Consider the following 72,089-nt stretch of genomic DNA (forward strand, 5'->3'; position numbering starts at 1 on the left):
AAGCAGAGTGTCCTGAGAAAGAGATGTGGTCAGTCCTTGATTATACATGCTAAGGGGCAGATCATAATCTCAAAGAACAGATCATCTCAAGGAGTGGGATTATTTATCTATTGGCGATACCTTGGCATTCAGGATCTTAGTTCCTTGAGTATGGATGAAAGCCACACCCCTTGCATTGGAAGTCTTAATCACTGGACCACCAGGGAAGTTCTAAGGAATGGGATCATTTTAATTCAACATTGCAATAATACAATTTTTTTTTTTTTTTACCTCCTTAACTTTGTTGCTCAGGCTTGACTTTGTAAAATGGAAGAGGGTTGATCAAGATAGATTTTGGGTCACGTGGGGTTACTAAGCCTGGCTCAAAACTCACCTTTCTTGCTTTCACTTTCAAAGGCTTCAGGACAGGTGCTGTTGGCTTATCTTGTAACAGGAGGGAAAGGGGCAGGGCAAAACTTCTGAAAGAATGACATAGCCCAAGGACAAAACATAAAGTGATTAGAATCAAACGGGTCCAAGATGGCAGACAGGTTGACTTTGATTAGACCTTGATCCTCAGTCAGCAAGCTAAATACACACCCAGAGGTGCCATGATAATTTCAAGGCACTGTCAAAAGACCAAGGAGTGGCCCAATTCCTGGAAATCTCCACCCCTTCTCCAAAATAGATGGAATAATCCTCCCACTCATTCAGTTCAGTCGCTCAGTCCTGTCCAACTCTTTGTGACCCCATGAATCACAGCATGCCAGGTCTCCCTGTCCATCACCAACTCCCAGAGTTTACTCAAACCCATGTCCATTGAGTCAGTGATGTCATCCAACCATCTCATCCTCTGTTGTCCCCTTCTCTTCCTGCCTTCAATCTTTCCCAGCATCAGGGTCTTTTCCATCAGCTCTACGCATGAGGTGGCCAAAATACTGGAGTTTCAGCTTCAGCATCAGTATTTCCAATGAAAATTCAGGACTGATTTCCTTTAAGATGGACTGGTTGGATCTCCTTGCAGTCCAAGGGACTCTCAAGAGTCTTTTCCAACACCACAGTTCAAAAGCATCAATTCTTCGGTGCTCAGCTTTCTTCACAGTCCAACTCTCACATCCATACATGACCACTGGAAAAACCATAGCCTTGACTAGACGGACCTTTGCTGGCAAAGTAATGTCTCTGCTTTTGAATATGCTATGTAGGTTGGTCATAACTTTCCTTCCAAGGAGTAAGCGTCTTTTAATTTGATGGCTGTAATCACCATCTGCAGTGATTTGGGAGCTCAAAAAAAATAAAGTCTGACACTATCCCACTCATTAAGTTCAGTTCAGTTCAGTCGCTCAGTCGTGTCCGACTCTTTGCGACCCCATGAATCGCAGCACGCCAGGCCTCCCTGTCCATCACCATCTCCCGGAGTTCACTCAGACTCATGTCCATCGAGTCCGTGATGTCATCCAGCCATCTCATCCTCGGTCGTCCCCTTCTCCTGCCCCCAATCCCTCCCAGCATCAGAGTCTTTTCCAATGAGTCAACTCTTCGCATGAGGTGGCCAAAGTACTAGAGGTTCAGCTTTAGCATCATTCCTTCCAAAGAAATCCCAGGGTTGATCTCCTTCAGAATGGACTGGTTGGATCTCCTTGCAGTCCAAGGGACTCTCAAGAGTCTTCTCCAACCCCACAGTTCAAAAGCATCAATTCTTCAGCGCTCTGCCTTCCTCACAGTCCAACTCTCACATCCATACATGACCACAGGAAAAACCATAGCCTTGACTAGACAGACCTTAGTTGGCAAAGTAATGTCTCTGCTTTTGAATATACTGTCTAGGTTGGTCATAACTTTTCTTCCAAGGAGTAAGGGTCTTTTAAGTTCATGGCTGCAGTCACTATCTGCAGTGATTTGGGAGCCCCCCAAAATAAAATCTGACACTGTTTCCACTGTTTCCCCATCTATTTCCCATGAAGTGATGGGACCGGATGCCATGATCTTTGTTTTCTGAATGTTGAGCTTTAGGCCAACTTTTTCACTCTTCACTTTCACTTTCATCAAGAGGCTTTTTAGTTCCTCTTCACTTTCTGCCATAAGGGTGGTGTCATCTGCATATCTGAGGTTATTGATCTTTCTCCCGGCAATCTTGATTCCAGCTTGTTTCTTCCAGTCCAGCGTTTCTCATGATGTACTCTGCATAGAAGTTAAATAAGCAGGGTGACAATATACAGCCTTCACATACTCCTTTTCCTATTTGGTCCCACTCATTAGCATATGAAATTGCCCAGCCTATAAAAACTAAGCATGCCACATTTCACTCACTGTCTGCGATTGCCCACAGTCTGTCTGTGGAGTGTGCTTCTCTCTGAATCTGAATATGTACATTTCTTACCTCACTTTGTCTCTCACTGAATTCCTTCTGTGATGAGACATCAAGGATCTGAGCTTCATTAGGTCCTGAAACCATGCACCGTGGGTTTTGGCTGGGTTTGAGTCCCAGACACATGGGTTCAAGTTCCAAGCAGGGTTTTGACCAGGTTTGTGTCCCAGCCACATGGGTTCAAGTCCCAGACTGGGTTTTGGCTGGGTTTGAGTCCAGCACATGGGTCCCAATCATGGGTCCCAATGGTTTTAATCTGACAGCCTGGTTTCTAAGTTTCTTCTCAAGAAGATGTTCTTTCAACAAATGCTCCCTTCAGTGCCATTAACCATCAATACTTCATTTAATCATTCATTCATTTGCTTATTCAATGTATGCTCCAAGTAGCTCCTATGTGTTGAGTACTTCTTAGGGATCAGGTGTACAAAGATTAGAAACCTTCCTTTACCTTGAGGTCTGTTGTGGGCAACGGATGAGTCCCATATGGTGTGATTAATAGCTGTCACAGTGGAATGCCTTTGGTGACTGTGAAGGAGGAGCCCTTTCTAAACCTAGCGGAGACTTCCAGGAGGAGTTAACACTTGGACTTGAAGCCTCAGTAGGAATTTTTCATGTGGATGGATAAAAGTGATGGTGGAGTGAGGGAAAGCATTCCAAGAGGAGGGCACAGCATGTACAAAGGCATGCAGGCATGAAACAGCAGTGGTATATTTGAGGAACAGCTAGTATTCTGATTGGCCAGAGGGTACCTGTGGATTGCCGGTAGAGGAGTCCAGGTAAGTAGGTGCCAGATCCAGCACCAGGCTTATCCTGAAGGACATGGGAAACCACTTCTGGGAGTCAAGTCATTCTCATTTTAGAAAGAATGCTCTGGCAGGAATGTACAGACTAGGATAGAGACATGTGAGATTGAAGGAATGGGGTGGATGCTCTGTTGGAGCTTTGGAAACAGGAGGGAAGGGGACAGGGCAAGTCTGTAAAAGAATGACATAGCCCGAGGATGTGACATAAACTGATTAGAACCAGATAGGTCCAAGATGGTGGATAAGGCTACGGCTAGGCCTTGAGCCTCAGTGTATGCTCGTTGTAATACATCAACAAGCTAAATGACATACTCACCGGCACCATGACAGTTCCAAGGCTAAGTGTAAAGACAAAAAGTGGTGGCGGCCCAGTTCCTGGAAGTCTCTGCCCCTTTCCTGTGACTCAGATGGTGAAGAATTGCCCGTGATGAAGAAGACCCAGGTTTGATCCCTGACGCAGGAAGATCCCCTGGAGGAGGGCATGGCAACCCACTCCAGTATTCTTGCTCGGAAAATTCCATGGACAGAGGAGCCTGATGGGCTATAGTCCGTGGGGTCACAAAGAGTTGGGTTTGACTGAGTGACTAACACTTTCACACTTTCCCCCAAATAGTGGGAATAATCCTCCCACTCTTTAACCTGTGAAATTACCCAGCCTATAAAAACTGGCAACCCCACACCCTGGTGCTGCTCTCGTTTTCTGAGATGGCCCGCACCCTGTCTCTGGAGTGTGTTTCACTCCAAATAAATCCACTTCTTACCTATCACTTTCTCTCACTGGATTCTTTCTGTGATGAGACATCAAGAACCTGAGCTTCATTAAGTTCCAAGACTGGGTGTGATCTCAGTTAAAAGACTGTGGGTTCAAGTCCCAGTGTGGGTTTTGGCTGGATTCAAGCCCTAGCCCATGGGTTCAAGTCCCAGCCCATGGGTTCAAGTCCCAGTGAGAGGTTCACGGTTTCACTTTTATGGTAAATGAGCTGAGAATGGATAAAGGCCTCTTTATGAGACTAAGGAGCTGGTGGAAGGTGGGGGACAGACGTGAGGGAGGGGAGTCTAGACTGACTGCCCAGTTCCTGGCTTAGGTGACTGTGATGACCAGCCTGCTGGCTTACATAGGAAACACAGGGGGAGAATCAGGCTTGGGAGGAAGTTGATTTATTTCGCTTTGAAAAGACTGAGGTGAGTATGGGACATCAACGTAGAAATAGCCAGTATGCAAGACACGAGAGTGTTTAGGGCTAGACACCCTCATGTGGGCATCAGTGAGGTCACCCAGGGTGAGCAGGGAGGGAGAGGAAGCAGGAGGGCCACAGAGGACCCCAGGTATCTGATGGTCGTTCAGTTGCTAAACTGTGTCCAGCTCTTTGTGACCCCATGGACGGCAGCACGCCAGGCTCCTCTGTGGTCTACTATCTACTGGAGTTTGTTCCAATTCAGATCCTTTGAGTTGGTGATGCCATCTAACCATCTTTTCAGGAAACTGATGTTTTAGGTGAAGTAGAGCAAGACAATCCAGGAAAGAAGGCTGAGTAAGAGAAGTCAGAAGTGCACGGGGAACTGGGAGGCAGCATGTTAGGGAGGCCAGGGAGGATTTCAGAAGAGACACTGGACTGAGCTGTCAGGTTCCTAGGGAGGGTAAGTCTGATAAAAACCAAAAGTAAGGGGCCTGGTTGGCAGAGCAAGGCCTGTAACATCACTGATGGGCTTGAGCCTTAGCGAGGAGGAGGGCTGCCCTTCACTGACAGGGGAGATGGAAAGAGCTGGGAAGGAGAACCTCCTCGTTCTAGTTCCTCAGGTCAGTTTAGTCCAGTCACTTGGTTGTGTCTGACTCTTTGCAACCCCATGAACCACAGCACGCCAGGTCTCCCTGTCCATCACCAACTCCCGGAGTTTACTCAAACCCATGTCCATCGAGTCAGTGATATCATCCAACCATCTCATCCTCTGTCGTCCCCTTCTCTTCCCGCCTTCAATATTTCCCAGCATCAGGGTCTTTTCCAATGAGTCAGCTCTTCACATCGGGTGGCCAAAATACTGGAGTTTCAGCTTCAGCATCAGTATTTCCAATGAAAATTCAGGACTGATTTCCTTTAGGATGGACTGATTGGATCTCCTTGCAATCCAAGGGACTCTCAAGAGTCTTCTCCAACACCATAGTTATAGTCCAACTCTCACATCCATACATGATTACTGGAAATACCATAGCTTTAACTAGAAGGACCTTTGTCGGCAAAGTAATGTCTCTGCTTTTTAATATGCTGTCTAGGTTGGTCATAGCTTTTCTTCCAAGGAGCAAGTGTCTTTTAATTTCATGGCTGCAATCACCATCTGCAGTGATTTTGGAGCCCCTCAAAGTCTCTCACTGTTTCCATTGTTTCCCCATCTATTTGCCAGGAAGTGATGGGACCAGATGCCATGATCTTAGTTTTCTGGATGTTGAGTTTTAAGCCAACTTTTTCACTCTCCTCTTTTACTTTCCTCAAGAGGCTCTTTAGTTCTTCTTTGCTTTCTGCCATAAGGGTGGTGTTCCTAGCTAGTAGCTAGTCGACATTCTCCAGGGCACCTCTGATGAGGAAGAACTTTTGGGAATGGAATTCAGCGCCTCCTGATTGTCAGGTCCTGTGTTAGACATTTCATGCAAATAATCTCACCATAGCCCTAGGAGGGGACAGCATAATCTCTCTTTTCAAACAGAGGACATCAAGGCTCATTCAAGTCACTTATTCCTCTCTTTTCCACCGGCCAGGTCACAGCCTCCAAAGATCTGTGAAGAGCCAGGCCTTTATCTCTCATTGGCTCAAGTTGCTAAAGCTGATAACGAAAAAAGATAGTCTTGGGCCAGACACAGGGTAGATTTCCACCACTGAGGCCACCACAGAAGCAAGTTAAATCAATGGGCAGAAGAGAGATAAAATACTGTACAAAGCAGCTTTCTTTTCCGGGAGCAAAGATCAGCTAGGGAGGGGTGGAGGTGAGGGCAGGTAGGGGAGAAAGTCTGCGAATCTCCCTCTTAAACAATCAGACAGTTCAAGGCTGCTTGAGAGGAAATACACGGGCCCACGTTTTATTTCTAAGATTGGTGCTCATTTTTAAATTAGTACTTTTACAGTGTTTGACTATCTTCCAAGATTGGTTTTATTGCTAAAATCTGCATTTTAAAGATAAACCAAGACCCGGGGTCTTGCACATGTGCTTTTCTGCTATTTAGGAGCCCAGACTCAGTTCATTATTGAGAGCGCAGCACTGGGATCTCTCTAGAAGATCCCTCAAAGAATTCCAGTGCTAATCACAACACCAAACATGTGCCCACGGACGTTACAGTGGCTTCCAAAGCCCTGTATATCCACCATTCAGTTCCCCTTTTAAAGGAAAAATAATCCATGACATTTGTTAAAGTGGAGTAGACAGAGTTTCAGAGGCTACTGCAATGGGGTTTTGGAGTAAGGGCCACTAAGCTCAATACAATGACTGGGGGGAAGTTCCAGTCAAGGAATGGGGCTGGGGGCAGGAGGGGGGTGGTCAGCGGGTGGATAATGACTGAGCAGGCCAGAGTTGTAAGATACCAGTGCCGGGGGATGAGGAATTTCATTAGCTCCCAAGGGTAAGGCTTTTCCCTTTAACTGACCCAGCAGGATTCATGCTAAGACTGGACTAAACAGGCCAAGGACAGAGCCTGAGGTCAGGGACTTGTCAGAAAGGGAACTCGGGAGGCTGAATAGAGCTCGGTCAAAGGAGACGGGCTCTGTCAGCCTCCCTGACTTCGTTGCCGAGAGTGCTCCCTGCTCACAGGGCTCCTCCCGGCCTCCTCTGTGCCTGCGCAGTCCCTCCCCAGGAAGGCCATTCGCTGCGGGAATCGGCCTCGCGGGTCCTTACAGTCGCCCCTCCCAGAGAGCGCCTGTCTGTGAGCGCAGGCCCACCCGTCCCCACGCCCCCCGCCTCTCTCCTTCCTCCTGACACCATCTGCCATGCCGTTTACTTGTACATTTTGTTTATAGTCCCGTTCTCCTCCAGGAGAATGTTAGTCCCATGAGGCAGGAATTCACTGTCTCCCCAGTACCTGGAACGGCATCTGGCATGTCGGAGGGCCTCACGCTTTGTTGAATGCATTGGATGCCTGGATGCTGACGGTCTCCATAATACCTTCAGATCTTGATTATCTACGTCCACAGCAAAGGATGACAGTCCCCAGTGTCGGAAGACCCTTCCGACCAACTCATAGCTTACTTTTAGCAGGTGTTATTTCAACTTTTATACAATAACCCAAGAATTACCTCAGATGTTGCTCAGTCACTCAGTTGTGTTCGATTGTTTGTGACCCCATGGACTGCAGCACGCCAGGCTTCCCTGTCCTTCACCATCTCCTGGAGTTTGCTCAGACTCATGTCCATCGAGTCGGTGATGCCATCCAACCATCTCATCCTCTGTTGTCCCTTTCTCCTCTTGTCTTCAATCTTTCCCAGCATCAGGGTCTTTTCCAATGAGTCAGCTCTTTGCATCACGTGGCCAAAGTATTGGAGCTTCAGGTCAGATGAACCATGGAATATTTGCCACCCATAAGAATTCTAAGGTATTATGTGCTTAGGAGGGGTTGAAAATGGGAAAAGGAAACCCAGAAATATTGGAACAAAGAAACCCATCTAGGACTTTGCTGCAGAACACTTCACATGCATACAGGGTCATCTTCCTCAATTGCCAGAGGAATAGATGAGTGCCCCACCCTCCTTTTGTCAAAATCTTGGCTCTCTGTGTACTAATGAGAAACAGAAATACAGACACAGCTATGGAGAAGGAAACAGTGGCTTTATTTCTTTGCCAGGCTAAGGGGGTACACAGTAGGCTAGTGCCTCAAGAATTGTGCCCCTTTCCTGGTGAAGTGGTGGTGTTCAGTCACGGATTCCTGACTCTTTTGTGACCCCATGGACTGCAGCCTGCCAGGTTTCTCTGTCCATGAGATTTCCCAGGCAAGAATACTGAAGTGGGTTGCCATTTCCTTCTCCAGGGGATCTTCCCAACCCAGGGATCAAACCCACTTTGGCAGTCAGAGTCATTACCACTGAGCCACCATGGTAACCTGAATAGAAAGAGATTGTCTATTTAGGCAGGCGAATGTGATAAGGATCAAGGCAGTGATAGTCTACTTCTGTTTTCTGCAAGTTTCAGAAGGGTGGGGCTGCTGACAACATTAGGGTGTGTGCAGGGTCCAGGTGGTCCAATCTCCTAATCTTGATGAGTTTTCCTTGAATCCTGTGGTTTTGTGGCTGCTCCTCCCTTGATTAGCAACTGTTTGAATCTGCTCTTTTGGAACTCAGAGAAGGTCATGGAGGCTGGAGTCTTGCCTATAAGAAATGGTGAACAAAAAGGCCATTGTGCCTGGGAGTCCCACAGCGATCTGCTCAGCATCACGCCCTCTCTCCTCCCGAGAGGTCCTGTACAACAGGCCCTTAGTAGGCAATCACACAAGCTGCTGCTACTATCTGCCGTCAGCATCATCTTCCCTCCAGAGGCCCCACACGGGGTTTCTCAGGAGCACCCATGCTGTTTAGGAAACCTGTCGGACTGTCCGCCGCCACGCACCCCTGCTCATTCTTTCCCTGTGCCCAGACTGTCATCTCTCCTGTCTCTACCCACTGCCCCCTTATTTCTCATCTCCCTAGTAAGTCCCCACACACCCTGCACCTTTCAGCTGAAACTGCCTCTACGGGGAGGACTTCGGACTCCCCTGGGCAGGGTTAATCACTCCTCCTCCAATAATAGCAGCCAGTACAAACACTGTGATTAGGCTGTATTATAATTACTAATTTGTGGCCAAGTCCTCTCTCCAGGTGAACACGGGGGCCTGGAGGGCACAGACGCAACTTACTGTCAGCGCCAAAGGAAACGTCTCAGCGGGCAGGTGTCTCTCACGCCTCACCCCTGCCCAGGAGGCTGGGGAAAGCCTGCTTCAAAAGCGCCTGACTCACTTCCCAGCTTCTGGAGTGCAGGGAGGCTCTGAGAGCAGACTTCACACAGGCTTCATCTAAGGCATGCTCTTCCAAAGCAACAGCTGATTTTCAGACAGAGGATTTGAATCTGGCCCAGCAGATGGAAATCTACTGCCCTGAACAAGACAGCTGTTGAAAAGCTAGTTAAAGCAGCCATTTCCTACCTGTCTGCTCACACTGGCATGTTCACTGGCCACTGTCATTTGGAAAGTGCCAGAAAACAGGTCAGCAAAACTCCACTAAGGCTTTGGAACCAGATAAAGGAGTGGAGCCAGGGGATCATCTGGCCTGAGTGACAGGCAGGAGTTCTGTCTTTTTATAGCATCCGCAGTAGGAGATCAGTCTCTAGCACAGATTTGATACCCACAAAACAGTTGATAGTGGCTCAGACATGAGTTGGACCATAAAGAAAGCTGAACACAGAAGAATTGATGCTTTTGAACTATGGTGTTGGAGAATACTGTTGGGAGTCCCTTGGACTGCATGGGGATCCAACCAGTCCATCCTAAAGGAGATCAGTCCTGGGTGTTCATTGGAAGGACTGATGTTGAAGCTGAAACTTCAGTACTTTGGCCACCTGATGCGAAGAGTTGACTCATTTGAAAAGACTCTGATGCTGGGAAATATTGAGGGCAGGAGGAGAAGGGGATGACAGAGGATGAGATGGTTGGATGGCATCACCGACTCAATGGACATGAGTTTGAGTAAACTCTGGGAGATGGTGAAGGACAGGAGAGCCTGGCGTGCTGCAGTCCGTGGGGTTGCAAAGAGTCAGACACAATTGAGTGATTGAACAACAGACAGTAAAGAATCTGCCTGCAATGCAGGAGACCTGGGTTTGCTCCCTGGGTCGGAATATCCCTGGGAGAAGGGAATGGTTACCCACTCCAGCTGGACACAACTGAGTGACTAACACTTTCTCTTTCAAACATTTGATGGATGAAAGTGCAACTTCAGGGGAAAAGAGACAAGACAGAGGAGACATTGTATATTGCAGTTGACAGTAGTTCTTCATTTTTAGAAGTCCCTCAGTTGTTTCTCTGTGGCTGCTCTGGGCCCTGGTCGCTGCTCGAGGGCTCTCTCTGTGGTGGGCGGGGCAGCTCTCTGGCTGGGCTCTGGTGGCTCTTCCCTGGGGTGGCTGCTTGTGTGCGGCCCAGGATCTAGGGCTCGGGGCTCAGTAGCTGAGGCTCATGAGTTTACTTGCCCTGCGGCGTGGCACCCCACTCTAGTACTCTTGCCTGGAAAATCCCCTGGCTGGAGGAGCCTGGTAGGCTGCAGTCCAAGGGGTGGCTAAGAGGTGGACACGACTGAGCAACTTCACTTTCACTTTTCACTTTCATGCATTGGGGCAGGAAATGGCAACCCACTCCAGTGTTCTTGCCTGGAGAATCCCAGGGACAGGGGAGCCTGGTGGGCTGCCGTCTATGGGGTCGCACAGAGTCGGACACGACTGAAGCGACTTAGCAGCAGCAGCAGCAGCAGCAGCAGCGGCATGGGGGACCTTCCTGGACCAAGGACTGAACCTATGTCCTCTGCATTGGCAGGCGGATTCTTAACCTCTGAACCACCAGGGAAGTTCCTAGAACTGATCCTTTAACAAGCCATCAAAGGTGGGTCTGGTAGGTGAGCCTCCAAAGTGGCACGTGTAGCAGCAGGTGGGGACCACATTGCTGCCCGGGAGTGTGGCCCAGTCAACTGGGCACCTTTGGGTTGACTAAGTGGAGGGTGCATGTTCCCCACTGGGCACAGAAGGAAAACTGTCCGGCTTTCCTTGCCCACCCTTTGTCCACATAGTGCTCTGGATAAACCGCTAGAAAGCCAGGGGTGTCCGCCTGCCTCAGGTTAGCTTCAGCCACAGTCCCATGAGCTTTTAAGAGCTAAAAAGTGCAGGAGACTTTTTAAGAGCACTACTACTGTTCCTCCAGGTTGCTTCTGCTTGAAAATCTCTGCAGGTGGGCTATAATTGTTTGAAAAGCTCAGCCATATGGGGAGGCCATTTGTCTAGTGCCAGTCATATGCCAGAATGCATGAACTAGGCACTTCTGGGGTATCATTTCATCCTGGGGCTGCACCCCAAGGTAGGTCCTGGACTTCCTTCTGCAGGTGGGCATGGAGGCTCCAAGGTCATGAGGGATTTACTGAAGCTCATTTTCACTGGCAATCTGTCCCAGGCTGGCTGACCCATGCCAACTCAATACACAGCTTGCAGATGAGATCAGAAAACACTCATGTTTTAAAAGAACCAAATCTTTTTGAGGAATAGCATTGCCTGACCTTTTCGGTGGCTGACATGGTTTGGGTGTTGTAAGTTTGATCTGGCACGGAATAGCAGGGGGAGCTGCAACCTCTCCCAGGTGGGGATGAGAGCGTTTCCCAAGGCCCTCCTGAAGCCTGGCCAGTTGTTTCGCCTTGGCTTCCAAGTGCAGGGAAAGTCTGAGGGACAGTGAATTGTATAGGAGAACGAGAGAGCTGTTGTATTGGACAGGCTCCTGATGGGAACAGTTTTGACTTGCTTTGCAAGCGGCTAGACTGCACAGTGGCACTTCTTGGAAAAATCACCCCGCTGATCATGACAGGGAACATGTAGGAGGAAGAGGCGCAGAAGGTAAGAGGCTGGCACTGTCTGTTCCAACTAGCAAAAGCAGCAGAGACGCGAATGCAGTAATTCTAACCTTGTTAAACTAAAAACATTTCTCAGGTCCTCTTGGGAAACTTTATTTTGCTTCCCAAGGAAGGAAGCGAATCGGCTTCTTCGAGGTCAGTTTCATTTGGAAATTTTCCTCTTTCACTTTCCATCTAATTGGCACACAAGAAGAGCAGACACAACCTGAAAATGTCAAGCAAAAATCTGGAGGTTTGGAATGAGTCTTATTTTTAAAAGGTCTTCCTTTGGGCTTCCCTAGTAGCTCAGTTGGTAAAGAATTCGCCTGCAGTGCAGGAGACCCTGGTTCGATCCCTGGGTTGGGAAGATCCCTTGGAGAAGGGAAAGGCTGCCCACTCTAGTATTCTGGCCTGGAGAATTCCCTGGACTGTATGTCTGTGGGGTCTAAAAGAGTCGGACAGGACAGAGCAACTTTCACATTCACTTTGGGTAAACCCATTAAGAAAACTTTGACCCAGGGATTGCACTCTTGAGAATGAAAACACGAAGACTCCAGGACCCCTGGGTTTAATCTGACTCTGACACTTATCTTGAGCAAGGAAATTAATTTATCTGTGCTTGTTTTCTAATCTGTAAAATGGAGATAATAAAATTATCTACGCATAAGGTTTTTTGTAAAGAGTGAGACAGTCCATGTAACTTAACTAGCACAGTACCAGTCCCCCAGACATAGGAAGTACTCAATTGTTTCTTATCATAATCTCAAAGACCCAGTCACAAACAGGGACAAAACTGTATGCAAAGCTGTTCATACAGCACTATTTACAGTAATGAGAAATCTGAATCTAAACCCCCCCAAATAGGTGAATGACTAAAACAGGCTGCATGTCTGGTCTGGAAAGATGATGGAGCCATTAAAAATTTTGGCTACAAAAGCTATATAATAATTTAAATGGTTATAATATAATACGCAGGAAAAAGCAGTTACATAATTGCATATGTGGCAAATTTACAACTGTACAAAACAAAAACCAAATTCCTTAAATAGTGGGGAAAGAATGGCAGAAAATATATGATCAAGCATTAGAATGAGCGGACTCATTCTAATTGAGGGCAGTCTGCACTGAGGCCCATGGGTTGCAGAACCAAGTGTTATTTCAGTTTATTATTACATGCAGAAAAGAGGACCAGAGGGATGCAGGAGAGGCAGAACAGCTTTCCAGACTTTTATAAATTTAGTTTCAGTTGGAGGATAGTGGCCTTAGAGTGTCGTGTTTGTTTCTGCTGTCCAACGTGAATCAGCCAAAGGTATCCGTGTGTCCCCTCCCTCTGGAAGTTCCCTCCTGTCCTGCCGGCATCCCTCCCCTCTGGGTCGTCACTGAGCACTGAGCTCCTGTGTTGTACAGCAGCTTCCTGCCAGCTGTCTGTTCTCCACACCATAGTGTCTATGTTTCAGCGCTACTCTCTCAGTTCCTCCCACCCTCTCCCTGCCCTGCCGCATCCGCAAGTCCACTCTCCACGTCCGCACCTCCATCCCTGCCCCACAAACAGGTTCATCAACACCGCTTTTCTAGATTCCATATATATGTGTTCGGTTCAGTCACTCAATCGTGTCCGACTCTTTGCGACCCCATGAATCGCAGCCTGCCAGGCCTCCCTGTCCATCACCATCTCCCGGAGTTCACTCAGACTCACATCCATCGAGTCAGTGATGCCATCCAGCCATCTCATCCTCGGTCGTCCCCTTCTCCTCCTGCCCCCAATCCCTCCCAGCATCAGAGTCTTTTCCAACGAGTCAACTCTTCGCATGAGGTGGCCAAAATACTGGAGTTTCAGCTTTAGCATCATTCCTTCCAAAGAAATCCCAGGGCTGATCTCCTTCAGAATGGACTGGTTGGATCTCCTTGCAGTCCAAGGGACTGTCAAGAGTCTTCTCCATATATGTATTAGTATACAATATTCCCCTTTCTGACTTACTGTACTCTGTATAATAGGCTCTAGGTTCATCCACTTCAGTTCAACCGACTCAGATTTATTCCTTTCTATGGCTGAGTAATATCCCATTGTCTATATGCCCACAACTTCTTATTCATTCATCTGTTGATGGACAACCAGGTTGCTTCCATGACCTGGCTATTGTAAATAGTGCTGCAATGAACATCGTGGTACTTGTGTCTTTTAAATGATGGGTAGTTGGTCCTTTGAACCCTTCTGTAATCTAGCTTGGATTTTCCCTTACTTAGGACACACTGTCTCATCTTTCCATGCCAGTTTCTCATCAACTTTTATTGTAGTCGCTATGAATGTTCTAGCAGACCCTTGGTCAGGGAAGCCAGTGAGGCCAAGGAACTGGAGTCAAGCCAGTCGGTGAGAGCCGCATTGGCTTTCAGGGACCAGAGCCACTGGGCATAGCAAGTGTGTCCTGAAAACACTTTATGTTGTCTTTCTCATGCATGACACCACCCTTCAACCTGCCCCTCCCTTTCCACTCTCATTCCCAGGCCTCTTTCCACTTCTGCTGTGAGGGTGGCGCTGCACTGTGGATGGAACTGGGTGAGACTCAGCTCCTGCCTGCAGAGGGATGGTCCCGGCCACAGAGAGGGCAGACAGACAAATGCTGCCCAGGGCAAAGGATGGGGCCAGAAAGGGGCGGCGGTGCTGAGGCCCAACCGGGAGGACACACGGAGCTGGAGCTTGGGGTCGCGGGTGGAGGTCTGGACCCAGCAGATGTTCCCTGGGCAGGGTACTGGCTGGGGGTAAAGGCCTTCCAAGCCGAGGAAGAGCAGGTATGAAAGCACAGGTACAAAGGCACTGTGAGGGCAAGATGTCACGGGGCTAGTCCGTGGGGTTCAATCAGGGAGAGAATAAGGAAAAGTCAGCATGAAATTAAAAGACGCTTGCTCCCTAGAAGAAAAGTTATGACCGACCTAGACAGCATATTAAAAAGCAGAGACATTACTTTGTCAACAAAGATCCATCTAGTCAAGGCTATGGTTTTTCTGGTAGTCATGTATGGATTTGAGAGTTGGACTATAAAGAAGGCTGAGTGCTGAAGAATTGATGCTTTTGAACTGTGGTATTAGAGAAGACTCTTTAGAGGCCCTTGGACTCCAAGGAGATGGAATCAATCAATCCTAAAGGAAATCAACCCTGAATATTCATTGGAAGGACTGATGCTGAAGTTGAAGCTCCAGTACTTTGGCCACCTGATGAGAAGAACTGACTCATTGAAAAGACCCTGATGCTGGGAAAGACTGAAGGTGGGAAGAGAAGGGACTACAGAGGATGAGATGGTTGGATGGCATCACCGACTTGATCGACATGAGTCTGAGTGAACTCCGGGAGTTAGTGATGGACAGGGAGGCCTGGCGTGCTGCGGTCCATGGGATTGCAAAGAGTCAGACACAACTGAGCGACTGAACTGAACTGAGCATGTGAAGAGGCCACAAGAAGAGGCCTGAACCGTACAGACCTATACAGCCGTCAGTGGCAGTCCTGAAGCAGGGGAGAGACATCCTCATTCTTTCAGGGGGATGACGCTGGTAAGCGTGGAGGATGACCTTGTCTGTTGAGTGTGACTGGTGGCGGGTACACGAGGAAGTGGCTACAATAGTCTGAGAATCGCTATCTAGGGCTTTGTAGGGAGCTGAAGTGTGAAATGGGGTGAGGAATCAGATCAGGGAGCTGGGCTTGAGGTGGAGGTGACAGCTCTGGCTGCCTGGTTGAATCTGGGGGGTTGGGGGGTCCAGTCAGAGAAATGAAGGATGTACATGGCTATGGCCATGCTATCAACCAGGATAGGATATTTCAGAGAAATGGGTTTGGTGGGGGAATGAAGATAAAGACCTCAGCTTGGGACTGGGTGAGGAAAATGTACTGGAGGTGGGGAAGAGGCAGTTGATTAGAGAGGTCTGGCCTTCAGAAAAGTTTAGGCTGGAGGTACTGATAAGGATTGATGCTTTAAAATTGGGGTGCTAGAGAAGACTCTATAAGAGTCCCTTGGACAGCAAGGAGATCCAACCAGTCCACCCTTTAGGAAATCAGTCCTGAATGTTCATTGGAAGGACTGATGCTGAAGCTGAAACTCCAATACTTTGGCCACCTGACGTGAAAAGCTGATTCATTTGAAAAGACCCTGATGCTGGGAAAGATTGAAGGCAGGAGAAGGGGACGACAGAGGATGAGATGGTTGGATGGCATCGCTGACTCGATCAACGTGAGTTTGAGTAAACTCTGGGAGTTGGTGATGGACAGGGACGCCTGGCATGCTGCTGTCCATGGGGCCACAAAGAGCTGGACACAAATGAGTGACTGAACAACAACTGATAAAGAAGGAGATACACAGAGTGAGCAGAGGCTCCAGGAAGAGAGGAGGTTACTCTGGTGGACTAGAAAACAGAATTCTAAACAAAACCTCAAGACACCCAATCTTCCAATAGATTTGACAGAGGTTTGCGTGAGGGTTTGCTGAGGTTCTAAACTGTGTGAAAACTGTTGTCTTTTCCATGTGTATGCTGACGAATTTTCAGTTCAAGGTTTTGAGCCATTTGTTCTTGCTGACTCTGACAATGCTGTGATGCCAAGTGAACAGGAGGCTTCAGAACTGGAGAGAACCTGGGTTCCTGTCCCAGCTCCCTGAGTGAGCACGAGGCAGGTAAGCCTGACTGTTTCCTACCCTGCAGAAGAGGGAGAACGAAATCCAACACTCAAGAGTTGTTACTCACTTACAGTATGTGTCTGCTTGGTAACAAAAAAGCGTGTAAGTTCAATCTTACAGGATATTATATAAACTAAACCAAAAGGCTTCTCTGGGTAACATCATTTATAAAATTTATAATCCTTAGGCCCAGACGAGCATATTTTAAGCTGAAAATGTGCTTTAATGTTTGCACTGGTTCTGGCAATTCAATTATTAAAAAGTGGACTAGAAAATTGTAGATGACAGGGTACATTTGTTTTTCTTCCCATCCTGACTTTTCAAAAAAAAAAAGAGAGAAAAAAAGGCTAGTATACAAATTACATATGCTAGATGAGCTCAGGCGTTCAAAAATGCATTATCATTTTCACAGTCATCTAATTTAGAGACAGTGGAACAAGTCCAAGTAACAATTTTATTTTAGTCTACAGCACAATTTTTTACATACACTTTAGTGGTTTTGACAGTGGTACTTTTCAGCAGACTTCAAATGAATCGACGAAAGTTAATATACTTAAAATTAAATATACACAAAAAACAAGAGGCATCCAGATGTTCAGAACCATGCAGAAGGGATGGTCTGGTTGGTGTTTTCACTGGGTACCTTGCCTATTTGGGGTTGCAGAGAGTCGGACATGACTGAGCAACTATCACTTTCGCCTATTTAAGAATTCATCAGCAAAAGGCAGTTCTTCTGTTCTTCATTTCCATATAATTTACCAAAGTCAGAGTTCTAAAAGTACACACACACAAAATAAACCTTCCTTTAAGGCTACATCAGTACAAAATTTCAATGAACTGAATTCAATATACAGTCAAACTAACAATTCTAGTGATCATACCCAATCACTAGAAAACAGGCAATATCAACATCGGATCTAAATGCAAGGTTATTTATTAAAACACCAACAGGAGATTAACCAAAAAGCAACTAATATGTTAATCTTAATATAAGACATTGAAGGAAAACCAAAAACAACATATTAAATATCACTCCACTGAGCCAGGCTATAACTGATGGACAACAGACACATGAGTTTGTGAAACAGTGCTTTAAATACTTTTCTGTGATAAAAAGTGTATCAGGAGATGCAAAGGAAAGGTAGAAATGTGAATTTATCCATTTAGTTCCACAACTTAAAATGACTATCAAACTGATAATATAAAGCTAAGTGACAATAACTTAACCACTGGGCACCAGACAGGCATGACCACTATTCACTGTAATTCATAACGCTCTTCAGGAGTGTTCCGTGGATGGCCAAGCCAGCAATTCTGTCTTAATATAGACTGGATACTTATCCTCTGTGGGAAAAGACCCTGAAGAAGACATGGCAAAGGCCTAGAGAAAAAGTTCAACCTTTTGAAAAAGTTAGTGATATCAAAATGCTTTTCTATCGCTGGGAAACCAAACTAGATCAAATATGTGGCCCAAAGCAGCACAGAATTCAGAGTCAGAGGTTGGCAGGAAAGTTTTGGAAAACTTGCAGTTTTTAAAAATTGGCAATTTCTCCATGCTTAATAAAACTATCAGAGAAGAGGTATAATGTTTGTTCATTTGTGGAATGTTGACAGATTGCCGCAAAAATTCACATGAATGAAGAACTGCACAGATGCGCTTCAATGAAGTATTTTTTAAAAAATTTACAAAAAACTGAAGTTTCTATTTAAAAAATAACCACGTATGCCAAGATGAAACATGGTAAAAAGTAGTGTAAGTTCTAGTCATGATTCTTTAACAGCTAATGGGAAAGTGATAGAAATCATTTTCTCTTAAAAAGGAAGTTTTGTTATTGCACTGACTTTTACAATCTGACCTAGTAATTTAGAAAAATCATGTAGTAAAATCTGTAAAATTAAAATACAAAATTCTGGTTTGTAAACATCAGTTGGCCAAGTCTCTCCAGAGTCCTTCATGATAGTGGAATGGAATGAATAATTAATTCACTACCTTATTTACTTGCTGTGAGGGGGAAAATTCCAGAACACAGCTTTCATACTTTCACAGTAATTATATTCAAAGATATAAAGAAAGTCAGTGCAGTTGTCTTCTTTTCTTTCTCTGTGCAATTTTCAGCTCTGATCCCACTCCTATGTGCCATAACTGAAATAATACTGGTTTGGAGACCTAGTACAGATTGGTCATAAATGTCGCATAAAGTCTGTAGGACTTCGGTAAAGATATTTCCAAATGGCATAGTAATGCACTGCAGCTGCTGTGGCCACAAACAGGTGCCAGATGGCATGGGCAAATGGAATGATGCCATCGCTCTTGAAGAACACAACTCCCAGGCAATAAATTAAGCCCCCACAGGCAAGCTCCTGAAGTCCATCCGTGTTGTTCTGTCAACAGAGGAAAAAAAAATGAAAAGGTTTTGATGTTACTCTGATATGACAGCTAAATCCATCCCTGCATATGCCCCCTAAGTCTCCTGATTTTCCAGACAACAAAGCAGCTCTGCACAGACAGAATCCTAATCTGTAAAAATGAACTACACTTAAATCAACCTGGATTAACCTCTGAATCGGCCTTCTGGATCTCACCAAGCAATCAGGTTATAGGTTCCATGGCAAAAAGCAGAATCTTCTGCTCATCTATAGCTTGTTTAAGCAGACGAATCACATCTAAAATGAACCGTCATTCATTTAATAAAGTACAGTCCTTGGCTTTCATCTTTCTCTTGAGGAGCCTTCTTCCCTAGTAAGGTACACTCAAGCCGCTCTGCTTATAATCCACAGCTCCAGCACGGTTTTCACTCCCTTTGTCTTCCTCAAACTCTGTTCTACACTAATCGCTTTTCTCAGACTCCTCTGTTTCTGTGAGCTTGTGGCTTCCTTACAGCTGACATGGCCAGAAGGCAAATCATTGCTAGGAGCGACCTCTGAGATCATATAGCACAATACAGTTCCTAACCTTCTAGATGCTCCAGGCCTTTTTGTCTTTGCCTGCGAGTTTTTTAGCTCAGCAGGAAATCAACAGTCAGTTGTGCTTTAGCACAAAAACGAGACTTTATAAAGTACTCTTGGTTTTCAAAGCCCTTGACTCATCTACAAGATGAGACCGGGCTGTGTGATGGCAGGCGAAGAGAACAGAGGCAGGGCTCAAGGTGCTGACGGACGAACTCGCCAGGGTTTCTGGAGACCAGAACAGGGAGGTCTCCGGTTCCGCAGGGTGAATGGGAACCTACAGCAGCTCATGGTCAGGCCTTGATAGGGACAGTGGTGGGTGTTCTGGAGGCCTGGGCCCTGCGGCTGCAGCCTTGGAGCAGGGCCCCGGGCAAGTCCCACAGGGGACGGGGGTGGGGGTGGGGGGCCTTGGTACGTGGGCTGCCTGCGCCGAGGCGAGGGCAATGGCCGCACTGGACACAGAGCCAGGCGTGAAGACCCAGGCCGGGGGCGAGGGCCAGCCCCATCTTCAAAATTCACATGGGCACCAGGGTGTTCTGCAGGACCAAACAGTGAGGAAGGAGACTTCTCAGACTGCTCCTTAACCATCAGTCAGATTTCATTTTCTTTAAAAAGTAAAACATAGCAAAACAAAACACCAGACACATTTATTATTTCCTAGAGGTTATAGAGCAATTAATATCCATCAGTAAGAGTACATCATGAGAACGCTGGGCTGGAAGAAGCACAAGCTGGAATCAAGATTGCCGGGAGAAATATCAATAACCTCATATGCAGATGACACCACCCTTATGGCAGAAAGTGAAGAGGAACTCAAAAGCCTCTTGATGAAAGTGAAAGAGGAGAGTGAAAAATTTGGCTTAAAGCTCAACATTCAGAAAATGAAGATCATGGTATCTGGTCCCATCACTTCATGGCAAACAGGTGGGGAAACAGTGGAAACAGCATCAGACTTTATTGTTTTAGGCTCCAAAATCACTGCAGATGGTGATTGCAGCCATGAAATTAAAAGACGCTTACTCCTTGGAAGAAAAGCTATGACCAACCTAGAGAGCATATTCAAAAGCAGAGATATTACTTTGCCAGCAAAGGTCCGTCTAGTCAAGGCTACGGTTTTTCCAGTGGTCATGTATGGATGTGAGAGTTGGACTGTGAAGAAAGCTGAGCACAGAAGAATTGATGCTTTTGAACTGTGGTGTTGGAGAAGACTCTTGAGAGTCCCTTGGACTGCAAGGAGATCCAACCAGTCCATCCTAAACGAGATCAGTCCTGGGTGTTCATTGGAAGGACTTATACTAAAGCTGAAACTCCAATACTTTGGCCACCTCATGTGAAGAGTTGACTCACTGGAGAAGACCCTGATGCTGGGAGGGATTGGGGGCAGGAGGAGAAGGGGATGACAGAGGATGAGGTGGCTGGATGGCATCACCAACTCAATGGACATGAGTATGAGTGAACCCTGGGAGTTGGTGATGGACAGGGAGGCCTGGCGTGCTGTGATTCATGGGGTCACAAAGAGTCGGACACAACTGAGCAATGGAACTGAACTGAATAATAAAAAATGCCCTGTGTAAGTCTAGTAGGGACATTTTCCTTAGAGAGGGTTAGGTTTTCCTAATGGAGGGTTAGGATTCTTATAGGACCATCTGACCCCCCCAGTGAAGAGTCACTGATCTAACACAGCCTCCTTAGAGATGAAGAGACTAAAGTCAGAGAGATAAGTACTGCTTTATCAACTTTCAAAGAACCAGAACATGGTTAATCTTAAAAGCAGATTATGTCTGCTTCATTATCAACGCCATTACTGTGCTTCTATGTTGCTATTAAATGTCTGAAACATTCATTTAATCTTCACAATCCTAAATTAGGTATTTTTATCTCAACTCCACAGATGAGAAACCTAGAACACACAGAGGATAAATAATTTACCCATGGCCACAGAGCCTTTAAGTACCAGAATCAGGATTTGAATCAAGCCCAAGGTGTTTTGTTTCCTGAAGTCACATTCCTTTTTCAGGGAGGGAGGGAGGTCTTTTAAAAATTGATGATTCATTTATATAGTGTAATGCATAGATATTAAGTGGACTGTAAGGTTTTGTGAAATGCACACTTCTATACGATGATGCTGTCAAAGTGTTGCACTCAATATGCCAGCAAATTTGGAAAACTCAGCAGTGGCCACAGGACTGGAAAAGGTCAGTTTTCATTCCAATCCCAAAGAAAGGCAATGCCAAAGAATGCTCAAACTACCACACAATTGCACTCATCTCACATGCTAGTAAAGTAATGCTCAAAATTCTCCAAGCCAGGCTTCAGCCATACGTGAACCGTGAACTTCCTGATGTTCAAGCTGGTTTTAGAAAAGGCAGAGGAACCAGAGATCAAATAGCCAACATTCACTACATCATGGAAAAAGCAAGAGGGTTCCAGAAAAACAGCTATTTCTGCTTTATTGACTATGCCAAAGCCTTTGAATGTCTGGATCACAATAAACTGTGGAAAATTCTGAAAGAGATGGGAATACTAGACCACCTGACCTGCCTCTTGAGAAATCTGTATGCAGGCCAGGCAGCAACAGTTAGAACTGGATATGGAACAACAGACTGGTTCCAAATAGGAAAAGGAGTACGTCAAGGCTGTATATTGTCACCCTGCTTATTTAACTTCTATGCAGAGTACATCATGAGAAATGCTGGACTGGAAGAAACACAAGCTGGAATCAAGATTGCCGGGAGAAATATCAATAACCTCAGATATGCAGATGAGACCACCCTTATGGCAGAAAGTGAAGAGGAGCTAAAAGCCTCTTGATGAAAGTGAAAGAGGAGAGTGAAAAAGTTGGCCTAAAGCTCAACATTCAGAAAACAAAGATCATGGCATCCGGTCCTATCACTTCATGGGAAATAGATGGGGAAACAGTGGAAACAGTGTCAGACTTTATTTATTGGGGCTCCAAAATCACTGCAGATGCTGACTGCAGCCATGAAATTAAAAGACGCTAACTCCTTGGAAGAAAAGTTATGATCAACCAAGATAGCATATTCAAAAGCAGAGACATTACTTTGCCGACTAAGGTTGGTCTAGTCAAAGCTATGGTTTTTCCAGTAGTCATGTATGGATGTGAGAGTTGGACTGTGAAGAAGGCTGAGCACCGAAGAATTGATGCTTTTGAACTGTGGTATTGGAGAAGACTCTTGAGAGTCCCTTGGACTGCAAGGAGATCCAACCAGTCCATTCTGAAGGAGATCAGCCCTGGGATTTCTTTGGAAGGAATGATGCTGAAGCTGAAACTCCAGTACTTTGGCCACGTCATGCGAAGAATTGACTCACTGGAAAAGACTTTGATGTTGGGAGGGATTGGGGGCAGGAGGAGAAGGAGATGACAGAGGATGAGATGGCTGGATGGCATCACTGACTTGATGGACGTGAATCTGAGTGAACTCTGGGAGTTGGTGATGGACAGGGAGGCCTGGCGTGCTGCGATTCATGGGGTCGCAATGAGTCAGACACGACTGAGTGACTGAACTGAACCGAACTGATGTAACTCATATCACCCCTATCAAGATACACAAATATCCTAACACTCCAGAAAGTTCTTTGGTGATCCTTCCCAATCCTAGATAACCCCTTCCACTAAGGCAACCGCTGTTCTTGTTGCTATTACCACAGACTAAGCCTCTCCATTTGAGAACCTCACATAAATGGAATTATACTGTATGTACAGTTTTGCATCTGGCTTCTTTTTTGCTCAATATAGTATTTCTGGTGCTAGTGATAAAGAACTCGCCCGCCAATGCAGGAGATGTAAGAGATACGGGTTCAATCCCTGGGTCAGGAAGATTCCCTAGATGAGAAAACGGCAACCCATTCCAGTATTCTTACCTGGAAAATCTCATGGACAGAGCCTGGCGGGCTACAGTCCATGGGGTTGCGAAGAGTCAGACACGACTAAAGTGACTTAGCGTGCAAGTGTGCACATGTATGCATGCGGGTGCTAATGTCATTCATTCCTTTCTATTACTTAGCATTTTATTAAGTTTAAAAAAATAATTTGTTTATCCTTTCCATTTGGGGGCTATCATGAATAAAATTTAATACTGAAATTGTTTTACAAGTCCTTTTGTAGATACATGTTTCCATTTTTGCCGAACTATAAATGTGTGCTTAATTTTATAATAAACTGCTAAGCAGGTTACCAAAGTGGTTACATTTTATATTTCCAAAACCATGAATCGAGGCTCTAGTTATTTCACATCCTTGTTGGTATTTCGTGGCGTCAGCCTTTTTAATTTAACTATTCAGTATGGTGTGGTGGTAAGCTTTTAATTTTCATTTCCCTGATTTCCGAGATGACTGGTGACATTGAGCAGTTTTTCAAGGGTTTCCTGGATACCTGTATCTCTTTCTCTTTTTATTATTGATTTAGAGTGCTACAGTGTTTGGTACACATCCTTTGTCAGATACATATAGAGAAAGCAAATAGTTTCTCCCAGCCTGAGGCCTGACTGTTCAAATTCATTGATCTTTCCTTCTGCAGTATCCCATCTGTTGTTAAATTCCTCCAATACATTTTTTTTTTCAACATATAGTTTTCAGATCTAGGATTTTCATTAGGCCCTTCTTGCTTATCTAGCAATATTTGTTTAGATAATGGATGCTAAGAGTACAGATTTTGTTGTCTTCCAAATGTTAAGTTTGTTCCGTTATTTACTTACTAGAAGATCAACTTTTATCCTTTGAGGTTTCTGGGCTTTGTTACGGGAGTGCCACAGCTTTATCTAAGATGTGATCTTGCTAGGGTCAATGGAATACTTGTTTTGCTCTGTGTGATCTCTCCTCTCTGGCTGGTTGGAACTCTGGGGTCTCCACTACTGGGCTCATTCAAGAATATCCACTTACTTCACAGCCTTTCAATAGCTATCTTCAGCTAGCGTATGCAGCATCTTGCCCAGCACAAATGCAGCTTAGTATTTGGGCAAGGGCACAAGGAAATCCCTTTGTAGATTTCTGGAGACTCTTCTCTGTGAAGCTCCCTCATCTCCAGGACCCTGCCCCAGCCTGGGGAGCTGAATTGCTGGTTTCCTCCACCCAGATGGCTGCTCCTGGACTCCACTTTCTTTCACTGTAGTTTGGAAAGCGTTCCAAACAGGGAGAAAACTGCAGTGCATTTGAAGCTCATCTTTTGGTTTCTCTCTCCTCAAGGATCATAGTCCTATATGTCTGTGTCCAATGCCAAAAAATTGCTGTTCATGCACTTTACCCATTTTTTATAGCTCTTTGGGGCAGAAGGGTAATTCTGACACTCGTTACTCTGACTGCAACACCGAAGGTTTGAGTCTTCCTCATCTGTGCTGCTCCTGTTCCTTCAGATGCCTGTGTGGTTCCTTCTGACCTGGTCTCTGCTCACTGGTTTCATCACAGAACTCGTGTCACCTGCACGGTCACACCCCTCACACGTCTGTGCACATTCGGACGCTCCTGCTTCCCCGTCCCTGGGCCTTCCTCCACGCTGGGTCCATCTCCGCGCCACGTGCGCCACTCTTCCACCTCTTGGCTCCCGTCTGTCCTTCTGAATCAGCGTGAATAGCATTTCCTCGGGTATTCTGTCAGGCCCTCCCAGAGCAGGCTGCACTTTCCACAAAGCCTTATAAGACTTCATGGCCGCTTCTCATTTTATATGAATTGTATTTTTCTGCTTGATTCTATCAGGGCAAGGGTGGGGATTTTCCTGTTTGATTAACGTGAACACTAGTCACCTGTTATTGTACCACTTGAAAATGTCCATGAAAGATTTACACTAGTGAAAATACTGGATAAACTTGTTTTTACGATATCCAGAGGGAATTTACTTGAATCTTCACTCTAATGATTAGTAACCCATCAACACAGACCTTGCTCTGGGTGTCCTCAATTGCCTTCCAACCAGATTTTCTCACTTCTGTCTTTCACCTCCCTCCTCTCACCATTCCCTGATGCCTTTACCAACTAAAGCGAAAGTGAAAATGAAGTCGCTCAGTCGTGTCCGACTTTTTGCGACCCCGTGGACTGTAGCCCATCAGGCTCCTCTGTACATGGGATTCTCCAGGCAAGAATAGCGGAGTGGGTTGCCATTTCCTTCTCCAGGGGATCTTCCCAACCCAGGGATCGAAACTGGGTCTCCTGCATTGCAGGCAGACGCTTTAACTACTGAGCTATATATATTTTCGGTGCAAGGTAAATTACTAAAGCCATTATAAATCTCATATCTCAAAGAACATATCTCGTTACAATCTCATAAAACATACCCCTTGAAAAAACACAAGCAAACATAAATCCTAAATCTTTTACAGGTATTTTTGTGACCAGGGCAAGAACTATACACAGCAAAATTCTTACAAAGTGCCTATGAACTCAGGAGTGAAATTACAGGTACATTTCTAATCCTTGCAAGCTAAGATGAGAGTTCAACTAAATAAACCATGACTTCTTTAATTAATACAGTAGCCAATGCCCAAAAATGCAGAGTATAGACTGGAAATACATAAGCTAAAAGCACAGGTGAGCAGTGGGCGGGATTGTGAGGTCGTTACGTTACTATTCCAAACTGACAAATATACATGGATTTCTCAACACTGATTAGTCTGACTCCTACAGGTAATGCCACATCTTCACTCATTAAAGTCCCCAAAGGAAAATTTCAAGCAAAGTTAAAAAACAAACAAACAAACAAACACTTTCCTGGGAAAGAGAAATAATACGACTTAAAAGCAAGTGAAAGGAAATGTAAGAGTGAAGGGATTCAAGAAATATCTAATAAAATATTGAGCCAAATGACCTTTTGAAGTTCTTCCAATGCTTAAATTTTAAGAAGTCATTAATTTAACTGTTTACAATAGCCAAGACATGAAAGCGACCTAAATGTTCATCAACAGAGGAATGAATAAAGAAGATGTGGAACACATATACAATGGAATATTACTCCACTGTAACTGAGTAATATTTTTAATATTACAAGCCATTAAAAAGAATGAGATAATGCCATCCGCAGCAACATGGATGGACCTGGAGATCGTTATACTGAGGGCAGTAAGTCAGAGGAGAAATATAGTATGACATCCTTTATATGTGAAATCTAATAAGAAATGAAACAAATGAACTTATTCATAAAATAAATACAGACCCACAGACTCAGAAAAGGAAGTTATGGTTGCCAGGAGGGGAGGATGGCAGGAAGGGACAGTGAGGGAGTCTGGACTGACATGCACACACTGTTTTATTTAAAATGGACAACCACAAGGCCCTACTGTACAGCATGGGGAACGCTGCTTGATGTCATGTTGCAGCCTGGACGGGAGGGGAGTTTGGGGGAGAATGGATACATGTGTATGCAGAGGTGCTCTGCTGTGCAGCTGAAACCATCACAGCATTATTAATTAACTATACTCCAATATAAAATAAAAAGATTTTTAAAAAATTTACCCTTGTCCATGGATTTAGGTTTAAGACACTAAGTAACTTAAAAAATTCCCACCTTCACATTATCTCACACCTCTTTGGGTAAAGGGTGGGAGTTGGGTGAATAGAAAGGTTATCCCAAAGAACAAATACAGCGGATTACCTTATGGAAGAAGACACTTGGATATATAGCTTTTCCAAACTATAGACAGCAAGTAGTGCAAGTTGTGGCACTTTGTAATTTATATATTTTTTCTTTTGAGTCTCTAATAGGCATATTATAACTTCAGAAATAAAAACTAGAGATTGTATCTATAGACATATTACAAGTCACAGTGATTGGAAAGAAATAAGGTGAAATAACTAAATTATGAAGAAACTCACCATTGATGTTACCACCAAGGCAGGAGAAAAGCCCATTGTGAGATAGAAAAAGAGCTCAATCACCTTATACCTGCAGAGGAGAAATGTGTTAATATAATTTATCTATTCCTACAACACTTAAACCATTTCCTTACCATTTTTTTCTTTTGAAACACAAATGTAAACTCAATGAAATATATTTCATTTCTAATGAAATGTATTTTCCCTACAGGAGACCCCTAAGCCTCTAACTGAAATACTGTAGTTGAGTACAACAGTGAACTAATACTTCTTTCAGGATTGTTGTTGTTTAGTCATTAAATCCAATTTGACCCTTCTGTGACCCCATGGACTCTAGCCCTCCCGGCTCCTCTGTCCATAGGATTCTCCAGGCAGGAATACTGGAGTGGGTCGCCATTTCCTTCTCCAGGGGATCCTCCTGACCCAGTGATTGAATCTGCGTCTCCTGCATTGGCAGGCGGATTCTTTACCATTGAGCCCCCAGGGAAGCCCTTTCAGGATTGATAAGGCATCAAATTCTACATGCTGCATGGAAAATGTTCTTTGCCCAAAGTTATCACTGAATCCAGTTAACCACGCACTTTCCCTTTCTAATCCCAGTGTTTGCCTTCACCATCATTCCAATTCATCACTATAAGATACTGAAATTATGAAGCTGTACAAGGAATAGCTTGGCGACTCCTCTATCAGTGGCAAAGGGATGGGAGCCTTAAAGAACTAAGGGAATGTGTTTCTGATTGTCTATTTTGTATCTGTAGAAACTCTGCACAAAATTTGTTAAGGCTCATCACCTTAGATGCAGATTATTTGAAAATGCTAAAAAAAAAACCACTGTACTGAAATTCAAGTTATATTTATGCCTAGTCAAACTACACTTTAAGTTTCTCGAAGGCAAAGACCAAAGTATATTTATGTTTGGATCTGCAGGGCCTAGAACAGTATGTGGCACCATTCAGGTTTTCCCTAATACCTGCCAAACCCAATGGCCAAGGGTGACTCGCATCTCGTTCTTAGTGTTTGGTACTCAAAGTCCAGCGGGAAGTAATCGTATCAGGGAACTGGGGAAGACTGTGGGTTTGGTTTACATCAGAAGGCCTGAAATAGGAGGAAAAACAGTTGTCTTACTTTACTTCCTATTTTATCCAAGGGTATAAATTAGGGGTTTGAGTCTGAGAAGCAAACTGTTCCCTTGGATATATATATATAATGCATAACACCACTCAGAATTGCTAACTATGGTCAAAAATGCACTTACGTGAATTTCAAAGTTACAGAGAAGTTAGCTAAAACTACTATTTTCTTCTGAAAAGAGAAAACAATTTATTACTTTGTGACAAGCACGTTATATTCAATTCTAAGGGCCATTCTGCCAAAAACGATAAAGAATTTAATAAACTGTATCCAAATAAATGATCTCATGGTTGTGAGTTTCTCAAGCTCAGGCATATGAAATGATGGAAAGAGCCATGGAATAGGAACTAGGCCGCCTGGGTCCTAATTCCAGACGTGTCGCTGATTTCATGCGTGTTCTACATGTTCTCAGTTTTCAAGCATGAAGCAGAAATAGATGACTTGAAGGTCTCTTCTAGAGCTAAGATGCTAAATTTCAATAAGCTTTCTTTTTATATTGCTTCACACACCAGGACCTTTGAGTAACAGGTTTAAAAAAATGTGTTCCATGGTGAGGCTACTAAGAGCAATGGCACCCCACTCCAGTGCTCTTGCCTGGAAAATCCTGGGGATGGAGGAGCCTGGTGGGCTGCAGTCCACGGGGTCGCTAGAGTCGGGCATGCCTGAGCGACTTCACTTTCACGCACTGGAGAAGGAAATGGCAACCCACTTCAGTGTTCTTGCCTGGAGAATCCCAGGGACGGGGGAGCCTGGTGGGCTGCCGTCTATGCGGTCGCCCAGAGTCGGACACGACTGAAGCGACCTAGCAGCAGCAGCAGCAGCAGCAGACCCTTCCAAACATCCCCCTTCCCAGGAGTCCTAGGTTGGAACAGCCTCTGGGTCCCTAACTAGGTTAAGTGTTATGCTGGGGGCTTAATGTCGATTATCTCCAACCTTCCTAGAAACTTAGAAAAGCAGCTATTTTTCTCATGTGGTAACTGTAAATCACAGAGGGTCCGGCTAGTGTGCAGATACGACTAGTCTGGCTGAGGATGTGAAGTGAAGCTGGCTCATTTCAGAGTCGGAACTGAACTGCCATTGCAGACGAGGGAGAAGGCTACTTTGTCTTTTAGCTACATCATGCGTTACACAGGTGCCATTCATTTGTCTGCAGCAATCTGTCTGCCAGTGATAAAGAGCAAATGGTTCTGAAGATTTGTTAAAACAATATATATTCTGTTTATGTATTTCTACTATTTTGAAGTGCAAATGTAAAGGAAATCATACTGTAATGTAGATAAAATTTAGGAAGTTAATTTTAAAGGTATTAAATGTAAACTATTTTCTCTTACTTTTCATGGTAGAGAAATACATAAATGGTTCCTCCAGCTGCCATGAGCCAGATAAACCAACGCATATGAGATGCCAGGGGTCCAAGTTCACGGAGATTTAACCTAAAAATGTAAACATGACAACAGAGAACAGAAGTGATAAATTAAAGGAATTCATACAACCTGTGTTTTCCTCTAGTCCTGAAAACTGAGAGAGAAGGTACGAGGATAAGACCAGAAAGAAAAAGTGCTCAACATGTGGTGGAGGTATTTGGGCAACTGGGGTAAAATTAGTAACTGAAAGATAAAATTGTTGTTCAACCTTTAAGACTTAGAATCAGTTCCAGTGTGGTTTAAAACAGAACCAGCCGGAAGGAGACACGGGGAGGTAAGCCCCAGCGCACCGCGACCCGCGACTTTCCTGATGAGGCGGGCTGCTGCAGAGGCCACTCGCCTTCTCATTCCGGACTGCATCCCCGAGAGCAGACTGCTTACCAAGATTACTGAGAACAAAACCCTCAACCGGATCACACACACGCACACAACGGACACCTACTACACAGACCAAGTATCTCTGCCAAGAGAAAACGTCAGAAGAATTAGCCCAACATATGTCATGTGAGATATTTTGCTAGAATTTAACCATGGACTCCTGTGAAGCCTGAACTTAAAATGCTACAAATTCATCTGTACTAAATTCAGATTAAGAATAGAAAAAAATGTGATTCTGAATGACTATTACTACAAAATTAATATTTCCAAATGGAAAAGGTACCATCTGCATATCGAAGACTTACATGTGAACAAACTGTTTACTGTAATATTTGTTTCCTCAGTCTACATTTAAAATTTTTATTTATTTTAAATTGAGGTATACTTCACAAAAGCCTCCAAGTATTCTCGCTCCAACATGATGCAGACCTATAATTTAGTAACAGGTACTGGGGAGAGACATTGCTTACTTCTTACTACAACACACAATTAGGTTTCTTTTGAATGATGGATGCCACATTAGTCAGAATCCAGAGACCGGCTGTTTGTAATGACTATGGTAGTTGATGGCATAATATGAATTTCCGAGTGGTTAAAACTGGACCATACCGTGGTAGCGGAAAATGAATTTTTCTTTAATTATGGATTCAAAACAGCAAAAGACTCTATCTTGTCTATACCAAAAAGACAGGAAGAACCAGGACACTGAACTGAACACAAGGCATTTAAAATAGCCAACTAATTAGGCTAGCTCTCTTATTCACATAGCTGAAGAAACGAGAGACGCACTCCATATATAGTAGCTACTGCACTGTGAAGACAAGCAGCATGAATTTCAAAAGTTAGCCTGTTTTCTTTACATATATATTTATAGTGTTTCCATTTAAACAATTAGATGTCCAAGTATTCTGAATAGCAGAAGCACAGAGAAAGAACATGGAAGGCAACGGGAACATATTTCCAAAGTGAGCATGCTACCTGCACACAGCTTTGTAGCACTTCTCTCAAACAGTCCAGTGCAGACATGTATTCTGAGCGCCAGCAACATTCTCTCCTTAAAATCTGCAATCTGACTTCAGCAAAGCAAAACGGGAAAGGAAAAAAACCCATGTATGTATGCTTTTGGGGGTGGGGGGCAGGGACAGGAAGACAGGAGGGAAGAAGGACTGAGAATTCTCTCATAGACATGCTGTCTTCAGAAAGAGAAAAACTGTATCTTACCATGGAGCATAAGACGCAGCAATGAAGAAATAGATGACCATTCTATCGCACATGTGAAAGCAATGCTCCACTGTCCTGTGGGGGCAAACGCATTAGACAAGTTTTCAGAAAATTTTAAGACTGGAAGTAGGGGTTATCACTCTGCTATGCCACAACTGCCACTCTTGGTCTTAGTTCTCATGGCATACATAAATGGGCTTTCAAAGTCACACGGCTTTTTTTTTAATAAGATGAAGCCACAAATAAAAGTTTTATTATTAAATTACGCATACCAAAGATCCTCTCCATGTAAGAACCCCACAACAATCAGAAACTCTGAAATTGTTAAACAATAACAAGCAAAATCTGTGCTTTCTGATGTTTTCCATTTCTTTTAGATCTTAACTAACAGGAAAATGAAGTTCCCCGAGGACAGACCACCTCTCAACCCCTATCATGGTGCAGGGCACAAACCTGTGAGGGCTCAGGAAAATACTCCCTAAAGCCACAGTCTTTTTAGAAGGTCTCTGAAGCAGCCTTTACTCCAAGTACCTTCATGCAGACAGTAAGTTGCAATAAAGCAAATTTAGAAACTAATTTAGGAACAGCAACAACACAAACAAAGGGGCAAAAAAAAAAAGGTATCTGCTGTCAAGAGGGTAGCCACCTGCGCTTCTAAGCAAGTTTTCTCCTTCTACAACTGAAGGGTCAGGAAGTGTACAACGATCTGGCTCCCTGAGGTCTATTCACAGAGCGGGTAAGACAGGATCTGCCCTTCACTGAGGGAACGTAAAAAGTACAGACGCACTGCACTGTCTTTAATCCACTTTCAGCCCAAGTGGTGGACACGACAGTTTGGTGGTTCACCAGCATTAGACTCGCCTCACCACACACACAGCTATGGCCAGGGTGGGCCGAGGGTGTTCAGCCAGTCAGTGCTGGTCACTACGTTAATGTTCTCAAGCCTGACTGCCTTTCAGAACCGCCCGAGTCACAAACTCCAGGCCAGAAGATCCTGACTTAAGAGAGCTAGAAGATGAGGCAGAAGGTGGAGGGAAGAGGGGAATCTCTTAACTGCTTGGACGACTGTGATTCTGAGCCAGCTCTGGGGCCTTGCTAATTCTGCTTTCCAGACAGTGGCAGCACCCAAAGTCAAGCTGCAGCTTGTTCAAGACCCACCCGCCAGGGACTGCCCTGCCGGCCCAGGGCTGAGACTCCATGCTGCCAGCGTGCGGGGCCCGGGCGCGAGCCCTGGCGTGGGAACTAGACCCCCCTGCCACAACTAAGAGCTCCTCTGTGGCAGCTAACACCTGGTGCAGCCCCCAAAAAAATAAATAAATATTTAAAAAATAAAACCCCACCACCCGCCTCTCTGACACTCACCCTCCTCACAGGTGAAACAGAAACATCATCATCTCTATCAGAGTATGTATGAGCATTAAATGAGACCACGTAGCCATGTGATTAGCACAGCACCCAACACATAGTAGGTACTTAACCAATGCTCATTCCCTCCCCTCTTTTACTTAAATTAAGGATATACTGGGATATTTTTAAGAATGCAATTAAAATAAATAAATTAAAAAAAATTAATGCAGAGCAAAATTCCACCCATAGCTTAGGATTCTAGCAGTGCTATTGCAAGGTTCAAGAGAGACTGGTTTCTCTTACACCTTCTTCTCAGGCCTTGGCAGGGAGCCCCTGAATACTGAAGCAGGTACCTGCAACTCTTTTTATTGATTCAGAAATCTAAACAGCAAAGCCAAGTCAGACAAGGCAATCACAGGCACTGCACTGTGCCAAAAAGATAATGAAGTGCTCTGGCCTCTGCGACAGTGTGTCCTGAAGAGTCAGGACAGGTACTTTTGAGGCTTGCTTCTGAGTGTGTCCCAGGGCTCCATCATGATTCAACGCTGTGGTTTTATTTTAAGCTCAGGGAACTGTCAGCTTCTGGGTGAAGGCAGCAGACTACAAACTGTAAGCAATAACGTGAAGGGTGTGGTGGAAGTAAACCTCAGGACCGGAGTCAGAGGACCTGGGACGATCAGATTCTGCTGGTATCAATGACTCGGGCAAGTCAGGACGCTTCTCTGGGTCTCAGTTTCCCCAGGTGAAAATGATGGGGTTTGGATTAGATGTTCCTTAAGGATGCTTCTCAGAGAAGGCAATGGCACCCCACTCCAGTACTCTTGCCTGGAAAATCCCATGGACGGAGGAGCCTGATGGGCTGCAGTCCATGGGGTCACTGAGGGTCAGACACGACTTCACTTTCACTTTTCACTTTCACGCACTGGAGAAGGAAATGGCAACCCACTCCAGTGTTCTTGCCTGGACAATCCCAGGGACAGGGGAGCCTGGTGGGCTGCCATCTATGGGGTTGCCTGGAGTCAGACACAACTGAAGTGACTTAGCAGCAGCAAGGATCCTTCTGGTTTTAAACTCTGATCTTTAAATGTGAGGAAACTAATAATCATCTCATCACGAGCAGAATCCCAAATACTGCTTTTAAATAAAGCCTATCTTTTTAATGTTAGATTGTCCAAATAGCTTGAGATTTCTTTGAACATTCTATAAAACCAAAAATTACCTTCTAATATTACACTAAATCACTTTTGGTCTGTTCTAAATCCTCCTTTCTGGCCCTTAGGGGTTGTGTGGAATCCATTTCATAAGCAACTAAATAGTGTGCTCTGCCTTTGTAGTCCCCCAAATTAACTCTTTTTACTCAAAGGATGATTGCTTTTATGTTCTTGTTGGGAGGTGAGGGACCACTGTATTCTTTGGAAAGCATTTAATAGCTAATAAGCAGCAACATATGTGAGTTTTGTTTGAGTAGATACACTGGATCTAATTCTGAAAGCTGAACTTCGCAAAACAGTAACCCGAGCTGTAATATACCTGCAGTATAGCGGCTGTGATTCTAATTTTTAGTCATTCTCACATGCATCATCTCATTCACCTATCACTACAGCCCACCAGTTGGGCATTACCATTCTCATTTTAGTGATGAGGAAACTGAGGCTACATGAGGCTAGGCTGCAGGGCTGGGACTGAAAACCCACTGATGAATCCAAGCCCAGGGTCCTGCCCACCACTCCACAGCTGCAGTGCAGAACAGGTGTCAGGGTTCCACACTGTCAGTCCTAGGGAAGCAATGTGGGTTTGTTTGGTTGTTGGCTGGTTGGGTTTTATTTCGGCTGCGCAGCAAGGCTTGCAGGATCCCTAATCAGGGAATGAACCTGGGGCTCCAACAGTGAGGGTGCAGAGTCCTAACCAGTGAGCTGCCAGGGAATTCCCAGCAATGTGGTTTTGTCTGTCTTCTGAACAAAGATGCACTTTTAAAAGATACACATGGGGGTCCTCAAACTCCTTCCAATCCACAGAAAATTTCCTGAACAATGGGACAGCTGAGTCCACCAGGAAGGGAAATGTCCATTCTTTGCCTCAGTTGCCCAAAGCAAGCCGGCATGACAGGCCAACCCGAACCAATGATTCTGTGTGACCTGTTGAAACAGCTGCCATTCATGGTACCTTAAGTGGCTCTTTTTCCATGCTACAATGTGAAATACTGTGGAAACGATGAAGAGGGCACAGAGGCCCATTCCATAAATCCAAGCTGTTATCTTTTCCCAGCAGTCATCAGAGAGCCGGTGAAGGAGGGCACTGCCCACAATGGCTGGAACAATGAGGAACTGAGAGAGAGGGAAAGAAAAATAAATATTCAGTAAAACGCTGAATTGAGAACTGTTAAAAATACCCAGGTTTCGAGGAACAACTTTAGGAAGGTCACTTTAAAACACTCATCTCCTTTCCTGGATAGTTAGAACAAGAACCAGATGAAGCTGATGTTTTGCTGCGCTAAGAACAGGTGCTGTGATTAGGGCCCGGAGCCTCTGCCCGCAAGTGGGGACACAGTCAGGCAACAAGATTACTCAACAGACATCCTCTATCCTAATTTTGCTACCAAACACATACCCACATTTCCCAGGGATGACTTGATCTTTAGATAGTCTTTCCCGTTTCCTCAAAGTGCTACTGAAAGCCCAAATTTCAGCAAAGGGTAACTAAATGAATCAAATCAGTGTGTATAATGCACATACCACACTCAAATCATCTGTCCAATCATATGTCCCCATTTCTAGTTGGGATGTCTACATTCCACCAGTTTGGGGACTACTGTAGAATGAAAGTGGTGAAAAGGTCTTTGGGTTATCTCATTTTCTGAGATTCATTTACCTGTTTGGCTGTGCCAGATCTTGGTTGCAGCATGTGAGATCTAGTTTCCCAACCAAGGACTGAACTCAGGTGCCCTGCACTGGGAGGATGGAACCTCAGACATGGGGCCACCAGGGAAGTTCCCAGGTTATTTCATTTTTAACAGCACCTTTCAAGTAGACAAAGGTAATCCACTCCTACAGAGTCAAATGATTTTAAGAGACTAGAATCTTAAGGGGGAATTTTGCTTTTACACTATATTTTATACTACATATGGACACAAAGTGCAAAGTCTAGTCATAACAGTATGACTAATAAACATTTTATAATAATAGAAATCGACAGAAGAAATAAACTACTTTATTAGATACCAGAATAAACATACCTGGCAAAGAACGCAAACTTTAGAAATCTCATCTACTTTTGTCTCCAACACCTGCGTTTTCTCTCTTGCAACAGAATATTAAATCCTCCAGATAGGATCAGCACTGAATTTCAATGCTGGTTACAATGGCTTAGAACAAAATGTGATAATTAAGGACAACAAAGTTAAGTTTTTCATAAAACAAAATTTATTTTGAGATTATGTCCTTTCTATTTTTTTTTATGTTAAAGTATCTTCCTGTTAATGAAAATTAGATGGAAGTTTTTTGTTTTGTCGTTTTTAGAAATTTTAATGCTCTCTGGAATCCAAAAATCAGGGATACAGTTTAATAAGTTTAATAAGATGACATTTTCTGTTCTGAAAAAATTAATGTGTATGTTTTGTCAGTTTTCCCTTAACTTTGGTTTATATAAGTGTTCCTGATGACCATCCAGGAGAGATAAACTAAAGGATTATTCAGGTCTATTTCAAGAAAATATTATTCTTAAAGGTGACCTGTGCATCTCAACAACCAAACAATTATATTTAAATGCTCAGTATTATGCTGAATAATAAGCACTTCACTGGTTACTTTTATAGGTCAGTATTTTGAAAACTATCAGGACACTATTTTTCTAACTTTTATCAGTACTTTGCAGTTGGTAAATGGATACAATGATGGATATATACTGGAACAATAAGTGAAAGAAAAGGCCATATAAGCTGTCATTCAAACTTTATATCCCTTATATCCTAATCCTGACCTAGATTTACATACATACACACACATTCTTATTTTCTTAAGGGCCTGTGGACAATTATCTTAAATAACTTTACTTTTAGCTCTGTTAAATCCATCAGACATTCAGTTAAGAATAAAAAATGGAAACAACCCAAATGTCTATCAAAAGATGAATGGATAAAGAAGGTGGGATATGTATAAACATACACACATACATACATATATACATACACATGCACGTAACAGAATATTACTCAGTCCTAAAAAAATGAAATATTGCCAATTTGCAGCAATATGGAGGGACCTAGAGATCATCATACTAAGTGAAGTAAGTGAAAGAAATATATGATATCATTTATATGTGAAATCTAAAAAATAAAATGAATGAATCTATATACAAAGCAGAAACAGACTCACAGACATGGAAAATAAACACGACAACCAAAGGGGAAGGGGAGTGGGGGAAGGAAGGGGGATACATTAGCACTATGGGATTAACAAATACACACTACTAGACAAAATAGAAAAGCTCAAATCTTACTGTATAGCAGAGGGAACTATATTCAATATCTTATAATAACCTGTAATGAAAAAGCTGGCTTAAAAGTCAACAGTCAAAAAATGAATATCATGGCATCTGGTCCCACCACTTCATGGCAAATAGAAGGAGAAAAAGTGGAAACACGGACAGATTTTATTTTCTTGGTCTCAAAATCACTGCGGACAGTGAATGCAGTCATGATTTAAGACACTTGTGCCTTGGAAAGAAAGCTATGACGAATCTAGACAGTATTAAAGAGCAGAGACATCACTTTGCCGACAAAGGTCCGTATAATCAAGGCTATGGTTTTTCCAGTAGTCATGTATGGATGTCAGAGTTGGACCATAAAGAAGGCTGAGCACTGAAAAATAGATGCTTTCAAACTGTGGTACTGGGTAAGACTCTTCAGAGTCCCTTATACTGTAAGGAGATCAAACCAGTCAATCCTAAAAGAAATCAATCCTGAATATTCATTGGAAGGACTGATGCTGAAACTGAAGCTGCATACCTTGGCTACCTGATGCGAAGAGCCAACTCATTGAAAAAGACCCTGATGTTGGGAAGACTAAAGGGCAAAGAAGAGTGGCAGAGGATGAGATGGCCAGACGGCATCACTGACTCAACGGACATGAATGTGAGCAAACTCTGGGAGACAGTGAAGGACAGGGAAACCATGGGGTCACAAGGAGTCAGACACGACTTAGTGACTGAACAACAACAAATGAAAAGTAATCAGAAAAATGTGTATATGTATATATATACAAAGAAACTGTCATAATATTTTAAATCAACTACACTTCAATTAAAAAAGAGAATAAAAGATGGCTATCTAAAAAATACAGCTAACAATCAAATTAGGCTGTGCATGACTCTAAACATTTTGACCCTCTGGTGTTGTGAAGCTCACTTCACAAAGTGTGTGTCATTAATGCAAAGACAGGGGTCAGCTCAAGTCTAGAGAATTTCACCAAATCCTTCCTGCCCTGAGAATCTAAGCCACAGGTCCAAGGAGACTGTCCACTAGTGAGGTTACTCCAAATTTCATTACTGAAGAAGCCCTTTAACGGAATCCAGGGCAAGCATGTACAAACAAAGTAGGTAGGAACTCTTTTCTGAAGAAAAAATATTCAGGAAGATTTCAGCATTTTAATTATTTACATAAAAATCTTTTGAGCACCTAAAGAAAAAGGAAAGTGATAAAAGAGAATAACATTTTGATACCACAAATAACACTTGAAATTCTACTACTATAATACTAGGGGCATGGCAACCCACTCCAGTATTCTTGCTTGGAGAATTCCACGGACAGAAGAACCTGGCGGGCTTCAGTCCATGGAGACTCAGAGAGTCGGACATAACTGAGCGACTAACACTTTCCCTTCACTTCTCTATAATACACAGAACTAATACTTGAGAAAGTTTGATTTCTGCTAAGCAATGACCAGACAGCACTGTTCCACTAGAGTTCAAGGGAATCTACCAAAAACTAGTTTATTTCAGGTTTACTTGGCATCACGTTCCTTTATAGAAATCAGACTATTCTTTGCAGAAGGGGCTTAAAGAAATGAAAAGGCACAGCTTGAATTCAAGCAAATTTTATTCCAGTAATATTTATGTGTAACCTACCTACATATTATACTAACACTGTCTAAAATAACTGAATTAGCCTGTTCTAAACACTCTTCACTAAAGAGATAAACTGATCTACTCTCTCTCTTATCTTCAGACTATATACCAGCCACCATTTTCCCCTCAAAAAATTTCACTGGATGCAATTTTCAAAGGGAATAATGAAATCATAGATAAAAGGAAGTTTATAATGACACAAGAAAATGCCAATAAAATGAAATCCATAGGGCAACTATGAAAATACACACATAAACACAAACCCTGGGCTTCCCTGGTGGGTCAGATGGTAAAGAGTCTGCCTGCAGTGCGGGAGACCTGAGTTCAGACCCTGGGTCAGAACGATCCCCTGGAGAAGGAAAAGGCAACCCACTCCAGTATTCTTGCCTGGAAAATTCCATGGACGGAGGAGTCTGGCGGGCTACAGTCCATGGGGTCACAAAGAGTCGGACATGACTGAGCAACTTCACTTTCTAGGTAGTTTTGCTTTTCTTATGTATTCTTCAGTATTTTCCATTTTTCTTAAAATGAACATGCTTTGCTTTTAGAAGGAAGAAAAAACTGAATTCAGGAATTAAACTTTTCTTTTACAGTAAGGACTAACATCTGCTCTGAGAAGAAATGACGATCGTGGGGATGGGAAGGATGTGGCTACCTGTTTTAGGAGATCACTGAGGGGAAAAAAAATCTTTCTCAGCAAATGGTGAACACTTCTTGCTAAATGAACACAGCTGACTGTCTTGAAAAGGTAATTTATTTCACTCCAGGGGTGACAGTCTTTATAAATAATTTCCTTTGGTTTTTCTTATAACTAAACACATTTTCTTTCAAAGAAGGTCTTATCTGAGAAGGCAAATTCAGGATCAACAGAGCTGACTGTAGGTCAGAGCACTCAAAGTATCCGACAGGCTCACAGTTTCTGGTGACATGACCTAGTACTGATATGAGGTCAGGAAAGGTCACAGGGATGGCTGAACCGGATTGACGGGGTTGAGATTAAGAGATGATCGCCCTTTCTTCCCACCAAAGCGCTCGGGAAGCACGGAAAAGGCAGGAAGCTTGTACTCACTGCATGTGTGTAACAGTTAGCAGCATGTTCGTAACAAGTTGGCTTGTAGCGGCCATTGGCAGGGGCCCGGTGGTTCATGAACCTGTAGAGACAAAGACATCCCGTGAGAAAAGCTCGGAGCGTGTAAAGAATGGTGGGAAAGCTCGTCAGAGTTTGCCTGGTCTATTCTAACTGAAGAGCTGACTGCTGGAAATACCTAGTTACTGGAACAAAACCGAAGCCACAGAGCTGTTGTAAACTGAACCAAAGCCTTGGTCTAAAGTGCATGCCCTAGTTAACCGGATTCAATATTCTTTCCGTTCATTCAAAAAAAAAACCTTCTACCAAACAAAAGCAAACAAAGCTCATATCTATCCCCTTCAACTGGTACCCTTCAACTGGGATACTTAAAAAAAAAAAAAAAAGGCACAACCAAATCTGAAATTAAAAAAAAAAAAATCAAGGTCATTTTCCTAAACTTTACAAATACCAGTAACCAAAATTTAATGTGAATTCAATGCATTTGAAAGTTCCTATTTTGTCTCTCAAAATGTATAAAGCTTTATACGTGTAGATCTTTAAATGCTCCATCCCATTATTACCAGGGCTGCCAAACTAGTTTCCCTGTATTGCATTACCTGTTCCGGCATCAGACAGCTTAAATAAATGATACTTGGCTGCCTCCAGGCCACTTGAAACAAGAGGTTCATTTTCACCTGGATTCTTCCTGAATTAAAAGAGTTTGCTTCAAAATCTAAATATGTGACCAGTGCCTGACACATTGGCCAGAACTTTCACATGTGCCTGTGCTTAGTCGTGGCTCTTTGTGACCCCATGCACTGTAGCCCTCAGGCTCCTCTGTCCATGGAATTTTCCAGGCAAGAATACTGGGGCAGGTGGCCAGGATCTTCCCAACCCAGGGACTGAACCCACGTCTCTTGCCTCTCCCGTACTGGCAGGCGAACTGTTTATCACTGAGCCACCTGGGAAGCCCTAAAGTGCGTCTGTATCTAAACACCAACATTTGGCATGTGTCCCTGACCTGCCTCCTTAGAAACCTGCATGCAGGTCAGGAAGCAACAGTTAGAACTGGACATGGAACAACAGACTGGTTCCAAATAGGAAAAGGAGTACATCAAGGCTGTATATTGTCACCCTGCTTATTTAACTTCTATGCAGAGTACATCATGAGAAACGCTGGGCTGGAAGAAGCACAAGCTGGAATCAAGATTGCCGGGAGAAATATCAATAACCTCACATATGCAGATGATACCACCCTTATAGCAGAAAGTGAAGAGGAACTAAAAAGCCTCTTGATGAAAGTGAAGGAAGAGAGTGAAAAATTTGGCTTAAAGCTCAACATTCAAAAAACAAAGATCATGGCATCTGGTCCCATCACTTCATGGCAAACAGATGGGGAAACAGTGGAAACAGTGTCAGACTTTATTTTTTTGGGCTCTAAAATCACTGCCGATGGTGACTGCAGCCATGAAATTAAAAGATGCTTACTCCTTGGAAGGAAAGTTATGACCAACCTAGATAGCATATTTGAAAGCAGAGACATTATTTTGCCAACATAGGTCCACCTAGTCAAGGCTATGGTTTTTCCAGTGGTTATTTATGGATGTGAGAGTTGGACTGTGAAGAAAGCTGAGCACTGAAGAATTGATACTTTTGAACTGTGGTGTTGGAGAAGACTCTTGAGAGTCCCTTGGACTGCAAGGAGATCCAACCAGTCCATTCTAAAGGAGATCAGTCCTGGGTATTCATTGGAAGGAGTGATGCTGAAGCTGAATCTCCAGTACTTTGGCCACCTCATGTGAAGAGCTGACTCACTGGAAAAGACTCTGTGATGCTGGGAGGGATTGGGGGCAGGAGGAGAAGGGGACGACAGAGGATGAGATGGCTGGATGGCATTACCGACTCAATGGACATAAGTTTGAGTGAACTCCGGGAGCTGGTGATGGACAGGGAGGCCTGGTGTGCTATGATTCATGGGGTCGCAAAGGGTCGGACACAACTGAGACTGAACTAAACTGAACTGATGGTCTATACCATACAGATAGACATATGTCCATGTTCCATTCCCTCTCTGGGCTAATTTTGTGGCAACAAGCAAAGCAGTGCAAAGCTCCAGTACCACTGGGCATGAAAGAGAAACAGCTGCCTTCTACTTCAGTGTGTGGGTGAGGATCCCCCCAGCCCTAGTTCACACCCCTGCCATGTTTGACCAAGGAGTCTGGTTTAATCTGTGTGTTCTTTGGAAGGAGTGAGATATAAGCTCAGCAAGATAAAAAGGCAGCTGTCTGAAAGAAGCAGATGCAGAGAACACAGTGGTAAGAAAGCCCTGCTGGCTTTCAGGTCTGAGAGCCCTGGTGGCATTCAGGTCTGAGCATTCAAGCAGCATTCCTGGGCCTGGGGCCTGCAAGATGTCAACAGGCTTTACACAATAGTGTAGGGTTTTGCTTGAGTTAGTTTAAGGGGGTGTGGGTAGGAGGAGGAGACTTTGTTACTCATCACTAATGAGATCTGACTAGTAATGTCTTATCAATTAACATGATGGAAAAACGGTACCAGGCTCAACCAAATGGCACAGACAGGTTGCCAAAAACTGACTAAAACATGTGGCCAAGCAATTCCAAACAGTGTCCAGTTTATGAACAAAAGACCAGCCAACACTTTCTCCTCGAATTAAAGAAGGGCCTGGTATCCCTAGAGCAAATGAGTAAAGATCAAGTGGCAGTCCCTGCCAACCCGACATAGAAAGTTCGAGTGGAAGATCCCCTAGGGAATGGATTTGGCACTATGAAGACACCTTCCCTGGAATACCAATGGGCAGATACCTAACTGACATGCAAAAGATACACATACTGAATAGGATTCATCACATGGCTTGGAAACTGTTAGAGAGAAATGTACAGTTAACAGCTTCAGCATTATTCCAAGATATTCTCACACATAGATAAATAAATCTTTTCTCCCCTGACAATCCTTTAAATAATTTCACTAATTTCCTAAGGGACTAGAGTGTTGCTATACGGCAGTTATTAGTAAAAAGGAAAATAATTACACTCTTGGGAAGGAGGCTTTAAAAGTGTCCCCAGCATTCAAGGGCCTACCAGATGATCAGCCTGAGACATAATGACAGGGTTGTAAGTAGCATACCCCATTAGGAATTGTAAAGGGTAAAGAGTAAGGCTCCACGGTGGCTGAGGGTAGATTAAATTGCAAGCACTCTGTGCAGGGCACGCTCAGGAGGGTTTGTCCACCCACCACCAGCCTGCAGGCTAAAATAGCAATTTGTATCTCTGGCAGCCCAATCTAAAAATAGTCAGGCTACAACACAGAGACAGGGATAGACTTTAAAAGCAAGGAAGCTGAGTGGCCATGTGTTTAACATGTTTGTGCCCACCTGGAATCACTCAGGTTAAAAATAAACTCAGAAGTTGCAGAGAAAAATATTCCTCCCATGTGACTTAAGGTAGTTTCTCTTTAAGGGTAGGGGCAAGATTCTGGCAATAAGGAAAGGGAAGAGCAAGTATGCCAGGCACCATCTGGGGCCCCATGGGATGGCACATGGTTCTGCCAGGAAATTTACATTTTTCCATTTCTCTCTGATATAATCATGTCTCCCATTGCCTCCTGAAGAAATCATTATGAAGAAATTAGTCACCCAAGACCTACATGAAAAGCAGATGTAAAATGCAAATAACCATAATGGACTTTTGGACTCAGAGGGAGAGGGAGAGGGTGGGATGATTTTGGAGAATGGCATTCTATCATGTATACTATCATGTAAGAATTGAATCACCAGTCTATGTCTGACGCAGGATACAGCATGCTTGGGGCTGGTGCATGGGGATGACCCACAGAGATGTTATGGGAAGGGAGGTGGGAGGGGGGTTCATGTTTGGGAACACATGTAAGAATTAAAGATTTTAAAATTAAAAAATAAATAAATAAATAAAAGCAAAAAAAAATAAATTAAAAAAAATATTTTCTATTTTAGTATTGGACTACAAATATTTCTAACTATGACAAAAAGTGTTATCTTTTCTCTGTCACCAGCATGATAGCATATTATACTCTATTTTAAATGGGAAAACTAAAATATATTGCAATATCAGAAACCTTGCCTAAGGTGGCAAAGCAAGTGTTCCATTTTCCAAAAGATATGATTGTGTCCTGTTTCTCTGAACACTCAAGCTTTATTCTGATATGTCTTTACATTTTCCCATTTATTGATACATATTTTTAAAGTCCTCATCTTGAATATGTTTAATTTTCCCTTCATGTCTTGGAAGACAGCAACTTTAATAGCTTAATAAGTCATTCAAATAAATGCTTATTTATTAAAAAAAAAAAGCAAATAACCGGCCCCCCCTCCACACTGAGGCTATTCTCTTTGCCCCAAAAAGAATGAGAAAGGGTCTCAAGAGTTATGGGACACAGCACCCACTTAGGCAAGACACCTCCACTTAAAGCAAAGCCGTCCTGATGGTCATCCAATGCTAGAAAACATTTTAACACTAGGTGTGTTGCCCATGCCGCAACAACAGAAGCCCCCCAACCAAGCGTCACAACTAGAGAAAGCCAAAGCGTGCATGCTAAGTCACTTCAGTCGTCCAGACTCTGTGACTCTATAGACCATAGCCCGCCAGGCTCCTCTGTCCATGGGATTCTCCAGGCAAGAATGCTGGAGTGGGTCGCCATGTCCTCCTCCAGGGCATCTTCCTGACCCAGAGACTGAACCCATGTCTCTTAGGTTTCCTGCACTGGTAGGTGGGTTCTTTACCAGTAGTGTCTCATGGGAAGCCTGGAGGAAGCCCCTGTGCCTCAAGACAGAGCGCACATGCTACAGCGAAGATAGAGCACAGCCTCCCCACCATCACCCCAAAGTTTTAGTCCAAAACAGTGCCTAAGGTCTGAAGGCAAATCCGCAACGCACCATCAGACCGCAGAGCCTGAGATCAAATCTCAGAAGTTGTCCTAAATTCCTCTGTGTTTCCCCATACTCCAAATGCAAGTACTGTCTGTGCTATCTTCAAAATATATTCCCAAACAGTCCCAGTCTCTACAGTTTCAAAGTTACTATCTTAAATCAAGACATCGACTCCTCTGGTCTGTAAACAAAGGCTCTGGTCCCCCTGCCTGCCTGCACATAGACTCTCTTTACCCAGCAGCCACGAGTCTGTTAACACCAGATCACGTCACACGTTAAGCCCAGCTTAAAACCTGTCTGGCTTCCCAAAGTGCTTGGGAACAGGGCCTTCTCTGCAGGCCACAAGCCCTCCCAACTTCTCCAGCCGGGGGCTCCCTTCCTCTCCTCTCCCCCTCAGGCCAATCACAGCCTTTCTGCTCCTTCAACCAACCAGGCCTGATCTGACTCAGAGCATCTGTGTTTGCTGTTTATGTCTGCCCAGAACATTCTCCTCCAGTGTGCCCAGCTCTCCTCTCACCTGTCAAACTCGGCTCAACCATCCTACCTAAAGTATCAATTCAGCAGAGCCCTTATCACAATTAGTAAGAACTAGACTTTTTGAACTTGTTTATTTCATCTTTCCCCACTGTAAAGTGAATTCCATGAGGGCTGCCTTGTATATCTTTTCATTTCCAGTCCCAACACAAAGTCCAGCTGATTGTTGGAGATTAATAAATAAGTGTTGAATGAGAATAAAAAGACAGACATTTTGCCTGCTGTTGAAGTATTTTATTATCCTAACAGAGATCCTGTCGTCAGTTAGTTTCACTGCGGATTTCTGTATGCAACAAAAACAGGCAGTCTTAGACCCAAGAGAATCCTCAATCTTGTGAGGACAAAATGGACAAAGGACAAGACCATGAACATTTCAGGGGCTCCTTCAACATCATTCGATGGGGCAACAGAACTGATCCCTACATAAAACCCTACTATTAATATTAGCTGTCCTGTATGAATAAGCATGATGTCTAGGAAAAAGTGTCTGCGGCCAGAGGTCGTGATAGTGGTGGCAGACACTTAACTTAATTACTAAGTAAGGGAAGAGGCACATAGAAAGAAACAACTTCAGTGTTCACTGAATCGGTGTATGATTCGATGCTCTGAGAACTTGGAACAAAAAGGCAACAGGCGGCACTGCAACACTCCCTAATGCTTTAGAATAAGACCCCTTACCACATACTCGATTTGAAACTAACCAGTGGTCACCAGGCTGGAGCTAAGGAAAGCAGTATCCTTTTCCTTGGATTTCTGGTTGCCAGGCTAGAGAAACGAGCACACACCAACAGGACACTTTAGAAGCTCTGGGTTCTAGGCCTCTGCGCTATCACACAGATGTGTGTGGGTGGGGAGACAGAGGTAAATGGCTGCATGAGTGGTGGAAAGAGACATGAACCCTTCTGTCTGCCCCGTTCTAGCTGTGTGATGATGGCAGGCTCTCTTTTATTCTCTAAAGCTCTTCTATTAAATGGGTAAAAAGTTTGCATTTCAGGGTTACAGTTAGGGATGAGATGAGTTACCTACAAATACCCAGCTACTGCCTGGCACCAACAGGCACTCAATAAATGTTAGCAAGTATTCTAATCAGTCAGAGATGCTGTGAAAGGGAGAGAATGACTCTGTGCAGTGTGGAGGTGGAATCAAGTGTAAAAGGGATACAGCACAAAAGATAAAAGGTGTCCCAGTAGGATTTTTCACATCCTAAGATTTTTGAGAAGCCATGCCTGCATAAAGCCCTCCACTTACTACACCAGGTTAGGCGTCCTTACAGCTCTTCTCCACATGGCAGAGCTCTGGAAGTTGATCCAAAGCCACAGTGACCGCCAAGTTTCCATTATGAACAAACCAGCAGGGTGTTCAAGTTTTCTTATAGGTTAGACATAGCCACAAAGGATGGCCTAATGAAATGTTTTTACTGCAGTCAAATGCTCTTCAATGGAGTCCTGGTGGATCTATCAGAAGGAACACACGGGGTCAAAGATAAGTGTGTTCCTCTCTCTAGTTCCTCTGTCATTTACAACCTGTAACTATCCTAAATGCTCACAAGATGGATAACACAGCTTTTAAGAGATGCAGAACAGTACTCTCAATATGTTAATGTATAGACCACAATATATTACTTATTTGCAGACTTTATTTCTAAGTTCAAATTGATTTACAGAAATATCTTTCCAAACAAGAAATTATGGGATCATTCATTCTGCAAAGAAAATCAGGGCAGGTCTAGATGTCATCAAGGAAATAACTTAAATATCCACTGACATTGTGCAGTTGCTGCGGAAATTACAATGTCTATGCTATACCAAAAGAAAATGCCTGTATTTTTAATTTTTAAATGAATGGAGTAGAGCGCAAAATGACATTACAACTGTGATAATAAGGACGGGACAGATCAGTGTCCAGCAAAAAAGAAGAGTTCAATCAGCTGAGATGGTAGGATCTTAAAGATGTGTTTGTTTTTCATTCCTCTTAATACTGCTAATGTTTGCACAACAAACAATAACACAAGTTCCTTTTTTTCCTTTTTTTTCGGGAGAAGAACTAGAAGGATAGAAAAGAAATAGAACTCTTTAATCTAACAAAAACCGGTAAATGCACAGAAGACTGCCACTGTTCCCGGAAAACAGGAAGAGGACAGATGTGCAGAGAAGTAAAACCAAATTAAACAAACCACACATACAGGGTTTTGCCAACCATTGCTGAACCTGGTGTTACATCCTCCCTTAAAGCCCCTCCAGTCCTCATGGCTGACTTCATGCTCTAAAGCCGGAACATCACGGTTCCTTTTTGCCTTTGGAAGAACTGATATGATGTTCCCATTAGGCGAACACTGCCAGGCATTCAACACACTGAGTGATAAGCAATGTTCAAAAGTTAATCCAAGTCTCCACCCTGATCACCCCAACCCTCCCTGCGCAAATGTCGCTCTGGAGAAGGATGAGACCAGCAGAAGAGGTGAGAGGGTTTCTAGGGATTCAAGCATTGGAAAGGAGAAAAAAAAAACGTACTTCAAAATCTTGTAATAAAAAGCAATGCCTAAAACCGCAACAAAAACCTTCAGAGATTTCATGCTTTTTTTTTTTTTTTTTCAAATTCTACTACACACTAACCTAGCCTGCTCAGGGTGAAGGCCTGGGAGTGGGGATGCCTGCCTGATTCAGACAAAGGGATGGAGAGTTACCACAAACACACGAGAGGTGAACTTTCACCCACTTACACGAAAGAGAATTAGGGGGAAAAAAAAACAAAACAAAAACGCAGAGCTTCCTCTCGAATTATGGCCAGCCTCCATTCATTGCTAGATGGCAGGGACCTCGAGTCAGGATTAAAGCCACGGTGTCTCCCCAGGCTGGCGTTCCCACCGGCTCTCCAGCCAAACAGCTTCCGGGGGGCCTCCTCGGTTCCTCGTTCTCAGGCGCCTCAACTGCAGGTTTTACCGCCCAGAAGCTAACCTGCCCCGGCGCGGTGACCCAAAAATAGCACACGCTGGGGCTCTAAGCCCGAGAACCCCGCAGGCAAGGCTAAACCGGCGGAGCCTGCCTCACTTTCCCCCACCGCACGGCCGTTCAAAGACAAGCGCCGGAAACCCCCAGCACCCCTGCGGGGCAACCTGGCTCGGGTCCGGGCGCCTCGGGGGTCCCCCAAGCCTGGTAAGGGGTGCAGGCCAAGGCTGGGGTCGGAAGATCCGGGGCCGGTGCCCGCGGCTGGCGTTCAGGTCCCTGGAGCAAGCGAGAGGCTGTCCCTGCAGGGCAAAGCTGGCCGGGCAATCGACGCCCCGGGGAAGGCAACCGGGGTCCGAGGGCTGGGGACTACAGCCTGCAGCGAGCAGCGGGAACAAGGGCCGGCGCGAGACCCGCTCCCGGGGCGGGGGCGCCCGGGGAAGGCTGGGCGGGGAGCCCCGGGAGCAAGAGAGGACCGGGCGGGGCGCCGGGCCCCACACGGGCGGAGGCGGGCCCGGGACCCGATGCCGGCGCAGGCGGCGGGCCCGGGGCGCTGCCCTCTCACCGCTGGAATCGACTCTGGAACCGCATCGATGCTCCTGCTCCTCCGCGGGGGCTGCGAGCTCCGTCTCGTCAGCGCCGGCGTCCGAGCGCGCGGCCCGCAGGAGCTGGGGTGGCTCCGGGGGCCGCCGCGGACCCGGCGGACCGCTGGACAGGGCAGCGCAGAAGGGGCCGGGCCGGGGGTCGGGACCGGGCCAGAGCCAGACCGGGCGCCTGGGGGCGGGAGGGAGGCCCTTAAACGGCCCGGCCGCCTCCCGCCACCTCCCGCCGCCCGGCCCTGCCGCCCCCGGCAGGGAGGCCCCGCCCCGCCCGGCGCCTGGACCCGCCCCCCGCTGCCCGCGCCCCGCCCGCCTGCGTGCTCCCGTGGCCGCCCGCTCGTCACCGCGCCCAGGGGCCAATCAGCGCGCGAGGGGAGCCGCAGCCGCGCTGCCATTCATTCCCGTTGGGGCAGGCGAGGGGCGGGGCCTCCCGGCCGGGGGCGGGGATACAGAAGGGCGTGGTCTCCCGGCGGGGCGGAGCCAGAGGGCGGTTCACGGCTTGAGGGGTGGAGTTGGAGCGAGAAGACAGAAGGGCCCGATGACAGGAAGAAAAATGGTAAAGGAGGATGTGAGGCACGGCTCTTGAAAGCGATTGTGGTGAAAACAGCAACAAACAAGGACCTCTGTGTGTGCTCTAGTCCTGACTCTGTGTCTTTCGTTCTTCAGCACTCGTTTCTTCCGTTGGTTTATTCCTTCATCATTTTCAAGGTCAGCTACCCTGAGGTTGTTATGCTAGGTTCTGGGGTAGATTTTTTTTTTTTTTTGGTCATTTTATTTATTTATTTATTTATATTATGAAAAAAAATTTTTTTTACTTTACTGTATTGGTTTTGCCATACATTGACATGAATGTAGGAATGCTTACATGCAGTCCTTTCATTTATTTGCTTAATCCAAGAAACTTCTAAATAAACCAAAAAGTAGATTGAATCAGGGTCCTGTGGGAAAAATCTAATTCAGAGGGCTTCCTGTAAGAGGTTCAAAGAATATTTAATGAATGACGATTTTTTTGTTGTTGTTTTGGGGTAGAGTTTTTGAGATGAACCAAGCTATGTACAATTTTTAATCATTGTCAAAGCCCTCAATGATAGTTTGTTTTTCAATTTTTATATATTTATTTATTTAGTGCTGGGTCTTCATTGCAGTGCAGGCTTTCTCTCGTTGCCCTGAGTGGGGGCCTACTCTCTAGTTGTGTGAGAATTTCTCATGTTGGGGAGCGTGGGCCCTAGGGTACATGGGCTTCAGTAGTTTCTGCCCATAGGCTCAGAAACTTGTGGTGCCTGGGCTTAGTTGCTCCGTGACAGAGGGAACTGACACGGATCAGGGATGGAACCCATGTATCTTGCACTGACAAGTGAATTCTTATCACTGAACCACCAGGGAAGCCCCTGGTTTTATTTTTTCTTTAATTTTTTTTTTTTTCCTCCCAGCTGCATCACATGGGATTCTTATTCCCCAACCTGAGATCAAACCTGTGCCCCTGCAGTGGAAGCCAGGAGTCCCAACCCACCAGACCTCTAGGGAAGTTCCAAATGGCTGATTTCTTGATTCCTTCCCTAGAGATGGCTCCCTCCAGGTATCCTGTCCACACCATCACTGACACCCCAAACTTCAGGCTCTCAAGCAAACAGTAGGTCAGCCTATTAGAAGTGTTTAGTTGACAGGCAGTGGGGAACATTGGAAAGCTGAGAAGTAGTTCACCCAAAATTCTGGTTTCTTTTCCTTTAACACCTTCCAAGTTGGCTGGATCTAGAAGGGTGCTTTCCGTGGTTATTTTCATCAGTTTCCCAGGAGATAAGCATTTTCTTACTCATTTCACAGATAAGGAGTCTAAGAAGTTTAGAATCTTACCAAAGGCTAGGATTTGTTCCTAGCTTTGTCTAACATTAAAGCCTCAGATCCTTTCAGCCCCAAACTGCCTCTCCTATGTTGTAAAGTTGTATATTTCTTTAATTTTTTTTTTTCTATAAGTCAGAAAAATGAGCATGGATTGAAGGTTTACTAAACTGCTCTGTCCAGCCACTGGGTTAAATGAATTGGTGGGGGAGGGAAAGGTCACAAAGGAAATAACTAATAAAAACAGATAAAAAAAAATGATATGAAGTAACATAGGGAGGATTGAAAACTGAAGCAGCAGATGCTAGGTCACATCTAGCAATGGTTTAGGAATGTGCAGGAGACAGACGCTAAGTGTGGTGAGGCTAATTAGGAAATAGGACGCATGAGAGAAGGAAGTCTGGAGATGCATTTTTAAAGAGATGATGGGCATGACTTGGCACACATCCTTTTGTAAAGTATAATAGCTTGGAAAACATAGGAGATGTGGTCAGTATGGGGAAAACTTGTGAATGGCCACCTAGGTTTAGAAACATCATTATGGATGGCATTTACCAAGGTGGGGGAAAATGAGTGAGATCAAAATTAGATCAAATCAGAATAAAATATCTTGACCTATAGTGATCTCTTCCACAGAAATATTGTAGGAATATAATACACAGGAATATTAATAAACTAAAAATGGCTTGTGTAAACAATAGGATCACAAATTAAAATCAACCTCATTTTCGGTGACTCACCCAAGTAAAAGCAGTTCTCGAAAGATAAAAATAAAAACCATGAAAGAGTTTAGAATTAAACACCTGCCCCTCCTCCCTTTTTTACTGAGGTGTCCATTTGAATCTTTGTTGTTGTTTTCATCTTTTTGAGGAGAAGTCCTGAGTATGTTTTCAGAAAAAGGTACCAGATTCAACTTAGAGATTAGCATTTTGAAGTGGAAGAAAACAGAGTTTTCACATTAGCAGGATGTGACATTTTTGTTGAGCTCAGAAATATACTAGTTCTTCTTTCTGGGAAACAGCAGACAACTATTTGCATAGCCTCTGCCTGGAAGAAAGGATTTGCAAAGGAGCAGATGCCAGCTGCAGAGGAATCTCTTGGGAGAACACCTGTCCTGCTTGCTGAGGGCCACAGAGTTCCTGACCGGATGCTGACCATGCTAGGAAGCACCTGAAACCTAGTCCTTCAGCTGCCATCATCCAATCAGAAAGTAGCAGCTCTGCTGCAGACTGGCCTCAGATGACCAAGGAGGTTGCCTGAACTCCTGATTGCAAATCTTATTCTATGACTGGCTTTCAGTGTGTCTCTTTACAAATATGACAATGTAAAGCAATTATTAAAATGTAAATGCTCCCATCCTTTTTTCCATTTCCTGAAGACAGAAATGCTGTCTTAGTCTTAGTTCAGTTCTTAGGGTTTTGCCCACATTTCCTTATTGTCTTCGTCCCTACTCCAAGCTGCATATGTTGAAATCCTAATGCTCAATGTGATGGTATTAGTGGGGTGATGGGAGTAGCGGTAAGAGGTGATTAGGTCAACCACCACCCTTATGAATGAGTTTAATACCCTCATAAAAGAGCCATGAGAGAGATCTCCGGCCCCCTTTCATCATGTGAAGAACCAAGTCAGCAGTCTTCAACCCAGAAGAGGGTTTTCATCAGACCCTGATCATTCTGACAGTCTGATCTTGGACTTCTAGATTCCAGAACCAGAAAAAATAAATGTCTGTGGTTGATAAGCCACCTAGTCTTTTTTTTTTTTCTTAATAGCCCAAGTAGACTAAAACCTGACCTTCAAGGAATACCTGTCTCTTTCATGCTCAGTTCCTGCTGCTGCTGCTGCTGCTGCTAAGTCGCTTCAGTCATGTCCGACTCTGTGCGATCCCACAGATGGCAGCCCACCAGGCTCCCCCGTCCCTGGGATTCTCCAGGCAAGAACACTAGAGTGGGTTGCCATTTCCTTCTCCAATGCATGAAGGTGAAAAGAGAAAGTGAAGTCGCTCAGTCATGTCTGACTCTTAGCGACCCCAAGGACTGCAGCCCACCAGGCTCCCCCGTCCCTGGGATTTTCCAGGCAAGAACACTGGAGTGGGTTGCCATTTCCTTCTCTCCTAGACCTTCACAATGAAAACAGCTGGTGAGAACAACGGGAAGAAAGATCTAGAGAGAAAAAAGAGGCTTTGGCAGAGAGGCTATATTGGTATACAAGATGGAAATGAGCGAGAGGAAAACTTTCCATAATCTGGGGGATATTGACCTTTATTGACCCTTGTGCCTTCAGTCAACTAAAGCTTGGACTCTGTTGACCTAACTCCCAATTCTGTGCTGAATTCCCCTCTGCTGAAGGCATGAATATGAATATATGAACATGTGCCCTTAGCTTAAAACTTCCCCAATTGCTGTTCTTGGAAACACTGTTTTGGGAAAGATCCACAGTATTTCCATTGCTTGCTGTAAGTAATCAGTCCTTCTCCTGCTCTTCGGCTTGTCTGTGTCTTTTGGCCCCACACCAAGGTGAACTCAATTTTCCAATAACAAGTTTTGGCCCAGATGGGATATCTCACCTAACCTCTTTGGCTTCCTCCAGCTCCGAATAGGCTAGGCAGTAGGCTGTGGTAGCTCACCTGGGTGAATCTGTCTGTGTTGCTGGGGGACTGTGGGGAAGGGCATAGGAGAATCCCTCTTGGCACCTGATTGTCAAGTCTGGGCACAGCGGACACTGTGGACATCTTGATTTAAGAAGTTGCTTTGGAGAGGTGAGTGACATTTATTCCACAAGTTAGCTTCAAAGCCCTGTCCCCATCTCAAGGTGGGAGAAGGAATGATTCAGGAACTGAATAAGTAATCAGATTTGCTCTGGTTGTCTTGGAGAGTCTGAAAGATCTGAGAGGCTGTAAGATATCCCTGCCCTCCGAGTCTTGGGGGCTGATCAAGGATGCCTGATTGTGAAACCCTTCCATGAGACAACCTGTATTTCTCTTGGTTTTGACCTTCATTAGGGAGCTCTGGTAACTTAAATTATTTCTAGAAGGGTTCCAGCTTGGTATACCTGAACAACCTGCATATACACTTAAAAATCTCTTTTAACTTCTTTTTTTGTATTGAAGTGTAGTCAATTATGGAAAATTCAACTGTGGAAAATTCTTAAAGAGATGGAAATACCAGACCACCTGATGTGCCTCTTGAGAAATCTGTATGCAGATCAGGAAGCTACAGTTAGAACTGGACATGGAACAACAGATTAAGGCTCTATATTGTCACCCTGCTTATTTAACTTTTATGCAGAGTACACCATGAGAAACACTGGGCTGGATGAAGCACAAGCTGGAATCAAGATTGCTGGGGGAAATATCAATAACCTCAGATATGCAGATAACACCACCCTTATGGCAGAAAGTGAAGAAGAACTAAAGAGCCTCTTGATGAAAGTGAAAGAGGAGAGTGAAAATATTGGCTTAAAACTCATCATTCAGAAAACTAAGACCATGGCATCCAGTGCCATCACTTCATGGCAAATAGATGGGGAAACAGTGGAGAGTGTCAGACTTTATTTTTTGGGCTCCAAAATCACTGCAGATGGTGATTGCAGCCATGAAGTTAAATGATGCTTGCTCCTTGGAAGAAAAGCTATGACCAACCTAGACAGCATATTAAAAAGCAGAGACATTACTTTGCCAACAAGGGTCTGTCTAGTCAAAGCTATGGTTTTTCGATTAGTCATGCATTGATGTGAGAGTTGGACTATAAAGAAAGCTGAGTGCTGAAGAAGTGATGTTTTTGAACTGTGGTGTTGGAGAAGACTCTTGAGAGTCCCTTGAACTGTAAGGAGATCCAACCAGTCCATCCCAAAGGAAATCAATCCTGAATTTTCACTGGAAGGACTGATGCTGAAGCTGAAACTCCAATACTTTGGCCACCTGATGTGAAGAGCTGACTCATTTGAAAAGACCCTGATGCTGGGAAAGATTGAAGGCAGGAGGAGAAGGGGACGACAGAGGATGAGATGGCTGGATGGCATCATCAACTCAATGGACATGAGTTTGAGTAGACTCTGGGAGTTGGTGATGGACAGGGAGGCCTGGCATGCTGTAGTCCACGGGGTCGCGAAGAGTTGGATACGACTGAGTGAGTGAGCTGAACTGATAGTCAATTATGGAGAAGGAAATGGCAACCCTCGCCATTATTCTTGACTGGAGAATCCCATGGACAGAGGAATATGGTGGGCTACAGTCCATGGGGTCTCAAAGAGTTGGACACAACTGAGTGACTAATACACACACATAGTCAATTAACAATCCTATATAGTTTCAGGTGAATAGTGACCACTTACATTATTAATTGAAAGAAATTATCACTAACTCTCTAAATAAGGAAATTTTCATTGAGCTAAGAATGGCTCAATCTGTGTCTCCATCAACCCCTAACACAGACCTCTTGGAGCTGAACACAAATCCTCAACCAGGATCTGAGGATATGGGAAAACAGATATTTTCTCCTCAGACAGCAAATTAGGGTGCATTCTGAGTCACTGGAAACTGTATAGCTATATCCAAATGACAAAAAGCAATTTTTTTTCCCTTAAGTAATACTGTCTGGCCACAATACCAACTAGGTGATTATGAGAAATGGCCAGAGGGTGGCTCATTAAATTATAACACCATCTTTCAACTTGAGCTGTTTAAAAAGGAAAGGAATAAAAACCCCTCCACCTTTTTGGAGAAGATTAGAGAGGGATTTAGGCAATACCCCGCCCTGGACCCTGAGGATCCAAGAAGTGCAGTAGCAATAAACACTTAGGGTCATATCTCAGAATGTTCCAGGTATAATATTAGCTGCAAATTTCAAAATATTGCAGCTAACACTCCCATCTCCCAACTAGTTGCACTGGTCTTTAGAGTTTTAAAAAAGTGGGACATGATGGAAGAAGAAAATGAAGACAAAAAGTGGACCACTCCAGGTATGGGTAATGATTCCCACCCCCAACATGGGACATGAAGATCTCCAGCAAAGCTGACACCTAGTCAATGAGCTTACTGAGAAAGAGGGATATTCGTAAAGGGGATGCTCCAACTGTTCCCAGAGAGGGAAGGCCTGAACTCAACAGCCTTCGTTTCAGCTCCCAGTAGCCAAAGAAGAGAGCTTGTGGGCCCTGGGGGTTCCCCAACTGTGTCTTCAAAGCACCATCTCAATCTTTCCTGAGGAGCCCTGTTTTACCTTAGAAATAAGAGAAGAACCAATTGAATTTTTGTTAGATACCAGATACATTCTTCCTGTTGACAACTCCAAGGTGTTCCGCTCTCCAAGAGGTAATACAACGTCAAATGAATCTCAGGAAAGAAAGATACTAGGAAATCTGACCCTGGAAATGCCAAGATGGGCTCCTTTGACATTCTAAAACTGATTTTGCTACTCAGTAAAAACTGGCTTTCTAGGAGGCTTCTCAGGTGGTGCCAGTGGTAAAGAATACTCCTGCCAATGCAGGAGAAATAGAAGCCTCAGGTTCTATCCCTGGGTCACGAAGATCCCATGGAGGAGGGCATGGCAACTCACTCCAGTGTTTTGTAAGTGGTTAGGATTGGCTAAGATTAGACTGAATTTAATTAAGTAAATACATATTGTTATTCAGAGTAGGCTGATGCAAGACTGAGGTTTGGATTTTTCTCTCCTGGGAAAACAAAGTTTTCTTCAAGTGTTGAGTTGCTGATAATAGTTTATAAGTTTCTTTGCCTTTTGAGAGATCTGATTGGAACTCTCTGTATTTGCCAATGAGATCTTTATTGTCTCTTTGGTTAAGTGAATGGGTATTTCACAGTGACCTCTAATCCTATTTGACTAGGTGTTTTGAAAATTTTTGATATTTTTTACAAACTTCCCAAATACCAAATGCTAATTAAAATTCGTTTGACCAGCTAACTTTGGGATGCTTCAGAGAAACCCTGGGGAATCTCAGAGAGAGACTAAATTAACTAGGTTTATTTGGTATGTTAAACTATGTGAAAAGTGTTAGTCGCACAGTCGTGACCGACTATTTGCGACCCATGGACTGTAGCCCACTGGGCTACTCTGTCCATGGAATTCTCCAGGCAAGAATACCGGAGTGTGTAGCCATTCATTTCACCAGAAATTATGTCGGGAGCATTGTCAAATGAGCAGTGATAAGCCTTCTCAGGTTATGCTGTACGGGTAAATGTTATTAATATAGGTATTCTAAAAATTATGTGAAACTCCTGAAAATCTGGTATGTCCTGATAAAATATAGTATTATCAATCATAATTCTAGCTATTATAACCAAGTTTCTTTGTCAGTTGATTGTGATCAAATGTTTAATCATGCCTTTAAAGTCTCTTGCTATTCATAGACAGCTTTTGTTTAACTCCAATGTTTCTGTCTTTCTTTGAGATTGGAATGAAAACTGACCTTTTCCAGTCCTGTGGCCACTGCTGAGTTCTCCAAATTTGCTGGCATACTGCATGCAGCACTTTCACAGCATCATCTTTTAGGATTGGAAATAGCTCATCTGGAATTCTACCACCTCCACTAGCTTTGTTCATAGTGATGCTTTCTAAGGCCCACTTGACTTCATATTCCAGGATGTCTGGCTCTAGGTGAGTGATCACATCATTGTGATTATCTGGGTCATGAAGATCTTTTTTGTACAGTTCTTCTGTGTATTCTAGCCACCTCTTCTTAATATCTTCTGCTTTTGTCAGGTCCATACCATTTCTGTCCTTTATCGAGCCCATCTTTGCATGAAATGTTCCCGTGGTATGTTTAATTTTCTTGAAGAGATCTCTAGTCTTTCCCATTCTGTTGCTTTCTTCTATTTCTTTGCATTAAAGCAACAGTTAGAACTGGACATGGAACAACAGACTGGTTCCAAATAGGAAAAGGAGTACGTCAAGGCTTTATATTGTCACCCTGCTTATTTAACTTCTATGCAGAGTACATCATGAGAAATGCTGGGCTGGAAGAAACACAAGCTGGAATCAAGATTGCTGGGAGAAATATCAATAACCTCAGATATGCAGATGACACCACCCTTATGGCAGAAAGTGAAGAGGAACTAAAGAGCCTCTTGATGAAAGTGAAAGTGGAGAGTGAAAAAGTTGGCTTAAAGCTGAACATTCAGAAAACGAAGATCATGGCATCTGGTCCCATCCCTTCATGGGAAATAGATGGGGAAACAGTGGAAACAGTGTCAGACTTTATTTTTTTGGTCTCCCAAATCACTGCAGATGGTGTCTGCAGCCATGAAATTAAAAGACGCTTACTCCTTGGAAGGAAAGTTATGACCAACCTAGATAGCATATTCAAAAGCAGAGACATTACTTTGCCAACAAAGTTCCGTTTAGTCAAGGCTACGGTTTTTCCAGTGGTCTTGTATGGATGTGAGAGTTGGACTGTGAAGAAGGCTGAGCACTGAAGAATTGATGCTTTTGAACTGAGGTGTTGGAGAAGACTCTTGAGAGTTCTTTGGACTGCAAGGAGATCCAACCAGTCCATTCTAAAGAAGATCAGTCCTGTGTGTTCTTTGGAAGGACTGATGCTGAAGCTGAAACTCCAATACTTTGGCCACCTCATGTGAAGAGTTGACTCATTGGAATAGACTCTGATGCTGGGAGGAATTTTGGGCAGGAGGAGAAGGGGACGACAGAGGATGAGATGGCTGGATGGCATCACCGACTCGATGGACATGAGTTTGAGTGAACTCCGGGAGTTGGTGATGGACAGGGGAGCCTGGCATGCTGCAATTCATGGGGTCACAAAGAGTTGGACATGACTGAGTGACTGAACTGAACTGAACTGAACTGAATGTTTCTGCAAAAGTGTTTTGTCTTCAAGAAGATTCACAGGAAGGACTTTTTGACAATTACTTGTTTCTGATAAATTTCAGATCATACTGCTGAACTGGATAATAAATTAAAGAATTTTAATGAAAACCCCAATGGCTTCATAAAACTATTAGCAGAAAGGATTAGTTACCTTATGAAAAGTTTCAGCACAGCTAACTTAAAAAAGCCTACATGGTCCATTAACCAGATTTAATTTTGCAAGCAAATTAGTTTTAATTTGGTTATACTTGGTAGAAATGAGGGTGATTTTAGGAGGAAAAAGATTATGTTTCAGTGGATATTAAATTCTAGTTTTCTTAACTAAGGTCTGTATTTACTGCCTAAAAGTCCCTTTCCAGATAGCTCCTTGCTGCTATGTTATAGTACTGTAAAATTTAATTGAATTATTAAAGTGACCCTTATCAGAAGGGCCTCTGCATTGGACTGGTCTATATAAAGGCTGCTGACCCCAAAGGACATCCACACCAGGAGTGGAAAAGACTGCAGCTGTGATAGACAGCTGACCTGGGAATCTGGACCAGGACCAAGACCCCTCCTACTCATTTAATTGAGCTGTTTACCAAATGTTTGTCTCATTATCAACACTGGAATTTCCCTCAATGTTTAGGATGGAAAGGAAATTCTCTAGTGTAATTGTCACAGAATATAACTACTCATGGTCTGCATTATGGCTGCTTTAAGTCTACTGCTAAAAGCATGTGTACAAAATTTCTGGGACAGTTCAGTATAATTGATAACATGTATAGTCTATAACATTTTCCCCCGTTAACATAACTCTAAGCTTGTTCACTGGGTCTGATTAGTTTTCCCAAAATGTGGATGGCTAGGCAAATATATGAACAAAAAGGAGGCCTTGCATCGATGGACATGATGAGGTCATGGCAGGCGGCAAGCACCCTTGCATGTAGGGACAAATATTTTGATCTATCAAAATATTTGCAATCAAAAGATAGAAATTTTCCAACTGAGGAGGTTATTGTGACCAGCATATGATTTAAATCTAACTTGACACTGACTAGAGTGGTCTGTTTTATGACCTATAAACATGCATTGTACATCCACTTTGGCTCTTGAGGAGGGGAATGCATTTAGAAATAAAAAAATAGAGGACGTTGTCACTCACATAGAGGTCTTAAGGAATTTTACCCTGCAAGTCTTAAAAGATAGTAATCAGGGCGCCAATCTGCTGAACTCAGATGTTCCCGTGATTAAAAAAACGCACACACACATGGTCCCACGAAAACACATGGCCCTTGATATTTTAACAGTCTCTCAAGAAAGAAATTATGTTATTATATAATACGTACCAAATGCTACTTTTTTGTACCTGATGAGACTTCTAATGTGATTCAACTTATGATATATATAAAAAATCAAGTCTCATCTCTGAATTATTCCCTTCCTGTATTTAGTTGCTCAGTTGTATCTGACTCTTTGTGACCGCATGGACTGTAGCTCACCAGGCTCCTCTGTCCATGAAATTTTGCAGGCAAGAATACTGGAATGGCTTGCTGTTTCCTCCTCCAGGAGATCCTCCCAACGCAGGGATCAAACCCAGGACTCCTGCATTGCAGGCAGATTCTTTACCATCTGAGCTATCTGGGAAACCCCTTCCTAGTTTAGGGGAAATATTAGAAAACTAGTTTGATTTAGGGGTGTCTTGGCTCATATCTCTATATCACAAAGTCTCTGTTAATTGTTTCTCTTGCTATGCTTCTCCTATACATGCTACAATAATCCTATTCAAATGAGGTTCAAATGCTACTTCAGTTCAGTTCAGCCACTTAGTCGTATCCGACTCTTTGTGACCCCATGAGCCACAGCACACCAGGCCTCCCCGTCCATCACCAACTCCCAGAGTCCACCCAAACCCTTATCCATTGAGTCGCCGATGCCATCCAACCATCTCATCCTCTGTTGTCCTCTTCTCCTCCTGCCCTCAATCTTTCCCAGCATCAGGGTCTTTTCAAATGAGTCAGCTCTTCGCATCAGGTGGCCAAAGTATTAGAGTTTCAGCCTCAGCATCAGTCCTTCCAATGAACACCCAGGACTGGTCTCTTTTAGGATGGACTGGTTGGAACTTCTTGCAGTCCAAAGAACTCTCAAGAGTCTTCTCCAACACCACAGTTGAAAAGCATCAATTCTTCAGCACTCAGCTTTCTTCACAGTCCAACTCTCACATTCATACATGACCACTGGAAAAACCATAGACATACCTTTGTTGACAAAGTAATATCTCTGCTTTTTAATATGCTACCTAGATTGATCATAACTTTCCCTCCAAGGAGTAAGCGTCTTTTAATTTCATGGCTACTTCATGAATGCTACTTCATGGACTCCAAAACTTATCTAGCCCGAGCAGCAAGAGTTTCACTCAACACCTGTTCTCAGTGGGAAGCAGTTACAGAAGACTGACCTTAGGCCCTGTACTGCTTGAGACTGAAGACTGAAGTATCTCAAGGGAGATTTTGTAAGCAGATAGAGTACAGGGTCTTTTGGCTTGATAGCCACCAAGAGGTGAACTCGATTTGAGGATAACAGAGAGAGCACAGCATATGCAAAAAGCATGATATGTTTTAAGAGCTGCAATTCCACATGCTTTAGGTCAAAGGCATTTGTGGAGAATTGTCATAGATGAAGATGGAGTCATAAGAAGGGTTCAGATTAAACAAAGGACTGATGTGTTAAACTAAGGAGATTTAGTGTTTTTTCTGAAAGCAGTAGAGACCTGTTGAAAAACTTTGAACACACAAATGAAGTGATCAGTTATATACGATGAAATTTGGAGAACTGGAGGCGTGTGGACAAGATTGTTGCTTGTCTATATCAGTTCTATCCAGTGTAACTTTCAATGATGATAGAAATGTTCTATATCTATGCTGTCCAATATCATGGTATGTAGCCACTTATACTACTGAGCACTTGAAATGTGGCTAGTGCGTGAAAAACTGAATTTTGCCAATACTTAATTTTACTAAATTTAAATGTAAATGGCCACACGTGGTTAGTGGTACCATATTGGGCACCACTAGTATATATCATTTCCTTTTGGTCTGTCCTAAGAGAGACCCAGTTTTTCAGCTGGGTGCATGGTTGCACAAAATAAAGATGCTTTGTAGCTAAGTGTGGGCCATATGACTACATTCTGGGTAATGAGATATGCGAGCTGAAGTGAGGTTGCTGGATGATGGATGAAGGACTTCCCCTGCACCCAGGTCCCTTTCCCCACAGACTGAACTGCAATGTATGGGAGTATGCAGCAGAGCAGAGCAGAAAGACAGAAGGAACTGGGCCCACATGGTCCAGAGCTGTCATGACAGCCAGACTTTTGGGCAACAGAGAAATAAAGTTCTGTCTTGTTATACAACTCTAATTCTGGCCTTCTCTCACATGCAAGCTATTCTAATGGATACTGTGAATAACGCTGGAAATGGAGTGACCAGGTGACACATGATTAGAACAGTCCAGCGAAGAAGGGATGCAGGCCAGAAGTAGTGTAAAGCCATTGGAAGGCAGAGAAAGGAGCTCATCAGAGAGGGATAAAAGGGGTCTTTATACCAAGCCTGAATCTGTGAAAACTCGAGGAATAGTTCTATCCATGACTGCTTCTGTGAGCATCAATTTAAACTCACAATTCAGTACCATTTAAAAATAGAAATCTAATGAGTAAAGAGAAACAAAAATAGAACATATGCTCTTCTCCACACTCAGCTCAGGTTGGTAGCAATACAGATAAAATTAAATCAGTGTAGTACCCTTACTTATTCAGAAACTTGAGAAATCTTTGTATTTGGATTAAGTTACTGAACCCTCTTCCAATAACACAAGAGAAGACTCTATACATGGATATCACCAGATGGTCAACACCAAAATCAGACTGATTATATTCTTTGCAGCCAAAGATGGAGAAGCTCTATACCGTCAGCAAAAACAAGATCGGGAGCTGACTGTGGCTCAGATCATGAGCTCCTTATTGCCAAATTCAGACCTAAATTGAAGAAAGTAGGGAAAACCACTAGACCATTCAGGTAGGACCTAAATCAAATCCCTTATAATTATAGAGTGGAAGTGAGAAATAGATTTAAGGGACTAGATCTGATAGATAGAGTGCCTGATGAACTATGCACTGAGGTTCGTGACATTGGTCAGGAGACAGGGATCAAGACCATCCTCATGGAAAAGAAATGCGAAAAAGCAAAATGGCTGTCTGGGGAGGCTTTACAAATAGCTGTGAAAAGAAGAGAAGCGAAAAGCAAAGGAGACATGGACAGATATAAGCATCTGAATGCAGAGTTCCAAAGAATAGCAAGAAGAGATAAGAAAGCCTTCTTCAGTGATCAATGCAAAGAAATAGAGGAAAACAACAGAATGGGAAAGACTAGAGATCTCTTCAAGAAAATTAGAGATACCAAGGGAACATTTCATGCAAAGATGGGCTCGATAAAGGACAGAAATGGTCTGGACCTAACAGAAGCAGAAGATATTAAGAAGAGGTGGCAAGAATACATGGAAGAACTGTACAAAAAAGATCTTCACGACCAAGATAATCACGATGGTATGATCACTCACCTAGAGCCAGACAGCCTGGAATGTAAAGTCAAGTGGGCCTTAGGAAACATCACTATGAACAAAGCTAGTGGAGGTGATGGAATTCCAATTGAGCTATTTCCAATCCTGAAAGATGATGCTGTGAAAGTGCTGCACTCAATATGCCAGCAAATTTGGAAAACTCGCCAGTGGCCACAGGACTAGAAAAGGTCAGTTTTCATTCCAATCCCCAAGAAAGGTGATGCCAAAGAATGCTCAAACTACCGTACAATTGCACTCATCTCACACGCTAGTAAAGTAATGCTCAAAATTCTCCAAGCCAGACTTCAGCAATATGTGAACCGTGACTTTCCAGATGTTCAAGCTGGTTTTAGAAAAGGCAGAGGAACCAGAGATCAAATTGCCAACATCCGCTGGATCATGGAAAAAGCAAGAGAGTTCCAGAAAAACATCTATTTCTGCTTTATTGACTATACCAAAGCCTTTGACTGTGTGGATCACAATAAACTGTGGAAAACTCTGAAAGAGATGGGAATACCAGGCCACCTGATCTGCCTCTTGAGAAACCTATATGCAGGTCAGGAAGCAACAGTTATAACTGGATATGGAACAACAGACTTGTTCCAAATAGGAAAAGGAGTAAGTCAAGGCTGTATATTGTCACCCTGTTTATTCAACTTCTATGAAGAGTACATCATGAGAAATGCTGGGCTGGAAGAAGCACAACCTGGAATCAAGATTGCCGGGAGAAATATCAATAACCTCAGATATGCAGATGACACCATCCTTATGGCAGAAAGTGAAGATAAACTAAAAAGCCTCTTGATGAAAGTGAAAGAGGAGAATGAAAAAGTTTGCTTAAGGCTCAACATTCAGAAAATGAAGATCAGGCATCTGGTCCCATCACTTCATGGGAAATAGATGGGGAAACAGTGGAAACAGTGTCAGACTTTATTTTTGGGGGCTCCCAAATCACCGTGGATGGTGATTGCAGCCATGAAATTAAAAGATGCTTACTCCTTGGAAGGAAAGTTATGACCAACCTAGATAGCATATTTGAAAGCAGAGACATTACTTTGCCAACAAAGGTCCATCTAGTGAAGGCTATGTAGGCTATTTTCAGTGGTCATGTATGGATGTGAGAGTTGGATTGTGAAGAAAAATGAGCGCTGAAGAATTGATGCTTTTGAACTGTGGTGTTGGAGAAGACTCTTGAGAGTCCCTTGGACTGCAAGGAGAGCCAACCAGTCCATCCTAAAGGAGATCAGCCCTGGGATTTCTTTGGAAGGAATGATGCTAAAGCTGAAACTCCAATACTTAGGCCACCTCATGCAAAGAGTTGACTCATTGGAAAAGACTCTGATGCTGGGAGGGATTGTGGGCAGGAGGAGAAGGGGATGACAGAGGATGAGATGGCTGGATGGCATCACTGACTCGATGGTCATGAGTTTGAGTGAACTCCAGGAGTTGGTGATGGACAGGGAAGCCAGGCGTGCTGCAATTCATGGGGTCGCAAAGAGTCGGACACGACTGAGCGAGTGAAGTGAACTGAACTGAGTAACAGCCTCAACTTCAGAGGTATTGTGAGGAGTAAATAAGATAATGTTCTTTAAATACTCTGAATTGTCATGACACATAGTACATGCTCAATAAATACAGCTGTGTCATTATTACAGCAGCTCTGGTATTTATAGTTCTTGGTTAAATAGTCCAAATCCCAATCTGACATTCTCGATTGGGAGAGCCATTAGCTGGGCCTTATCTCTTGAGGTTTTAGGTTTCTATGAAGGAGGCTTTCCATGAACTGACTGCCCTCATTCAATTAACTCAGGCTAGAAGATGAACTCTGACAGAACAACACAATTGACTCATCCATCATTTCTCTAGGGGTTCTGAGTGTGGCGACAGTTCTTTCAGAAGAGGGTGTGAGTGTGGCTAGCTCCTGATATATGCAAGAATTTGTTCCCAGACATTGAATTTTAGTAAGTGGTTGCACCTCCTGGGTTATCGGCATCTACTTTTTGCTTTGCCACTTGGGCTACATTGTATTCATGGGGTTCTTAATGGACCATAAAGAAGACTGAGCACCTAAGAATTGATGCTTTTGAATTGTGGTGCCGGATAAGACTCTTGAGAGTCCCTTGGACAGCAAGGAGATCAGATCAGTCCATCCTAAAGGAAGTCAACCCTGAACATTCATTGTAAGGACTGATACTGAAGCTGAAACTCCAATGCTTTGGCCACTTGATGAGAACAGCTGACTCTTTGGAAAAGACCTGATGCTGGGAGGGATTGAGGGCAAGAGGAGAAGGGGACAACAGAGGATGAGATGGTTGGATGGCATCACCAACTCAATGGACATGAGTTTGAGCAAGCTCCGGGAGGTAGTGAAGGACAGGGAAGCCTAGTGTGCTGCAGTTCATGCGGTGGCAAAAAATCAGACACCACTTAGCGACTGAACAACAACTTGGGCTACATGAGGAGTTCTCCCCCATCTTCACCCTTATGCTTTCTTACATCCCAGAGATTCATGGACCCAGCCCACATCTGTCAAATGGCTGCAGTGTATCAGGCACCATAGACTGCATTGTGCAAGTGCCAGTGCCGGGGTCAGGTCAGAGGACGGATGTAAAGATGAATAAGGAGCAATTTCTGTCTTTCAAGGTACTTAAACCTGGTGGGTTTCATAAAAATAACTCTAAACCAAGGGAGTGTATGATGAATATGGTATGCCTCCATAAGCATGAAGCGTTGACTCCACAGAAAGGGATAAATACATTCCGTCCATCTGCTGGGATTATAGAGGAAGTCTTCATGGACAAAGTCATTTGGCCTGGACAGTGAACGGTGGTGGTAGCCTATGGTGAATGATGTCAGATTCGTGATCTCCAAAGAAGAAGATTTAGCTTTGGTACAAGGGACCAGGCTTGATCACCCAAGAGTTTTTGTGTAGCAGAGTTTTTTTAAAGTATAAAGACAGAGAAAGCATCTGACATGAACGTCAGAAGGGGGATGGAGAGTGCCGTGGTCTTAGCAAGGTCTTATATACTTTTACCAGACCCACTCCCAGAACACACTTCTTAAATTAACAAGGTTAGAACTAGCAATAGAAAAAAGTCTTACCAGACCCACTCCACCTAAGATAACATGATTAGTATACCTTGTTGTTATATGATCCTTAGTACAGAGTTTGAGATGAATTGTTTTGCTGTGTGATCATCAGCTCTGGGCTTAAAGAAAATAAAAAGGTATAGCTTAAAGAATATATAGTAACTAATAACTTAAAGAAAATAGCTCTGGGCTGAAATAAAACTCTTATGTGACTAAGACTATGGAACATTTATACTTTTCTCCTCCTTGAGAGCCCTGGACCTCTTTCTCGAGTGCTCTGGACTCCTTATTAACCTATCTAAGAATCAGCTCTCTCAGTGGGAAGATACTGACCAATTAAGGTAAGTAAAAACTATATTACACACAAGTTTTGTAAATATCATGAATGAGTTTTTAGAGGTAAGAAAGGACAGAGCCCATTAGGTCCCAGTTAATGGTCTGGCTTGGTTCTACTATAGGTTATTTTCTTAATGAGGAAGAATGTGTCATGTGTGTAGAAACATTGGCATCAGATCATAATGGACCTTGATCCCAAGCAAAAGAGTTGGTGCTTAATTTAAAAAAGCAAGTTGAATCTATTAAAGTAATAAAATCAGTTCAGTTCAGTTGCTCAGTCGTGTCCGACTCTTTGCAACCCCATGGACTGCAGCACACCAGGCTTCTCCGTCCATCACCAACTCCCAGAGCTTACTCAGACTCATGTCCATCAAGTCAGTGATGCCATCCAACCGTCTCATCTCATTCTCTGTCATCCCCTTCTCCTCCTGCCTTCAATCTTCCCCAGCATCAGGGTCTTTTCCAACGAGTCAGTTTGTCACATCAGGTGGCCAAAGTGTTTCAGCTTCAGCATCAGTCCTTCCAATGAATATTCAGGACTGATTTCCTTTAGGATGAACTGGTTGGCTCTCCTTGCAGTCCAAGGGACTCTCAAGAGTCTTCTCCAACACCACAGTTCAAAAGCATCAATTCTTCAGCACTCAGCTTTCTTTATGGTCCAGCTTTCATATCCATACATGACTACTGAAAAAAACATAGCTTTGACTAGATGGACCTTTGTTGGCAAAGTAATGTCTCGGCTTTTTAATATGCTGTCTAGGTTGGTCATAGCTTTTCTTCCAAGGAGCAAGCATCTTTTAATTTCATGGCTGCAGTAACCATCTGCAGAGATTTTGGAGCCCAGAAAAATAAAATCTCTTACTGTTTCCATTGTTTCCCCATTTAATTGCCATGAAGTGATGGGACTGGATGCCATGAGCTTAATTGTTTGAATGTTGAGTTTTAAGCCAACTTTTTCACTCTCCTCTTTCACTTTTGTCAAGAAGCTCTTCAGTTCTTTTTCATTTTCTGCCTTTAGGGTGGTGTCATCTGCATATCTGAGGTTATTGATATTTATCCGGGCAATCTTGATTCCAGCTTGTGCTTCACCCAGCCTGGTATTTTGCATGATGTACTCTGCATATAAATTAAATAAGCAGGGTGACAGTATACAGCCTTGATGTACACTTGACTTCACATTCCAGGATGTCTGGCTCTAGGTGAGTGATCACACCATTGTGGTTATCTGGGTCGTGAAGATCTTTTTTGTATAGTTCTCCTGTGTATTCTGGCCACCTCTTCTTAATATCTTCTGCTTCTGTTAGGTCCATACTATTTCTGTCCTTTATCGTGCCCATCTTTACATGAAATGTTCTCTTGGTATCTCTAATTTTCCTGAAGAGATCTCTAGTCTTTCCCATTCTATTATTTTCCTCTGTTTCTTTGCATTGATCACTGAGGAAGGCCTTCTTATCTCTCCTTGCCATTTCTTGGAACTCTGCATTCAAATGGGTATATCTTTCCTTTTCTCCTTTGCCTTTAGCTTCTTTTCTCAGCTATGTGTAATAAAGTAATAAAATACCTACTGTCTAATTTTGCTTTTGCTTTATGTTCTTACTTGTTGGCTGCATGTATTATAGAAATATGTCCATTTAAGTGTGTCTTTCTCTTAGTTCCTGGAAGGCAGGGATTATATAATGACTAATGTAGCCTGAGTACTCACCTTTGTATCTGCCAGGTGCTAATCTAAGCACTTCACCTGTATTATGTCCTCCTACTAACCCTGTGAGACAGGTACCATTATCCTCATTTTACTGATGATGACGTTGGCACTGAGCAGAAAGCAATCTATTTGCCTGGAAAATGTTAAAGCTGATATGTGAACGTGGGCACACTGGTATGTCACACTGCACCTTGCTAGCAATTAATCCTTTTGCAGCAACACCTAATCTAGACCAAGCAACAATTCTGGCTTTTAAGGAAAATAAGTCCATGCACAAGGTGATCCTTTTGACAATCATAAAGATACAGGATGGAGAAGGCCTTGTTACCTATGGCCTAATTATCCATGCATGGCCTTTCTCTCCACCCAGACTTGGGCTGTGGAAGAAGATCCCTGTCTCAATCAAAGACCAGAGAGCAATTCTCTAAAGGACTCCAAGCCCTGAATAATTTATGTAGTGACTCATTCTTCCTCTTAAAGGGAGCTTTTACTTTCAAACCAAAAGAACAAACAGAAGCACAGGTGTTTTCTTAGAATCACCAAGTATCAGACTTAGAAGGAGTATTAACTACCGCTACTTCATTGTCCCCGCTCCAAATTCAGCTCTTGGATTTGCCTCTACCACAGCACTGTCTGTCTCGGCAGTTCAGAGCCCTTGTTTTGTGTGAGATACACCACCTCTGCTAATGAGATAAGAGTTGGTGTTCAGTTCAGTTACTCAGTCGTGTCCAACTCTATGCGACCCCATGGACTGCATGCAGCACGCCAGGCTTCCCTGTCTGTCACCAGCTCCCAGAGTTTGTTCAAATCCATGTCCATAAAGTCGGTGATGACACCCAACCGTCTCATCCTCTGTCGTCCCTTTCTCCTCCTGCCTTCAGTCTTTCCCAGCATCAAGAGCTGGTGGGCTGTATGCAATTCCTGGCACCCGCTTTTGCCACACCTTTTATTCCACTCAAAGAGAATACATAATGCAAACAGTTAAGAGGGATGCTGTTACAGAGACAGACTTGATTTTATTCTAAAGTATGCAATTTTAAAGTCATTCGTTCGCAAAAGTTGGCAGTTTAACTCTTAATAGCCAAAATTACTGGTAACTCTTAATAGCCAAAATGACTGGAAACACCCTGCTTGGCTGTTCTTGATACATAGGTTTTGTGCATGAAAAGTGCTGAGGTCACCAGTGGTTGAAATCATCCAGAGATGGGGAGTTTGCCATTTCCAGTGGGAGCCAGTGACAACTTTGGCAGTTTTACCGTCAGCAAATTCTTCCTTTTATTCAGCTGAAATTTTTCTCTAACTGCAGTGGGCCCTTTACAGCACGGGGGAATCCCTTTGTCCCTGGCTCTGCCTCTTCTCCTAGTGTTCTGAGCCTGTTCTGAATTTTTGCAATTCTCTTCAAGTCCTCCATTCGACTTGTATTTCCCACACTCAACAGATGACCTTCCCTGGGACATTCTAACTTCTCAGGAAGTGTCTGCTGGGTGAATATCTCTTCCTCTACCAAACAGTTGACACGAATGCCCCAAATTCTAGATTCTATCCTACCAATGATTTTTAATTTTAGCTGCATGTCAGAATCACCTGGGAGGTTTAAATAAAGATGCTCAGACCAATGAAACCAGAACTTCAGAGGGTAAAGGTGGGAACCAGATTTTGGTATCATTCCTCTTGGGCACTGGTATTTTTAAAGCTCTCCAGGTGATTCTGAGATAGGAAGGGGATAGGGCACAACCTTCAAAAGAATGGCATAGCTGTTGAGGGCACGACATAAACTGGTTAGAACCAGCTAGGTCCAAGATGGTGAAAGATTCACTTCCTGTAAACCTTAAGCCTCATTGTACTCATTATAATATTGATCCATTAGCTAAATGACACACCCCCAGGGGCCATGACAGTTTTGAGGCTAGCCATAGAAGACCAAACAGTTGTTGGTGGCTCAGTTCTTGGAAATTCCCACCCCTTCTCCAGAATAGTTGGAATAATCCACTCATGAACCGCTGAAATTACCCAGCTCATATAAACCAAACACCCCATATTTGGGGGCCACTCTCACTTTCTGGGATGGACAGCATTGCGTCTGTGGAATGTGTATCTCTCTAATTAAACCTGCTTTCACTTTGCTATGGCTAACTCTTAAATTCTTTCCTTCGTGAAGCCAAGGAGCCTCACTTGGTGGCCCATCCCAAAAACCTGCCTGAGACCTGGGACATGACCATCCTCTCATGCCCTGTTTTTCTTGCAATAATTCCAGGGTGCATCCATGGTTGAGAACTTCTGGTCTAAACTCAATCCCTGCTGTTCAAAACATGGTCCTAGATCACCACCATCATTCCCATCTGAGAGTTGGTTAAAAATGTAGAAACTCAGGCCTCACCTACTGAACAAGAACCTGCATTTTACCAAGACACCCTGGGATTTCTATGCACTTTAAAATTTGAGAAGCAGTGGTTTAGACACTCTAGAATAGGATTCAATGAACTGAAATCCTTAGGTCAAATCCCACTCACTGCTTTCTTTGTAAATAAAGTTTTATTAACAAACTTCCTTCATTACTTTACACTGTTTATGGTTGTTTTTGTGCTGCAGCTCAGAGCTGAGTGCGGATACCATAAAGCTGACAAAGCCTAACATGTTTACTGTTAGGCTGTAAACAAGCTGTCCCTTTACAAAAAAAGTTTGCCAATCACTGCTTTAGAAGATGGAGCGGCTAAGTTCAACCAAGAAAGCATTTGTCAAGGCATGGGTAGAGGGCAGGGCAAGCGTCCCTGCCCTTATGTTGGTGCTGCCCCTTGTGAGGACAGGGCTTCTGGTACATAGGCCTTTTATATGTACTTACCAGGGCCATCCTGCCAAATGAGCCTGCTATTTACTTTTAAAACCTTAAAAAAATAATTTTATTTTAATTTTTAATTTCAGCTATGCTGGGTTTTGTTGCAGGGCAGGCTTTTCTCCAGTTGTGGTGAGTGGGGCCTAACCTCTAGCTGCGATGCAGGGGGGCTTCTCATTGTGGTGGCCTCTCTTGGTGTGGAGCATGGCTCTAGGCATGTGGGCTCAGCAGACACGACTCCCAGGCTCCAGAGCACAGGTTTGGTAGTCGGGGTGGTAGGCTTAGTTGATCTGCAGCACGTGGGATCTTCCCGGACTGGGGATCGAACCTGTGTCTCCTGTATTGTCAGGCAGACTCTTTATCACTTAGCCGCTAGGGAAGCCCAAGCCCGTTTATTGCTAACAGAATTAAATCTGGATCTACTCTCCAGAGAAACAGATGGGCTGGCACTGATGTGCTTTCAGACTCATGCTCAGATCAGACACAAGCAGACATTTTGTGTCATTTCAATGATGTTGGAGAATCATTTGACTAATGCAATATTGCAAAGTCTCTACCAGAAAAACAGGACTGCATGAGTCAGGAAGATGAGCCTTGTGCCTGACAATCCAGATGATCTCTTTTACTCTACTTCCTCCTCAAAGATACAAAGGTTTCTTTCCTGACCATCTGGTATCAGCTTGGTTATGTCTTTTTACAAATGTGTGTGTTTCACGTTCATTAACCACTGGCCTCTGGTGAGAAAGTCAGAATTTACTTGATTTGCCCAGGAAAGAGGCCCTTGAGCTGACCTGCTTTATGAGCCACTTTGGTAGCTAGCACAGATTGGGAAGGTGCCCATGCTTCCTCTGTAATCATAGAACAGAGGGAAGCTAACTAGCCTGTGGCGATAGGACCTTGCTCCAGTGGACACTACGCAGTATTGCTTCTCAAACTCATACTAGAAATCACCTGCCCAGCTTGTTAAACTGCAGATTCTGATTCAGTGATTCTGCACCTGGGCCTGGGAATCAGCATCGTCTAGCAGGGT

The 72,089-nt window shown here is 43.8% G+C and overlaps 1 protein-coding gene across 2 annotated transcripts; it reads right to left on the bottom strand.

The window, feature by feature from the left end:
- Nucleotides 1-381: 381 nt before the first annotated feature.
- Nucleotides 382-48,937, bottom strand: MMD (monocyte to macrophage differentiation associated). 2 transcript variants are annotated; one of them, XM_068976889.1, is made up of 7 exons: nt 48,810-48,937; nt 39,848-39,929; nt 34,822-34,982; nt 31,312-31,386; nt 29,620-29,721; nt 27,158-27,227; nt 382-458 (listed from the first exon to the last, which is right to left on the bottom strand). In XM_068976889.1, exons 1-7 carry the CDS (start codon nt 48,833-48,835, stop codon nt 420-422), a joined length of 555 nt encoding a protein of 184 aa, XP_068832990.1. In that variant the 5' UTR covers nt 48,836-48,937; the 3' UTR covers nt 382-419. The 2 variants fall into 2 exon arrangements, with proteins under 2 accessions (XP_068832990.1, XP_068832989.1); XM_068976888.1 differs by lacking the exon at nt 382-458 and adding an exon at nt 16,848-18,775.
- Nucleotides 48,938-72,089: the final 23,152 nt, after the last annotated feature.

The sequence above is a fragment of the Capricornis sumatraensis genome, chromosome 8 (assembly GCF_032405125.1).
Source record: "Capricornis sumatraensis isolate serow.1 chromosome 8, serow.2, whole genome shotgun sequence".
NCBI lineage: Eukaryota > Metazoa > Chordata > Mammalia > Artiodactyla > Bovidae > Capricornis > Capricornis sumatraensis.

Bases quoted from the DNA above. Each gene is read 5' to 3' on its own strand.
- MMD (XM_068976888.1), bottom strand. From the start codon at position 48,835: ATGCGGTTCCAGAGTCGATTCCAGCG. The intron at 31,387-34,821 runs GTACCATGAATG...TTGCCCCCACAG, and splicing joins TGGAAAAAGAGCCACTTAAG to GACAGTGGAGCATTGCTTTC. The intron at 29,722-31,311 runs GTAAGATACAGT...TTACATTTTTAG, and splicing joins GCTGCGTCTTATGCTCCATG to GTTAAATCTCCGTGAACTTG.